General features: G+C 38.1%; 1 non-coding gene and 1 pseudogene across 1 annotated transcript; both read left to right on the plus strand.

Moving 5' to 3' along the window:
- The first annotated feature begins 7,605 nt into the window (after positions 1-7,605).
- LOC116094637 lies at positions 7,606-7,724 on the plus strand. The gene has a single exon (XR_004120252.1). It is a non-coding gene; the product is annotated as a 5S ribosomal RNA (ribosomal RNA).
- Positions 7,725-47,130: 39,406 nt separating this feature from the next.
- LOC116094546 lies at positions 47,131-47,253 on the plus strand (annotated as a pseudogene).
- The last annotated feature ends 19,000 nt before the right edge of the window (positions 47,254-66,253 follow it).

Below are 66,253 nucleotides of genomic sequence, written 5' to 3' on the forward strand. Positions count from 1 at the left end.
CACACAGGAAAAAGAAACAACAAAAGCCAGAAAAATCTTCTATGGGTGTATATATAAATTAAGACTACCCTAAAATTTTAAAATGCTTATTATGTCATTTATCACAGGTATCCAATTAGGGTACAGAATTAATTGGATGAGAATTAAGACCATATGTTTATCTTAGTTACTTTTCTGTTGCCATGACAAAAATATTAAGACCAAGGCAACTAATTAAAGAAAGCATTTAATCTGTGGTTCAGGCTTCTATAGGTTAGAGATTATCTCCATCATGGAAGATTGCATAGCAGTAGGCAGGCATTGCATTGGAGCAGTGCCTGAGAGCTTACAACAGATACAAAAGCAAAAGGCAGAGAAAGAACTAACTGAAGATGTTCAGGGTTTTTGGAATTTCAAAGTTCTCTCCCACAATACACATACAAAGCCACACTTGCTAATCCTTACCAAGAAGTTCCACCAACTAGGAACCAAGCACCCAAACATGTAGACCTATGGAGATCTACCACAACGACAAATAAGCATAGTCACTCCCTTTTTATGTTCCCACCTCAGTGAGAACTAAAGATCATTTATTCATTTGTTCATTTGCTTTAAAAATACAGAAACCCCTGGAGGTCTTGGTAGTCCCTCTGTCCTGATCACAAACCCCAACCTCTAAAATCTTCTTAGAAGGGACTGTACCCTGAAAAAAAGCAGAGAAGTGTAGAAGCCCAGGTTCCACCCTTGGCAGATCCTCTGAGGAGAGGAAAGCTGTGACTTCTAATCTGTCACTGTACATCTCTAGTACAGAGTGTGCCATAGTCCTATTCCCACACAACAAATGTATTTTGAGCACATATTTTATGTCTTCACTGCTAGGCAGATAGAAGGACAGTACTAGGCAAAATAGTTTACTTTTTCTGTCCCTGATCACAGTGAGGAGAGTACTAGCTAAATGTATGATGATTACACAAGTTGACATTGATTAAAGATCAATGAAAAGACAAGCCTTGGCACATATATGTGAGAGATGGTCTAGATTAGGTTAGTCTGAGAGGACTCATCTTAATGTGGATGATATCATTCTATGCTTAAGGTCCTGGACTGAATAAAGAAGTGACAGCAAGAGCTTAGTACAGCATGTGCTCCTCTGCTTCTTGATTAGCAAAGTCAGATGTCATTTGATCAGGGAGGGATCTTATGCTTCTGCTGCAATGCCTTCACCCCTATGGTGGAATGTATTCCTCAAACAGCACTCTAGAATGAACCCTTCTTCCCTTAAATTGCTTCTTGTCAAGTATTTTGTCACAACCATGAGAAAAATAATGAATACAAAGATTTTAAAAAAATCAAGTTTTGGGGAAAGAAAACACAGAAAAGCCTGGGGGTTTTATTCATGTCAAATTTAGTTTCTGCACGTTGAGGGCAGTGATGACATTAAGTGATGTGCCAACATCAGTGAAGTTGAAGCTAAGTTTGATGGTGTGGATGAGAGCAGAAGGTGTGCTGAGCGTAAGGGAAGGTTTCTGGGAAAAGGAAGCTACACTTGTACAGCCCTGAGTAGAGAGGACAGAGTGTACTTAGACTTAGGGTCTAAGAGTGATAAACAGGGATGAAACTGAGAAGCAAAAGGCCTTGCAAAGGAACTGACCATCCCTGTAGATGTTGTTTTGCTTTAAAAATACAGAAATCCCTGGAGGTCTTGGAAGTCCCTCTGTCCTGATCACAGCCATCCACCTCCAAAGTCTTCTAAGAAGGGAATGCACCCTGAAAGAAGCAGAGAAGAGGTGTGGGAGCCCAGGCTCCACCCTTGGCAGATCCTCTGAGGAGAGGAAAGCTGTAACTTCTAATCTGTCACTGTACATGCCTAGTACAGGGTGTGCCATAGTCCCATTCCCACACAGCCTCCTCTTCTAAGGACACATGAGAATATGAGGCTGTGCAGAACTGACAGAGTCCTAGTGATCCTGGCCTGCGTGTAATTTCTCTCTCAAGTTCAAGAAAACATTTGAAATATATACAAGAGTAACACAGTGTGCAGTGACCCATAACCTTGAGTCTATTCTGTTTTCAAGGAAATCTTGCATAAACATCAGTGCTTTCTGTGTATAATGACATTTTGAACAAATTCACAACTCAACTCCAACAAAATGGAATGAAGAGCTTCCTTTTTATTTGATACACTCACTTTTAATGAGAGGGATCCAGGGCATAGTGAATCTATGATGAATGATTAAAGACATTTTTTCAGAATAGTTGACACAAAAGTGACAATTTTTATCACAATATTATCAATCAAATAATTAAAATCAGAATTTCCAAACATAGTTATTCATGTTGTATACAACACAAGCCCAGTAGTATTAGTCACACAGACTGTTTACTTGTTGTGTGGTTTAATTTCATAATCACTTATAACTCATAAGTTTTATGGTAGCCTGGTGACATCTTAATAACATGTTCTAGAATGCCCTGGGAAGACATCAAGTCTTAGGTTTCTAGATCTATGGAAAGAACACATTTTCCACAACCAAGATACTTGGGTGATGAGAATCAGATATGATGTACTCTCTGGTACTTGCCAACATGACACAACTTTGGCACGCATCACTTTAATTATTGTGTGAGAAGTGTGGTTATTCAGAGAAGCAGCCCCAGCATGCTGAAGCTTCCTTAGGGCAGAATAATTTCTAGAGTAGAATCTGATAAGTTCTCCCCATCAGTTGCTAAAATGTGGCCAATTTGCTTTACCCATTTTGCCAACGGAAAAATTAAATAGATGAACAAATATTAAAATTATAGTGAATAGTCTATTATTAGTGATTACTATGTGGGTTGAGAGCCACGGAGAATTTCCACAGTCTACAAAGAAGCATATGAAATGCTGCTTCATGAGGAAAGCCCAATTGAAACTAGTGTTCTTGGATGGTTGTGTACAAGAGCTTCAATTTTGAGATCTCATATTATAGTATCATAAGCCATGAGATATTATCATACTTTCTACTGTACCTAAAAAAAATATTCTAGCTAAAAATCATGCCATCTGCTCAGCTCTGTACCATGCAACAAAGTCACAGGGACCCCAGCCAGGAGTGCTCACTGAACAATGTCACCAAACAGGCTTGTCTTAAACAACAAGCCTTTACTGTAAACGAAGATGACTGAAGCGAATCTACTGAAGGCTTCACTTGAAAGAGTACAGTTGTAAACTCTGACCCAACAGATAGATTGTGAAAGAGAAGCAGCTGCTTACTGACATCTAGTTTCCCATGGAAAATATTTTACTCCATTAAGACATATTCTTCAAGGCTGGGAATGATACCTCATATAGTCTTTGCCCACCCCAGAACCTCTTTCTCTGTAATCTTGTGACTCTACAGTGAAATTAGTGAAGATATATTTCAAAGAGTCTAAAAGGATATAAAAAAAGGAACATGCCTTTCACTCAGAGCCAAAGGATGTGTTCCAGAAGAGTAATAATTGCTTTCAAAGTTAGGATATTATAAATGTCCAATTTGTTATGGAATCACAAACCACAGTGAAGATATTAGCAGAAATATTAAATAAACAGGTTTTAGTCAGCAAGTGATGAAGCAGTTGCTTTGGGATTTAAACCAGCCTGCTCTCACCTCTTCACATTAATGGTGGATGAAAAAATAACCTCCGTGTTAACTGAACAAGGAACACTTGGCATTTAAGTGTTGACAAGTGTTATACTTCCTTGGAATGTCAGTAACGGGTGACTACCAGAACCATGGCCATGATGTACTACTCCATAAGAAGTGTCAGTACACATGGAGAAAGAAGCAGTTGCCTGAATGCTTTAGTATTTGGGTTATAAACTAATTTATAAAGACTGTTTTATATCCAAAGATACAGTCTCCACTCAAAGTGTATCTATAATACATAAAAGGGAGTAAAATGCATGTGACTTTTGGTATTTGTCACCTATACAAGGTTTAGGGCCCAGGAAGGAAAATAAGTTTGCCCTTCTAGAAACAGAGTGATCAACTGAAAGTAGTTTTTTGTTCGGAAAGATGGTGAGGACATGGTGAGGAAACGTTTATGAAAATGTTTGATAAGTTGTGGAGATTTGGGGTGAAAGTAGCCAACAATGGCTTACATCAGTCAACTTTGCAACACTATAGCACATGCTAGAGATGACCAACTTATAAAGAGGAAAGGTTTCCATAGGCTCACAGTTTTGGAGGGCACTTTACATTGATGTTTTAGGGCCTATTGCAGATGAAAACACTGAGTAGAAAAAGCCATTCACCTATACATAGCTATCATTCTGAGAGGAGAGAGAGACAGAGAAAGAGAGAGACACACACACAGAGAGAAAGATAGATAGAGGGAGAGGGAGAGGGAGAGAGACCATTTTCAAGGTCCCATTATTCTCTTCAAGGACTCTACTTCCTCTCTATAAACCCATCTTCTTCATCTTCCACCACCTACGAATGGTCACAGTGGCTGGGAACCAAGCCTTCAAGGGCCCTTGAGGACATTTACAAGACCATACCATGCTTATCTACATTATAGTATTCCCATGTCTAGTAGCAGAAATTAGCTGAAAGAGCAAAATGGACTCAATTGTTTATATAACCTTAAGTATCTATTAAAGGTCTTAATTCTTCAGGCTTTATCACTAGAACCTGAAGAAATTCAAATAAGCATGTAAGAAAACCTTTTTTCTTTCTTTCATTCATCATTAGTATGTAGTGTTCTCACACTTTTAACACACTTTCAGATTCATGGAAATAAAATGAATGACTGATATAGTTAACAAAAATTAAGAGTTCTATGAACATGCACATAAACACACACACACACACACACACACACACACAGAATTTCTTACAAACTCCTTGGAATATGGGTATGAACATGTTCCTGTCCTGAGGTTTCTGAGAGCTCAAATGTACAATGAAAATGATGTTGACTTTTAGCTGGATAGTTACTGATGTTTAGAAAGAAGGCATTATCTGTGGGTTGGGAGTCTACATTATAGGAAGCACATTCCTTGGCTTTGCCTACAAACACAGATACTCCTACTGGTGGCCCTAGACAAGCCTTCTGGGACTCATTTTTAATAAAAATATGAGAAGGTTGTCAACTGAAATAGCATCAGAAGAACTTGCTGAAACTTTGGTGCTGTAAGCAATCTCCTCATGTGTTATAACACCAAGCAAATATGCCTGAGTTGATGGAAAACCCAGTGCCTTGCTGAACACAAGGACAGAGGTCAGCAAAGACCAACTTAAACACAACTCTCAGATCATATCCAATGAGCAGGGTGAAAAACACTAGTCTTTCTCAGAATGGCTTTCACACAGTCCCAATTTCCATAGGCTTCTCCTTTTTAAAAAAGACTCAACCCTTGGCTGAGAGCTGGTCTTCAAAGGGAGAATGAGTCATGTCAGAAATGCCAAATTTATTTTGTGAGAATTGGAAAGAAAGTTTGTATTTTCTCCCTTTTTTATGAGATCTCAAAATAGTTTTAGGAATTCCTCCACTAGACAGAGTATTGTAATACTAACATAGTTTTAAAGCTCTTAACAGCTCCCAACAGCTCTTGTCTAGGATCTACAGCTTTGGTGTGAACTTCCTGAGTAGAGAATGAAGCCATTGCTTCTCTGCTTTGTACATGAATGAATAAACATGTTAACTGGGCATTTTCCAAGATCCATGGTCGCCATGGGTCAAACTGAGAACCAAGCCCAAGTATCTGAGTCACTTCTTCATAGCTTTCCTGAGCACTTTATATTGAGTACTGGGGAAAGTCTTGCGGATGTCAGCTTTTAGTCTTCTTCAGAAATAAATGTCTGCCTCCTGAGGATGATGTTTGTAGGTACATGTGGGCTTTTTAAATTTTTACAAGTAAATAAAAATATCACAGACCAAAGTTACCTAGATCAAAGTGTATACAAGTCAGTGAACATCCATACAGTTAGAATAGGCTTTTGGAATAGAAACTGTGGAGCTTGACATTACATCTGTTATTTGAGTATAAATTATGTTTTTGCACTTATCCACCACTCAAGCCAAATATCCATGACAGAAACTAGGAAAACAACTGACTTTATATCCTTTCTCATAACGTGTGCCCATTACCTGACTCAGTCCTTCCTCATCCCCTGATATGTATCTTTTCTTGTTATTTTATTCATACCAATCTGTACTTACACATATAAAACTATTCTTAATAATAGCTACAGATTATCTTTCCATGGAAAAAAGTTTGGGTGCCATGATGTATAACCTTTCTATCCTTCCTCCCTTTGTGTCACATCTGGGAAGACAGCAACATCTTGGTTCACTTGTATTGCTATAACAAAAAACTTTTATTCTTAGGAACCTTATAACAAGAGAGGTTTATTTAGTACACAGTTTTCTTTTGGAAAACATAAAAGTTGAACTGCTCGACCCATGGGAACGACTTCCTAGCTCTCATAAAACAGATGGTATCACATCAGCTTAGAATGCTCAGTTCCAGTCTTTAGCTGTTCTGAGGAGTGCTATTGGTCTGATCCTAGCCCTTTTATTTTCAGTTTATGGTGTCTCTAGTTTGCTATAAACCTTACTTCCAATGTCTCTTCCTACCCATTGTGTGATATACCCTGTGTTTTGGACTAGGTCAGGGCGTTTGAATTGTCTCATGATAATGTGCATAGAAGTTGCCTATGTTAATTCTAGTGATAGCTCAAAAAGTGGGTGCTTTTATATATATGATCACCATCTTCATTCTGTAATTGCGTATAAAAAAAGATGTGAAACTCTGTCCTGGATGGAAGATGTGACTTAGAGAGGCTAGTGACTGATGCACATTGGACACTTGTGCCACATCAAACCAACAGTTGGAGGGCTCTGAGACTTAGAGATCTTTTCTGTTATTTCAATATATTTCATCTTAATTTTTTCTCTCATATCCTGGAAAACTTTCTCTGTTTTGAACACCTAGTACTGTCCTTCTGGTTCCTACTCGTATCTCTTTCTGGATGATCTTAGATGGTTTATTCTTCTACTCTTCTTTTTCGTGAACATGAATATCACCATGTAATTGTGTCACAGTAATCAAGGAAAAATAGACATGAAAGGGAAGCAACCAAGAATGAATCAGTATTCTTGGCATTAAGTGCTGTGGAGCCTCCAGATCCTGTGAGCGGTAATTATGCTAGGACATTTCCTTTGTAATGGTGACAGATGGAACACTGAAGGAAATCCTACTACTGCTCCGCTGCATGCAAAGATCCCACTTTCTGTCATCACGCCACCAACGTGTATAGATTTCCATGAAGTTTTCATCGTAAACCGCAGCCAAGATCACTATTTTGCTCTATGTGTGTCCCAATTATATTCCATTTCCTGGCAGGTGTACTTAACTGCATTGGTTACAAAGGATCGTTTCCCTTAGGATCTCAGCTGAGTGCTAGTAAGCAGATCATGTACTCTCAGGCAGATTTAACAATTATCCTTACTTATTTATTTGCATTCTTGTATGTTTTATTTTGTTGTGTTTTTATGGTGGCAGGAATCAAACCTAAGATACTAGGAAGGGTGAATAAATGCTCTACCACTGAGCTACACTCCAGCTCTATAATGTGTACTTTAAAAAATGCTTAAAATGTCTACAGCCATACCACACTGAACGTGCCCGAACTCGTCTGATCTCAGAAGCTAAGCAGGGTCGGGCCTGGTTAGTACTAGGATGGGAGATCTCCTGGGAATACCAGGTGCTGTAGGCTTAAAAAAAAATGCTTAAAATAAAATTTTGGTCTACCGTTATGATAATCTTATTTCTAAATTAAAGTCCCACAATGCTTTTTGATTCATGGATTGTGCTGTACTACTAACTTGGTCTTCCCAATTTTTCACTTACAATCCATAGCTTCTTCTTGCTATTACATTTACAGAAAAAGATTTATTTGCATATTTTCAACCATGTTTTCTCCCCTCTCTTCAGTTTACTATACCCTACTTTAATGAATACACATGAGCTTACCTACATAATACACAGGAACATATACAAACACTCTAGGACACTATCATGCTCCTGCAGGAGAAAAATATTAAAGTAAATTTTCTAGAGTCTCTTTGGATAATCATATTGTATATATTTTTATTTTCTGTATATTGTTATGTTTTGATACCATACCTTTCTGACTGGATGACATAGGTCTGATCTGTTCTTCTCAATCCTTGGAAAGCATCAAGGGTTTGGTAAGAGAGGGTTAGTTGTCTCTAAGGGATGTCTACTTACCCAGAGCTCACGGAAGTCATTCAGATCAGTCTTAGGTGCTGTACTCTGCTTCACACTTTCCTTTTTGTAGAAACTCAAGGAAACGTCTTAGTCTAATGCTTTCCCTGGCTGTTGTCACTTCATCTTTCTTCTTCCCTCCTTCTGCCTTTCTTTCTCATTTCTTCTCTGTACTCCCCTTCATTAATTTCACCTTCCTGTTTTTCTTTCATTCTCCTCTGTGCCTCTTCCTTTCTTTCTTTCTGTATAAAGAACCTATTTCTTCAATTCATTCCAACCACCTTTGTTGGGGACAGCATACAATGACAGGGACTGACTGCTGTAAGCCTGGATGGAGACATCTCAATAGCCTGTGGCAGTTCTTTGTAAAAAAAAAAACAAAAAAAAAAAACAAAACAGTTTTCCCCATTTCTCCTAACTTTATCCCTGGACAACAGCTGTATAGATTTCATTTGTGTATGACTGCTTTTCGATTGGCCTTGTGTGTATAATTATTCTATTATATCTGACTTTCTTACTTCTTTCTCCTTCTGCTCTAGTGAATTCTGTGAAACTAGATGTTCCTTGTCATAATGATTCTTAAACAATTAAAAACTGAGGCATGGGGCACAGCACAGCACAGTTCTAATGGCCCAGGTGCATGCTGTGTATTCTCATCTTGGAAACAATATAATAACTACACAATGGTAATTCCAGATTAATGGTTGACTTGCAAAGAAAGCTTGAAGAAATTATTAGAAAATGAAATAGAGCCAACATTGGGACCCAAAAAAAGGAAAAAAACTTGAAATTATGAAATAAGTTTTGCACAACATTTGAGTGTGGTTCCTGGATAATCAAGTATAGAGTATGTAAAATTTTATACTTAGAAAAACTAAGTTAAAACACTGGGATTCTTAGGAGAGTCATTGTGTGCAGAAACAGAAAGCTAGCAGAACTACGGAGTTAAGGGTTAACTTGATTCTTTCTGACCACTGCCTGGCAGTTTTGCCCATGTCATTTATCATTAGAGTTTTACAAGAAAATGCAAGTAGCTAGCCTTGGAGCTGTGAGCTCTGAAGTATAATAAGTCAAAAATTAAAGTTTAAATAATGATAAGTTTGCAATTATTATTACCTTGGCTATAGGCATGGAAATAGGGAATCTTGAAACTTTGGGGAATAATTATATTTCTTGATTCTTTGTGGGACATGGTTATTCATTTGAATTTGATTTGGCAATGAGTATACAATGTCTTTTTTTTAACCTGCTTTTAGAGTATCAATAAAATACTGGGGCAGGAGGAAGGCAAGAGAGTGAGTAGTGAGCATGTGAAGAGCAAGTGAGAGAGTGAGTGGAGAACATGAGAAAAGTGAGTGAAGAGAGAATGTGAGTTGTATATGGAGAGTATGTGTGTGAGTGAAAGGAGAGGGCATGTGGTGTGTGTGAGATGTGTATGAGAGTGAAAGGAAAACACATAGAGGTGTGTTGGAGTGTGGGAGTTCAAGAAAGGAAAAGCACAGAGGAGAAAACCAGCGTATGCAGGAGAATGCAGAGTGTGTGCAGCCTCAGGCTGCAAGTGAGAGAGAAAGAGAGCAGAGAATGAGAGAGAAGGGAGAGAAACGTCAAGCCTTGAAGAATTACCTATCAGCTTGTACCCAAAAAGTAGTCTGTGTATATTTATTATGCTCCTTCCAGACATTCATGCTTTCAGTTGAGAACTCTGATCCTATGTCGAGGATCCCAACACTCCTTGGTCTGACTATTGTTGGCACTGAAATTGTAATCTATGACAAACCCAAGGCAGAGCCCCAGGCACGCTGCAGTTGGGTAACTAATCAAATATAGTAATCTAGTAGATCAAAAACTTGAGCAGGATGTAAAAAAAGCAGTTAACTGATTATTAAAATTGATTTCATGTTTTCAGCTTAGTGGAAAGACAACTGGGTGTGGGCTCTGGTTGATATCAGCTGTTTTTTTTTTTTTCCAAAATATCCGTAGTTTTATAGTTAAACATACTGAGTTTGATGATTACACCCCAAACTCCTACAATAGCAATCTGCCGGCAAAGTATACCTGTGCAATAGTGGCATAAATGTGATAGGAGAAACCAACGACTTTTTAAAATTGGTTTTAAGGCCCACACAGTCAGATGAATCACATACCATCACTGCTAAAGTGGCAAAGAATCTGAAACTAGGTCAGTCATAGGCCTAGGTGAAAACTTACTACTATTATTCTGCGAAAGAAACACAGCAATAAAATGGCCACTAATAATGAGTTACTGTACTCATAGAGCAGAGTATGACTCAAATCTCATCAGAGAAGCTTCTTTTTGTAGCATATGATAATTAACAAGGAGGTTCACAATGGAAAATGTGCAGAGAGTGAGAGTCATTGGAACATTCAGTCCTAAATGGGATGTCTTTAAAAAGCCCTACCTTCAAGGCTCAGAAATACAAGAGAAAGAAGAGATAAAAAGACTATAAGACCCAAAAGTAGTGATGCCATCAAAAGTCGGTTTCATCTCAACACAACAGAAATGATGCATATGAGAACTCAGAGACTATAACAGCATACACAATGTCTGCACAAGTTCAAACAAGACAAATCTCTAGCATCAAGAAAGAAAAGTGAATGAAATCCTCATCACTAACTGAGAAGCTATTTACAACTGATACATATTGGGGAAGGGAAACTAAGTTTTCTCCAATGGAGTGAAACAAAGTTTATCAAGCATACTCTAAGGCAGAGCCCATGCCCAGGAGGAGTCGGTCAACACAAAACAGACTCAGTGGGTTTTTCCTATGTGATTCTTGTTTGCTTTATTATGTTTTGTTTTGGCTTTACATGCTATTTTTTGTGTGTGTGTTTCAAGACAGAGTTTCTCTCTGTGTGTAGCCCTGGCTGTCCTGGAACTTACTCTGTAGACCAGGCTGGTCTTGAAATCAGAAATCTGCCTGCCTCTGCTTCCCAAGTGCCAGGATTAAAGGCGTGCACCACCACTGCCCAGCTTCACATGCTATTTATTATTATTATTTTTTATTTATTTTTTTTTGCTTTGGTTTTAGTGTTATGTCATTGGTTTTGTTTTATTTTGTTTTGTTTCTTGGAAACAAAGGAAAAAATAATAAAGGTTGGTAGATAGGGAGGTGGAAAGTATCTACAAAGGAGTTGGAGGAAAAGAAGAAATACAGTATATAAAACTTTCAATTAAATTTTTAATAACTAGCTGAGTTTGAGATAACAGAAACTCATTAACGTGGAAACAACCAAGACAGTGAAGATAAAGCAATAACAACAACAAAAAAAGGAATAAAAAGGACTAGGTAAGGATGTGTGAAGAGGTATTCTCTAATTACATGGTTTAACAATGAAGAAAATATGCAGATAGGCATGTGTTCCTGCATTTGTGATCACAGTTAGCAATGGAAGCAAAGAAGGGCAACCAGAGGTATTCTTCCAAGATGGCTATGGGATCATATTTTGTGGATTAAATATGAAGTATCCCTAATAGGCCCATGCCATTGAACTGTGGTCCCTTCAGGAGGTAAAGTTTGCTGAAGAAATGTGTCATTGAGTATGGGCCTTGAGCCTGTATAGCCCATTCCACTTTCTGTTCCCCCAACCCCTTCCTTTCAGGCTCTTAAAGGTCATGCATGTGACCAACCAGCTTCCTATCTCTGGCCATATTTCTCTCTGCCATGATGGATCATATCCCTCTGGAACTGTACGGCCAATTAAACCCTTTTTCTCTTAAGCTGACAAATTTAGACGACTTCCCCAAGTGCAGATCACAAGTCATGCTCACTCAGTTGGTATAGTGTTCCTGATAGTGGAGAGGGAAGCGCCTCTTGCATGGAGTGCTGTAAAAGATGAAAGTTAAAGTTCCACATAATCCATCTTTACCTCTGAAAGACTCAGCCTTTGAAATGTCCCTCTTCAACAGTAGTATTAACCACTGAATCCCTCCAGAGACTTTCAATTTCATTCATATATTTCTCCTTAGAATTTACCAAAATAGCCATGTGAAACTTTTAGGACATATAAGTCATAGATATGAGGGGATACATGTGCTTGAAGTAGAGAGACACATTCTTGGCTGAAATAAAGTTGAGAAATGCCTGATTAAACAAACTCTAGGGCTGGGGAGATGGCTCAGTGGCTAAGGGCACCGACTGCTCTTCCAGAGCTCCTGAGTTTAATTCCCAGCAACGACATGGTGTCTCACAACCATCTGTAATTGGTTCTGAGACCAATTCTGATGCCCTCTTCTGGTGTGTCTGAAGAGAGCAATGATGTACTCACATACATAAAATAAATAAACAAATCTTTAAAAGCAAACAAACAAACAACAACAACAAAAAAACTCTGAAGCCCTTAGTTAATCAGCAGCATTTCTAAATTCCATATAATTATATAAGGGTGTTGCCCCTGGCCCATCCCTTGCACTATGGAAATTTTATGTCACCTGAGTTTCCCATTGACCCCACACAGAAAATGCTGACAAAGACACAGAGAAGCTGCAGCCCAGTGAGTGATCTGATAGATCTGTCATCTATCCTTCCATGCCCCATTGTAGAAATTTTTTGTTTCTGGTAATAGGACTCAAACCCAGAGCCTTACTTACACTAGCCTATCGATGTAGCACTGGGCTCCAATTCTAGTCTCTGCAGATGTTGTTAAAAATGCCCTTGGTACTATTTCTCCAGCAATGACATAAGCAACCTAAAGCAAGACTAAAATCTGTCCCATATAGCAATCGTCTACTTTCTCCCCCTTTTCCAACCAGGCCTTTTCTTGATTTTCTAACCAAAACATCACAGATAAATTAATTTCTTTGTTTCATTCTTGATTTGGAAAAAGTAATTAGTTTTTAAAACTCCTATATTTCTTTCTGTAGCTTGAATAAAAAAAAAAAAAACCTGTGTTTGGCTCATCCTAACTTCCCACCCAAAACTTGTATAATTATAAGGCTTGTCTGTACTTCGTTGAGGAAACCTATATAAAGTTTCTTAGCATTCTTTTATGTATTGGTACGCACTGAAGAAAAAAGGAACAAAATGTGTTTTCTAACTCTTTTGATAATATCTCCCTTGTGGTTTCTTCATGTTTTTTTTCCCTAACTTCTCAAGACAGAAATATTTTTTTCAATCTTAGTGTAGCAGAGCGGGAGCTTCACCAATAAGAATAGAAGTCAGATCTTAGGTTGAAATTTATAATTACTTTCTCACCTAAAAAGGAAGTAGAACCCAATTATTGGCCTTTCATCAAGTTCACTGGCAAAAAGACTGAGTTAACCACAGTTGGGGTATTGTTAACATGACAATTTGTTTGGAATTAGGCTGTGGGAAAGAGGAGTTTCTACCAAAAGTTAAGCCAAGTTAAACAGACAAGGGAAAAAATACTGTTATTCCCTTTAATCCAAGTCTGGGTTAAAGGGTTGATTATGTGGGAAGATGGCAAAGGGTCAGAAATGCAAAACTCATGGAATCTGGCTGCTTGACAAAGGCCTAAATATAACTTATGGCTTCAAGTGCTTTTTCCTATTTTGTTCCATCAATTTGGGAATTCTGATACAGATTGCTATCAAAACCCAAAGGAAGTTATATATTCTTTTTTAGAAAGGACTTAGACAGTCACAAAGTAAAAAAATTACTAAAGCGCATAACATATCATAAATGTGTGATTTTACACATGCCACATTTCATCAGTGAAATGGGTATGTTTTGTGTGGTTTTGAGACACAGAACCTTGTTGTGTTGTTCAGGCTAACAATAAACTAGAGATCCTCCTGACTCAGTGTCCAGGACAAGGACAGGATTTGATCATGTAAGCTGATGAACCCAAGCTGGGAGGATTGACTGCACTATCTCAGATCAAGGCTCAGATTGACAGTATTGCTGTGCCATTGAATGCATTCAGCTATGCACTATGGTTTGATTTGGCATAATCATGGTATTATACCCACATTGTGTTATGAGACTCCACATTTGTCAGTATGAATATTAGAGCTTTGCTCTTTACATGGACTGAATTTCTTATTGATGGAGAGATGCCTCTTACCCAGGAATCATGATTCTGTCAAGTTAGTTTAATCTTTATGTTCTTTTGGTTGCAATTTTTAGATTTAAATGAAAGCTTCTAAACCCACCATTCCTCTTCTTTTCCTGTACTTCCCAGCTCAATGTGTAATACCTGCCCTGATCTATTCAAATTAACAGTACTTTGGATAAGTAATAAGTTTTTCCAGAATTCATTTTACCCTGATTGAGGACATTTAGAATAGTTCTAGATGGCTTTACCATCCTTTTGAATGTGCTTTTCTTGTTAAGCAGAGACTGCTAGTGCCTACCTTCCAAAAGCAGTGAAGAGAAACACCAGTGACAATGGAGGAGCTCAGAGTCCAGGTCTGAACTTAATAACAGTGTTCCTTTGCCTTCTTCCTTCACTAAAACTATTTTCTACAATGTGCCATGTAGGTTTTGTTCCAGAATAAGTGAAAAATGTTCATGATATATTTTCTTTCCATTTGTGACTGTATAGGAAATTGGAGAGTTGGCACACTTGTCGTTCAGTAAACAGAGAAGTAGGAAAAGCAGTTGCATTGTTTATTTTGTACAAATCATTTACATGCCCTCTGTGTATAGAATTTTGAAGGTAATCAGCAAAATGACACACTGTCTCTTATTTCAGCCCCTGATAGTCTTGTTTCTCTTTATTTTTTTTTGAAACCACCACTGAAAATGGGGGAGGGCAGATATGCTATCATTCTCTATAAAGCCATTGTTTGGAATCACTGGTCATCCAGACTGGATCCTTTCCCTTTTTGATGATGAATGCTTTGTCCATGTGGGAAATTGAAAGGGAAGGTAGGGGTATAAGCAGTAAAAGCAGAGAGGAAAGGAAGCCATATTCTGAAAAATAAATCTACAAAGCAGAACAAGGAAGCCATATTAGTAAGCAGGGCAAGAAAGAGAGAACTTACTCAAAAGAGGAAGAAAAGGGGCAGAAGGAAACCATGAGGAGATGGGATCATTTAGGTCTGGGTATCTCCCAGCAGTCCGTGTGTCTATGGATTGGTTACCCAGGTATATTATTGAAAAATGTTGACTATGGATCCTTTAGCAGGTAGGGTCTAATGAGAGGTCTAATCTTTGGGATTATGTTTTGGTAGGGTCCATCTTATGTTCTCCTGATACTTTACCTAAACTGATTTAAAATAATCCATAAAATTTTAATAGGAAAGAGAAATTCTGATGTTGGACAGGGCCATGCCAAAATAATACAAAAGAAACAAACAAACACATAGTGCTATGTTTGGCAAATACTGCTTGCCATAGACATGGAACAAATTCAAGGGATAAGTGACTGTGACCTAGATTGGTAGGAAAGCTGCCAGTGGATTTCTCCAGTAATTCTATTTACTCTGGAGTACTCTTTTGCTTTAAGGTACATGTGGGGAATGACTCTGGAGACTGCTAGGCAGATAGAATATAATGTATCAATAGAGGAATACACCATCTCCTTCACCTTGTCTTAGTCCTTAGACATAAGTCACAAGTCTGACTGACAAAGAGAAAGGGGAAACACAGAGTCTATCGAGTCTGTCTGCTTTAGTGTGTGTGATCATTAAAACTCCCTTGGCTCTCTTGTGACCTTGACCAGGAGACTTGCATGATTAGGTTTGCAAAGCTTTGCCACTAAAGGATCTTTTCCATTTTCCTTTCTACTGGCTATTGTATGTAACTTCGCTGAGATAGGTAGTAACACATTTAAGCTTTGTAATTAGGTATATAAAATAACATACTTTCTCAGTTCTGTTCCACAGAAATTTGCAGAGCCAGGTATTCTTCTGACCACAGATGATCATGCCCTGCATTATTATAAAGAACCACACTTTTCATTAAAACCTGGTAGATTCCAAAGCAACCGATTCTATGGTCTCTACTCTCTATAGGTTCATTTTTCAAAGCCACTGTTTCTTCTTATACACAAATGATAAATTTGAAAATTACTCTCAGTGTGATTGTGTGAGGTTTCCTCAGGGGTTTAGGGAACAGGGTCCAGTCTGGTGACTCAGAACTAGGGAGAGTATAGATGACATTTCAGCACAATAGATGGCAGAAGTTTTGCTTGGAGAATGGTTCAAATGTCACCAGTGGCACTCTTGTAAACTACCCAAGTATGTACATTAGGCTATATATCACACCTTACACACATGTAGGTTGATTTGTAAGCTCCTTCGTTCTCTCTCCATTTACTGGCAATCAGATTTCATGTGGAAGTCAAATTGATTTAATGTTGACATATTTGTTCTTTGAAACTGAACCACCTGGCCCTAAGTCCTTATAGTGAAAATCCTTTATCCTCTCAGTCTTTGTTTTCTACTTCAAAAGATTGCTGTTGTGAACAAATAAACTAACACACATAAAATGGTGTCACTCTGGTGACACCATTAACATCTGGTCACTCTTAAGGATACTATACTATTCAATATTTTTGTCTGAATACTATTCCATTTTATTAAAGTATCATAATCTGAATAACAAATTTCAAAATATTATATACATCTGAACACTTCTGTTTTAATTCCTACAAAATGTATCAGACTCTTTAAGATTACATATTTAAATATAGTGCATTCACTACTTGAAGTACCAACTAGTGCTATAGGATCAGAAAAGAAAACCTGTAAATGAAGTTCATTTGGTCTCAGTAGAAAATAGCTATTAATTTAAAGTATAAAGTCATGAAATTATTTTGATACATGGATATAGTATTTGTCACCTTGATGCTTTAGTGGTATCAAACTTTGAAGAGTAAACACCAAAGAAAATATTACCAAGAGCATATTTGCACAAGTATAAATGTATAGTCCACTCAGGCTTTATTCATAAAGGATTGAAGAACATGAGGTCAGGCACCATCAGGAAGTGAATGTAGACAAACTCATCTGCTTATCTTTTCTGAAAGCCTTCTCCTAATTCATAATCATATGTACTCCCCACAAATTACATTACTATAATTTTCCTAATTCATAATCATATGTACCCTCTTTAAATTACATTAAATAATTTAATGTATCTTTATCTGCCAATCTTGAAAATCAAAGGTATATTTAGGAAAAGGCTCAAGGTTCTGTGTGTTGTGTTCTAAAAACGAAACTTTGACATGAGATCCTAGAGTTGCTGGGATGTGACTGAATTACTATAAGCAATGGCTGTTATTCTGACCAGCTACTTTGTAAGATCTCAATAACACCAAAAGTCTAATTCTAATTATTGAGAGCATAATATAATTCTAAACTTTAATGAATCAAATCACTTGATTTTTTTTCCATTTACAGGGTGTTGCATAGAAACCAGCTAATTTTTGTTATGATATGAAAAAAGTTTTTTTAATATTCTATTTAATATATAGAAATAATGAGATAATTAGCATCAGCCAGCTTTTCATTACTGTCATAATGAAAAATAAAAGCCTACAACCATCACCACTAACAACAACAATAACAGGAACCGAAATCATTGGTCATTGGTATATTGTGATCTCAACTGTCTTAATTCCTCAATAAAAAGACACATACTAACAGGATGGATGTGAAAACAGTTTCCATTTTTCTGTTACATCTAAAAATCAAGGTTAGATATTACCTCTGAGTAAAGGGCTAGAAATAGACATTTCAAGCAAATGGATCTAAGAAGCAAGCCAATATAGCCATTTCAATATCTAACAAAATAAACTTCAATCCAAAATTAATCAAAAGAGCAAGCAAAGGACACTATCAAAGGAAAATCTAAGATAACAACTCAGTTCTAAATATATATGCCCCAACACAAGGACACCCAAGATTTTAAAATAAAACTACTACAGTTGAGAGTACATATTGACTCTTACATACCAGTAGTGGGAGACTTCAATATCCACCTCTCTCCAATGGACAGGACAAAAGCTAAACAGAAAAATACCAGAGCTAACAGATATAATAAGCCAAGTGGAACAGATATTTACAGAATATTTCACCGAAACACAAGAGAATGTACCTTCTACTCTGCACCTCACAGAACTTTCTCTAAGTGACCACATACTCAGATACAAAGCAAGTGTCAACAATTACATGAAAATTAAAATAACTCTCTGCATTTTATCTGACCACCAAAGATTAGAGTTAGATAACAACATGAAGCTTACAAACACAATGAAATTGATCTCTTGACTGAATGAAAAATGGGTCAAGACAGAAATAAAGAAAAAAATTTAAAGACTTTCTAGACTGAAAAGAAAATGAATATACAGAATACCCAAACTTATGGGACACAAAGAAAGTAATACCAATAGGAAAGTTCATAGCACTACATACCTACAAAAATATTGGTGAGATCTTATACTAGCAAGCTAACAGCACAGTTGAATGCTCTGGTACAAAAAGAAGTAATCACACCTAAAAGGAGTAGATGGGAAAAAATAATCAAACTAAGAGCTGAAATCAATAAAATAGAAAGAAAGAACAATAAAAATAATGATTAAAACAAAGAACTGGCTCTTTGAGAAAATCAACAAGATAGACAGACCTTTATCCAAATTTACTAAAAGAAAGAGAGAGAATACCCAAAGTAACAAAATAAGAAACCCAAAGGAGGGATATAACAACAGACACCAAGAAAATTGTAAGGACAAACTTGTATTCCACCAAATTGGAAAAAAAAAATCTCCAAAAAATAAATGGGATAGTTTCCTCAATAGGTATTACTTAACAATGTTAAATCAAGATCAAATAAACTATTAAATAGACTTTTAATCCCTAGTAAAATAGAGGCTGTAATTAAAAGTCTCCCAATGAAAATAAAGTCCATGTCCAGAAGATTTAATTGCAGAATTCTACCAGACTTTCAATGGAGAGTTAATGCCAATACTCCTCAAATTACTCCAGAAAATAGAAACAGAAGGAACACTGACAAATTTATTTTATAAAGTCACAGTTATGCTAACACCCAAAACATAAAAAGACTCAACAAAGAAAGAAAAGTACAAGTCAAATTTTCTTATGAACATAAATGCAAAAATACTCATTAAAGTACTTGCAAACAAAATCTGAGAATATATCAAAAGATCATCTACCATCATCAAGGTCACTTTATCCCAGAGATACAAGGATAGGGTTGAATACCTGAAAATCAGTGAATATAATCCACCATATAAACAAATTAAAAGAAAATAAATCACATCATTATCTCATTTTATGCAAATCCAACTCCTTTCATGATAAAAATCATGGAGATATTCAGGATAAACATAATAAAGCCAAATTGCAGCAACCTGTAGCCAATATCAACTTAAATCAAGAGAAACTCAAAGCATTTCCACTAAAATAAGTAACAAGACAAGGAGGCCCATTCTCTCCACATCTAGTCCATATAGTACTTGAGATTTTAGCTACAGTAAAAGAAAACTAAAGGAGATTAGGGGGATATGAGTTGAAAAGGAAGAAGTCAAAGAATCTTTATTTGTAGATGACATGATAATATAAATAAGTGACCCTAAAAATTTTACCAGGGAACTTCTAGAGCTAATAAAAATTTTCATCAGTGTGGCTAGATATAAGATTAATTAAAAAAGTAAGTAGTCCTCCTATATACAAATGACAAATAGCCTGAGAAAGAAATCAGGAAAATAACACCATTCCCAAAAGCATCAAATAATATAAAGTATCTTGAGGAAACTCTAACCGGTTAGGCATGTGAAAAATGTGTATACAAGCTTTAAGTCTTTACAGAAAAGAAGAAAAGAAGGAAGGAAGGAAGGAAGGAAGGAAGGAAGGAAGGAAGGAAGGAAGGAAGGAAGGGAGAAAGGGAGGAAGGGAGGGAGGAAGGGAGGAAGGAAGGAAGGAAGGAAGGGAGAAAGGGAGGGAGGGAGGAGAAAAGGAAGGAAGGAAGGAAGGAAGCAAAAAAAGAGAAGGAAACAGAAAATGAAAGAAAAATCCCAGGATAGCTAAAATAATCCTACACAATAAAATAACTGCTAGATATCCTATCATTCCCCATTTCAAGTTTTACTTCAGAGCTATAGTAATATTGACATAAAAACAGACACATTGAAGAAAAATATAATTGAAGACTCAGCATAAATCCATACACATGTGGACATCTGATTTTGTTTTTAAAGAAGCTGGAAATACATATAGGAAAAGAGAAACCATCTTCAACAATGCATGTTGGTCAAACTGGAAGTCTACATGCAGAAAAATCCAAATGATCCACATTTATCAGCCTGTGCAAAACTCAAGTCCATGTAGATAATATATATACATATATATACATGCATAATATGTATATATATTATCTACATATATACATATATATATAATATTCAACATTAAACCAGATACACTGAATCTAGAAGAAAAGTGGGGTAGCAATGTATGCACTGGCACAGGAGACAACTTTCTAAACAGAACACTGATAGTACATGCACTAAGTTAAAAAAAAATTAATGAGAGACCTCATGAAACTGAAAAGCTTCTGCATGGCAAATGACACCATCAATTGGATAACACAACATCCTAGAGAATGGAAAAAAGATTTATACAAGCTCCACATCTGATAGAGGAATAATATCCAAAATATATAAAGAACTCAGGAAAATAATATAAAAACAAATATTCCAATTTAAAAAATGGTGAGTAGATTATACAGAATTTTCAATAGAGGAAAGAAACTGCAAATCAAAACTACTTTGAGATTCCATCTTACATCGGTCTGAATGACTAAGATCTAAAAAATAAGTAAGACCTCATGCCTGTCAAGAATATGGAGCAAGAGGAACTCAGCAGTTAAAAACAAATCATAAAATTTGCAAGCATGTGGGAAGAACTAGTAAAAAACCAAAAAATCACCCTGAGGGAGGTAACCTAGCCCCAGAAAGACAAACACAGTATGTACTCACTTGTAAATGGTTATTAGTTAAGTGAAAGAGATTCAAACTGAAATCCAAAGACCCAGACAGGCTAAGTAACAAAAAGGGCTCTAGGAGGGACACATGGATCTCCCAGGGAAGAGAAAGTAGGATAGATTTTGCAGGTGGAATGTGGACTCATGAGGATAAGGATGAGAACAGTCAAGAACATGATGGGGAGGAAAGGACAGAAGAAGAGAGTACTGGGAGACAACTGGAATTGAGGATGATTTGGGAGGTGATCTGGAAACCTAGTGCCCTAAAAAATTCCTAGAACCGAGGAGGATGGCCCTAGTGAGGACTCCTGGCATGGAGGATATGGAGCCTGAACTGTTCATCTTCTGTACAGGCAAGACTTCCAGTGGTGCAACTGAGACACAAATCCAGTCACAAAACCTTCAACCTACAATCTGTCCTGTCTGCAAGATGTACTGGGGCAATGATTGCTTAGAGATTGTGGGAGTGGCAAGCCAATGACTAGTCTAACCTGAGACCTGTGTCATGAGAGGGAGCCCATGCCAGATACTGAGTGGATGCCCAGAAGGCCAAAATGTAGAAGCTGGATAGCATAGAGACCTAGGGTAAAACCAACATTACTGAGGAAAATAAAATCAATGAAATGATTCCTAATGATAATGATTCCTAATGATATTCTGCTATATTCATAGTTCAGTGCCTTATCAGGAGTCATTATCAGGAGATTCTTCTGGAAGCAGATAGGAACAGATGCAGAAACCCACAGCCAGACACCATGCAGTCTAAATTGGAGGCCTCCTCTAACTCCCCTTCCCTTCCCAGAGCTCAGAGAAGACCCAAAGTGAATAAAGAACTCCAAAAGAATTAGACGCTCTGAATCAACTAAGGAAGCTCACAGAGACTGAAGCAGCAAGCACGGGACCTACATGGCTCTGCACCATGTCTTCTTCGCATATGTTAATATATTAAAGCTATTAGCTTAGTATTTTTATGGGACTTCTGACTGTGAGAATGGCTGGATGTCTGCCTCTTGTACCAGTCCTTGGGATTCTTTTCCTCTTGTTCAATTTCCATGTGATAATTTTTGTCTCACTTTATATTTATTTTGTCATTTTTGTTTATTATCTCTTTGAAGCCTATTCTTTTCTAATGAGAGACAAAAACAAAAAGAATGAATCCACATCAGCAGAGAGGAATGGAAGAGCTTGGAGGACTAGAGAAAGGGAAAACTATAATCAGGAAATATTATTGCTTGAGAAAAGAATCAATGAAAAGATGAAAAACATCAAAGGTCACTCCATTTTATTTAAATGCATTTCTTAAAATACATTGATTTGCTAAAATAAATGTTGCATCTTTTACTAGGCCTAGATTAATGCTGAGAGAAAAGCAATTTCTTGAGAATTAAAAAACAAGAAAGAAGAAAGAAGAAGAAGAAGGAGGAGGAGGAGGATGAGGAGAAGGAGGAGGAGGAAGAGGAGGAGGAGGAGAAGAATGGTACTTTGACTCTGTAAAGAGGTTCTAGCCCACAGTAATTAACCTGCTGTTGGGGTACATAACAAGGCAGTATATCATGATAGAGATTTAATAGTTGGGATAAATGCTCATCTCATGTTGTCCATTAAGGAATAAAAGAAAAAAGGAGGAACTGAAGATTCAAAAGCCCCTTGCAGGGCACAACACCAGTGGTCTAATTCTTTCTCTTTCCTCCACCACGGTAAGGTTTCACTGTGTTCATTGATTACTGCAAATTGAGCAAGCCTTTTAACATGTGGCCCTTCAGTGGGCACATATTTATATTGTATTAGTATATTCTCTATCGTTGTGAGAAGAAAACGTGACTAAGACAACTTATACAAAAAGAGATTATTTGAGGCTTATGGTTTCCAAAGGTTAGAGTCCATTATGGCAGAGTAAAGGCTTGGAAGTAGAAGCAGCTGAGAGAGCTTCTACCTCAAAAGTGTAAGTGGAACGAGAAAGCCAACTGGAAATAATGTAGGCTATTGAATTCCTGTGACGTGCCTCTTCTAAGAAAGCCACACCTACTAATTCTTCCTAAATAATTCCACCAACTGGGGACCAAGTATTCAAGCATATGAGTCTCAGGGGGTGCATTCTCATTTAAACCACCACAGAAACCATATTACATAGAAAATCACTAGCTTATATCTTGTAATGAAATAAATGTTTTAAAATTCTACCAAGCTGAGGGCCAAAAGGAAAAGGTTTCCATCAGAGAAAAACACTGACATCCAGATTGGACCAACATGACGTTCCCATTGGCTTTTGATATTTTAGCTTTTCAATTACTTCTGTGTCTTTTTCATTAAACAATCCATTCACCTCCTCTCCCTTTATTCATACTACACTATATCCTAATCTTCCAATTGCATGTTGATGCTGGAAGATTACAGTGCACAAGTTGCAACTAATGTGGCTTCATAACTAGTTCCCTTTCATAACCCACACTATCCCTGGCCTCCTCCTTCCACTCATACCATCTGTTGTAAAAATACACTTGTGTTACATTCAACAGGCACTCATATGGTTCAGTACTGCATTGCTTACTTCTCTATTGCTGTGAGAAAACACCACCATCAAGTTTACCTGTAAAATAAAGAATTTACTTGGGCTTATAGATGCAGGGGATTAGAGTCTCTGAGAGCAGAGCTCACAAGTGGTAGACATGGCAGCTATACTAGCAAGCTGAGTATTCCCAACTTGAACCCCAAACAGGAAGAAGGGAATGCAAACCTGTAATAGAACATGGCTTTGGAAACTCAGAACAATCCCCGGTAACATGCTTTCTCCAGCAAGGCCACTCGTCCTAAATCTACCCAAACAGTGTCACAAATGGCAGGCCCAATATAAATTCCTGAGATGATGGGACATCTCATTCAGACAACCAGACATTGTGGAAGCTAATCTTGACTGTCAACTTGACCTGATCTGGCATCAACTAGGAAAAATTGCTAGGCACAGCTGTGTGGGATTTTCTTGACCTGGTTAATTTATATTAGAAGACCCACACTAAATACGGGCCTCATTTAGCAGCCCAGATAGAAGGGGGTCCCAGACCAATGCCTGCTGGTTACGCCTCTTTGTCTTCACATCTCACTGGTGAGCTTACTCATTCGTGATTGTAGCCTGCTCCATTTGTGATTTCATCAACATTCTTCTGATGATCTAGTCTGGTGATATCAAAACCCAACTTCTTCAGATCTCCAATGTGGACTGAAGACTAGTGGCTATCCAGAAATCCTCTAGACTTACTGTAGCTGATTGGGACTTCTGAGACAACTATCTAAGAGACTGAGCTGCTACCAGGTTAGCAAATTCTCCAATGTGATGACAGGTCATATTGGACTACCCACACCAAGCCCTGAAAAACAGCATGACAAAATTCCCAATACAGTTGCTTAGCCCGTGTTTTTCTGGTAAAGAGATAGCAATTACAATTATTATATATTAGGAATTAAGTCATAATTCATGAAGTAAAATTTTCCTGAGGCTATTAGTATAATAGGAAGCCTCAAACTAATGAGAGGGCATTATGGTTTCAGTATTTGTGCCATGTACCAATGAAGCATGCATGTAAAATGGGCACAGGATGGTTGATGCTATTATGTTTACAAAATTACCAAGACAAGAGAAACAAATAATGGGAATGAATTACTTATGAAGTAAGAATTAGAGATTATGGAAATGAAGCTCACCAGGTACCCCCAAACCAAATGCTTTATTATTTTCAAAAACAGAATCCCATTTACATGTAAAACTGAAATAAATGACACAGAGTCTATTTTATTTTTATTGTTTTCATGGTCTAGTGTTTCACCCTACCCTATAGAGTGAAACCTTGCACCCCTGCAAAATAAAAAAAATAGGTAAATAAATGAAGTTTTAATGCTTGTACCTTGTTGAAAGGGAAATGTTTGCAGCTTGCTTTTAGTCCACTTACAGATTAAGTGGAAAGTCAGAGGTACAGATGGCAAAAACAAATGCTCCCAAGCTGATAACTCGGTCAGCATTCTAGAGAGTGCATGCTGCTCCATGCCAGAGGGATTCTCTTTCCACTGAGCAGCTTCCCAAGTGGAAGGATATTCAGGTCCAGAGGCCGTGCATGCTTCTCTTCTCAGATTATGAGTTTCAATGTGCCTTTCAACAGCAGCAAGTCTCAATGAATGCTGACTTTACCTTGCCAGTCCCACTGTGGCTTATCACATAGTGGTGATGTAGACACCAATCATATGGAAGCACTGATTGTGGAGGCATAGGTATGCCTACTCTAGGGAAAAAAAATAACTCTAACACAAAAACAGGAAAAGGAGTCACGGACAGTGATTCCTGGAGCAGCGTGAGTTGTTAGTAACTGTGCAAATAGCAACAAGCTGGTCAAGATTTATGGTTGCCAGTGCACTCTAAGCCCAGGCCAACACTTGGAAAACCAGAGGACAACCAGTTTCTCAGAAAAGATCACTGTATCTTGTATTCCTGTCTTGGATGTGCCTATTCACTGTAATAAGGGTGTCTGCTCTTGCCTAACACACTGCAGCCCAGCATCTCTCCACAGATGTTCAAACTGGCAGATGGAATCCTCTGTATCTTTAGATCTCTTAGATTTCTTCCCTCATTAGTCAAGTCGGGGCCCTCCCATGAGAGCTCACTTACTTGGTACAGAAGCTGAATTTTATACTAAGGAGTTTTGGCCCAAGTGAACAGGAAAGTCATGAGTCATTTTACAAGAAGCATCATTAATTACTGAGCTGGTGAAACACAATACAAAACTTACATCATTACTGTCAATACAATGTATTTTAAAACGTAGAATTTGGTAGCCACTGTGCCTTTCTAAATGTGGAATTCAAGTCTTAATGTTGTAGGTCATTCTAAAAATTACAAGAACATAACAGAACAGGAAATTTCTATTAACAAATTGTCAGTTAAATAGACTATCCCCTTTCTTACTACCTATATAGTTCCACCAAAAGCATATTACTTTTATTGTATATACCTCCACATAACACACAAATACATCATTTTGCTAACTATGTTAATAAGCCTGATCTTGGGAGATGAAAAACATTTCTGCAGTCTTGGGGATAGAACCCAGAGTTTCATGTATATTAGATCAGTCCTGATGACTCTGTTACATCCATGGCCTCCAGCATCCCATCTCTCTTGCCATTTTTGAATCAGCAAATACATTCAATATGTTTTAGGAAGGCATTCATTATTTGGTGGTAGTAAACACTTTGATAGAAAAATAACCACACTCTTATAGTGTGTTCCCCTTACACTTGTTGTATGATAACAATCGCTTAAGGAAGGCCTTCATTTTTCAGTGGGAAAATAATTGTAAGTAAGTATTTAACATCTCTCCTGGATGTTTTGATCCTATGAATCTGGGGATGTCATAGATCAATTTCTAAAAATGCCCCAGGTGATTGTTTTGGCTCTCCATTTACAACATTCTGCTGTTATGCTTGGGAATCGACTCTTACTGCCGCCTTCTTCCACTGATTTCTAAACATAATTGTTTTCATTCATTAAACTTGAAATGCTTGTGCACTCTAATACTACCTCCCTGCTGTGGTTACAAACTGAAGAGTTACAAGTCCTTGGGCTTCGTAGGGCTGGGTTTTTGTTTGTTTGTTTGTTTTGTTTTTGTTTTTGTGTTGTTTTTTTTTTAATCACTGTTGTCTCTGGGAAGCTTGGGATGTCCTCTACTCCTCCTTTAATAAAAATCTCAGAGGGAATTGTATTAGTTGCATTTTGTTGCTATGATAACACATTCTGCACCACAACAACTTAAGGAAGAAAATTTAATTCCACTTCCAGTTCCAGAGGGCTAGACGTTCATAAAGGCAAAGGAGGCATGGCAGCAGGAGAAGAAAGCTGACAGATGGGAGAGCACACTTCATGCATGCACAGGAAATAGAGCTACAGTACTGGAAACGAGGCGAGGCTGAACATTCCCAAAGCCGGGTCTCTAGTGACCTACTTCCTCCTGCAGCTCTGTCTATGAAAGGCTTTATCAATCCCTTAAACCGCGCCACCAACTGGGGACGAGGTGTTTGCATACCAGAGACTTTGAGGTACATTCTCTCTTAAACCAAAACAGGAACAGTCCTGAAAGTTGCCTTTGGACAACATGTCCACTGGAAAAGACACATCAAGTCAATGCAGATTTGACTAACAATTGTTAAATATTTACCTTAGATGTTTTATTTAGCCCTAAGATTGAAGTATTGTAAATTGAATCTAAGTATCAATTTCTTTCTTTATAGATGATACTTTTCTGCTAAAATCTTTATTTGTTTCTTTTTATTTTAATTTTTATTAATTAATCACTTTATTTACTTACAGCCCAAATGCTGCTCCTGTCTCGGTCCACCCTCAAAGAGTTCTTCCCTCCATCCCCTTCCCCTTCACTTCTGAGAAGTTTTCTTTTAATGCCAGATTTGTTAACATACAGAAATGAGATACCTCTGCACTGCATTCTAAGAATTTATGAGTATAATTCAGATTTTGGAACACAAAAGAGAAAACCTCGAGCTTATGTGTTGAAATGAACTTTTGATGTTTTTTTTTAAGCAAGCTTACAGAATAATAGCATTATTCCACTAATCTACACCAAAATGAAGGTCAAATAAGCACTTATATCATACAGGAAAAAGGGGGATAAAAATATATTTTTTAAAGTAGAAATGCATTAGTATGGCAAGGGTAGTTTTGCCTTGTTCCAAAATTAATGGTATTCTTTTCCTCTGTCTTTCATTGTATTTTAAACATTTTTAACAATTACAATGTATTATATTTATTACATTGTAAAAAAGGTATTCGAAAGGTCTCACGTTGCTTTTCCTAGGGTGTAATTCACAATCTCTCTTTCTAAATTGCCTTTCTACTCTTCTTTCAAATGGACCTTCCAAAGCTCATTTGATATTTTCTTTTCAAACCTAAGCAATAAAATTATGCACTCAAAATCTGCCATGGAAAGTTCAGACTGAAGAGTGTATTTGATAAGATGACACTAATAATATACTGTCAATTCTATATTTATGTGTCTTCAAATCAGGAAGAAATTTTTAGCTCTAGATCGAAACAATTGTCTTTTGTTCCAAAAAGAAAAAGGGAACAATGTTCTGAAGAGGTAATTTAACAAAAGCTTTAGGGAACAGGCTATACATTTAAGAACGAACGACACAAGTATTTTATTTCAAATTTAAGATGCCTTTTAAAAACTTTATTTTTGTTCATATTTATTTTGAGAAAAATTATGGTTGCAGTTAGTATAAAGAAGACTAATTCCTTAAGAATAGTGAGGCCTGAGAATCTACCTGTCTCTGCTCTTTCAATGCTGGGATTACAAAAGGTCACTACTGCATCCTGCTGCTTTGACTTTTATTATTTTGTTACTATTATTATTGTGGCTGGTTGATTATTTTACTTTTTTATTTTATTTTATTTTTATTTTGTTAAAGTATCTCATGTAGCCAGGACTGGCCTTGAACTTGTTATGTAGCAAAGGAGAACCTTAAACTTATGATACTCCAGCCTCCACCCCACCACTGCTGGTATTCATTACAAATGTGCATCAATACATCGGGTTTATCCTGTGCTAAGGATCAATCCTTAGGTCTGTCAAGCTAGACAAACACTTTTCCAACTGAGCTACTAAGCACCTTTCAGAAGAAAATACTCACATCTTCATAAATTGACTGCTGCCTCAATAATGCATACATGGAACTATGAGCTGAGGCTAGCCCCACCCCACCAATAGACTCATTCTTGCACACAGATCCGTCATGTTACATCTGTGATAACTATTTTGGTGGTCTCCTAGAAACAACTTGTGGAATCATCTCAGTGAGGATTCGTCTAGATTAGGAGGTTACGTAATCATCACATCTATCAGGGCTAATTGATGTTTTCTTTCCAAAGAGATTAATTTAAATTTTAATGACATCAGGACTGTATTTCCTGAATAATATAAAATGTGAACAGTGCCAATAGCCACCCTCCCAAGATTCCTCATTCGTACTGATTTGCTTCAAGCTCAGGTTATAAATCTCTTTCAACACCTAAATAGTTCTATTAACTTAAGGCAAGACATCCAAAAGTTACATACATTTTAAAAACCTATTCATAACAGAAGGCTAATATTATAGATTGATAAGGCCTGACAGAAACTAGCTGCACATGCTGGGATCTTAATGAAGAAGCCTCATGAGGCCTTTGTAAGAAAATGATGTTAGTGCAAGGTTGTTTAAAAAAAAAGGGCCCATCAAGAGTTCCAACCTGTTGGCCATTTTCATTTAACTCAGCTGAATATGTATATCAGTATCCAAGAGGAAGCTGTGTGGCAAGCTCCATTTCTCTGCTTCGCACTGTGCCTCAGGAGCCTGATTCTGGGCAGGGCATCCATTTCTCGGGGCTTTCTAGCTTCTGCTTGGGCTTAAGAAAGGATAGAAACTAGAAAGAGACCAAAGAGACAGAAGCATAAAATCATGGGCTCTGATGACAGAATTGTTTGAAGCAGATTGCATCATTTAACCAACACAGACACGTCCCAAGCCAAGGTTTTCCCATCATATTCCATTGTATGGCATATAATGAGTATGCCACTAGATTCCATTCTTAGGAGCCCAGGGATGATATATTATACTTTTTTCCTTTTCTTTACTTTAAAATTTTTAATGTAATACTTTTATTTTAATTATTTAAGAATTTCGTACATGCACATTTCACATATTCCTTTACCCCTCCAAGATCAACTCAGCTTCTGCACATGCTTCACAACCCCCTCTCCCCTTTTCTTTTATAAAGTCACTTTCCATCTCACATTTGCACTGCCCATGTCCTCATGGGTGTGGGGCTTACACTACAGCATGGTTGACTCACCAGGGCCACTCTCTTAAAATTGACTATTCCTTGTCCAGAAGCTGTCAACAATCAATAGTTCCTCAACTAGGAGTGGTGCTCCATGACCCAAGCCCCTTTATGCTAGAACACTGATTGGCCTGATCTCCTATAAGTCTTTCATGTGCTAGCTTACCTCTCTGTCTCCAGTGTTTGTGACAGTTGCCTTGCATATACAGATACGTAAAAATGTGCTGAATGAATAAAAATAATGATCCTCCAAAAAAAGAAATACAAGTGAAACAACAACAACAACAACAACAACAACAACACACACACACACACACACACACACACAAAACCACAACAAAAAAAATAAGTCTTTCACATGAAACCCGAGCGGAAGTGAATGCAGATTGCTATCATGTTTAGAAGACACTGTTTCACAATGGCTCTCTCCAATCTCTGGCTCTTATAATCATTCTGTTCGTTTTGTGTAGAGGCTGCTGACCCTTGAGAGAAGAGAATGTGATACAGATATAGAGTTTGCAGAGGAGCACTCCACCGTCACTATTTTGAGCACCTTGATCATAATCGTCTCTGGAGATTATGAGCCCCACAACTGTGAATTCTTGCCCAGATTTACCGTACCTGCCCTTCTTTGGACTGGACCTGAAATCTATTGAGAAAGTGGCTGATTACCTTTGACACTTGTGCCACTAATGCATTCATGGGCATAGCTCACATCTCTGGTCATCTTTGTAGCACACAGTATTCACAACCAGGTAAAACTATCAATTCTTGGTGATTAACAATTTGATTTCTTTAAGCTCTGTGATCAAAGTATATGCTACCTTTAGAAACAAGGCTTTACCATCAAGTTCTGGTGGGAAGTTAAGAGCAATGCTATAGCCTGCATTGTTTGACTAACAACTCCAGGAGTGGTATCCCACATATGACACTGGATTTTTATTTAATATCTTATGGTTTTTGGAAAGAGCCTTATCCCCTGTATAGTATAGCTCCAATTATATATTTATTATAATTATGTATTTATATAAATTATACATTTATATAATCATATAAAAGGACATAATTGGACCTTATAGGTGTGTGTCTGTGTGTGTGTCTGTGTGTGTATTAAAGAAAATAGAATCTTTTCTCATACAAATATCCTGACCACAGTTTCCATTTCCTCCACTTCTCCTAGCTCTCACTATCTGTTCCTCTGATCAACTCCCTCTTTGTCTTACTTTAGAAAGAGCATGCCTCCAACAGGCAACTACCAAACACACAAAACAGAATATAATAAAGCAGGGCAAGAGCCCTCATAGTGAGGCTGGACAACGCAACTCAACAGGAATAAGAGTCCCAAGAATAGACAAAAGAGTCAAAGAAACACCCACTTCCACAATTACAAGTACCACAATAATACCAAGCCAGGAGCTACAGCAATAAGCCTAGTGCTCATGCTTTAACAGTGTTGTGAACCCATTATTTCCTATTTGGAGTCTACCTCATACATACCAAGTCATAGAATATAGATGGTTCCGATTCATGTGAGTTCATGAACAAGGAGAAAGGAAGCTCTCTGCAGTAAGTATCCCCTGAACTTATCTAAACGAACTGATCTGCAACATACAAGAAGGCAAGTGTTTGATGATACCAAGCATACATCACCAAAAAAAGAAAAAAGAAGTGGATTTTCAGGGAGTCTTTATAGTTCTCCGAGGGGCAAAGCAAATGGGTCAATGGGTCAAAACACTTGCTGTAAGCATGGAGACCTATGTCTAAATCCCCAATGACTGTGTAAAAACTTGGATATAGACATGCACCAGTGTTAACCCAGAGCTACAATAGTGGTAACGTGGGAAGATCATATGAGCTTCTTTACAACTAACATAGATCCAGGTCCAGTGACACTCTGGGCCAAGGTGATGAAGAAAGTGATAAAGTAACAAGACACAGGACATTTGATCTAGCCTCCACATGTGGTTGCGTACATCTGCATACACATGTGAGCAGACATGACCCACTTTTTTTTTTCACTCAATAGTGGTAATAATCCTATGAACCTCTGAGAAAAATCTAGAGACAACTTTGTAAAACCTTGCCATGATATACCACTTAGTAGTATTCTTGAAATGTTCCTTATCAAACTGGCAGTAAGCATTAAAAATGCCTCCTCTAGTTTATTATTTAACACAGCAGTTTTCAGAGGTAAGCAGAGGAGGAGACTGAGAACAGAGGTAAATACTCAGAAGGAGTCTCTGAGAGAACAAGCTGATATTTTATTAGTTTCAAAGTGTTAAAGTGCTCAGCATTACCTTACCTAACATGATTATGCGAAAGACCGAGACCTTTCAAAGTGTGATTCTGAACATTCTGTATGTTGAATATATTTCTTTCTTTCTCAGTACACATTTATTGATTGGTGTAAGAAAAAAGTTGTTAATGGTAAATGGTAAACTGTGAGGTTCTTATGTCAGCTGTTTCCAGCATCTACAAGCAGGTGCACCATGCAAACGAATGGCAGAAAGGTCTGCACAGCCACGGGGACTGGATACACTTGAGGTTGGCTCGCTTTCTATCTCAAACTGCTTGTTGACAATATTGTAGGACTGTTTTATTCCTTGAGTTTTTCAGCTGAGTTTTGAATTTCTTCATTCATCTGAGCAAGCTTCATGTTATCAGAGAAGCAAAAGCAATCTCTGCCCAACACTACATTTGATCAGTCCTCCCTCTATGGGGCCGTAGGTCCTTGGTCACAGCCTAACAGTAGAGGATAGAGTCTATCACATAGGCTCACCCACCTTCGTGGTTTATTAACCTCTAATTCAATAAACATTCTTCTCTCAAATGGGAGGCTTAGAAAGTTCAAATACTCTTGAGAAGATAAAAATGTCTTGCAAGTGCAAACAGCTGGACTCTCTCATGACTCAAAATGTGTTTTTTTATTACAAATGAGTTTGGGGGCAACGATTCCTAAGGATATGAACTCTGATTACCTAATATTCCAGTAAGGACAAGTTAAATAATGCAAGCAGCAGAACTGGGCGCTGTGAAAGCTGGAACCCCTCTGCAGAATATATTTCTCATAGATTTCTCAGGATGTGTCTAAATACTGTGTATGTCTGGGATTCTTCAGACTGTGATGCAGCTGATCAGCAGACAGCCCTTTCTCATGGCTAGGACTTTATGAAAAAGATAAGGGGAAACATCTTGTTTTCTTGCAACAACCTTTATTCACATAGAAGGACAGAAGCTTTTTCCCTCGGAGACTTCTGGGAAGTGCATGGCTATTTCTCAAAATAAGGTAGCATGGACCTCTTCAAGTCTCAAAGGAGAGTTAAGGCTCCTGGATCCGTGAGAGTATTTGCTCCCTTCAGCCAGTGTGACACTGTCACTGCCCGTCGCAGCCGTTAAGCAATCTCAGTGAGCAATACACAGTTCGCATTGTCTCTCGGCTTCATACCCCGCAAGTGTCCCTCTTTTTGTTTGCTTGCTTGCTTCCTTATGTAAGATCTACTTATTTTATTGGTGTGCAGATGAGGTTTCACCTGCGTGTATGTATGAGTGCCACCTATGTGCTTAGTGCTCACAGAGACCAGAGGAGGACATCCTGTCTCCTAGACTTGGACTTACTGCTGCTTGAGAGTCCTGTGCTTGTAATGAAGACCAATCTAGGTCCTCTGCAGAACAGCAAGTGGTCTTAACCAGGCCATCTTTTTCTTGTCACACTTTTATTTGTCTTTCAAAATATAATCGTTTAATCAGCATCTCCTTCCAGTCCAGCAGTGCTATAGCATCAGTTCCCAGATAATATATGCATAGGGCCTTGCTAGCCTTTCCTGCACTGGGATGCTCTTCAAGGTATTTGCTTCCCTCATTTCTTCTAAAGTACTTAAATCCATCCCCCACATTCTGAGTCATCTACCATGACTGCCCTCTGTCCTCTCTGATACAGGAAGTAACTATCCATCCCCATTCCACACTTGTACCCTCTGCCCTTTCTTACCTTTCTCCTATTCCTAACTTGTGCACCATTACCTAACACAGAGTTTAGTTTACTCATACATCATACCGATTTTGTGTGCATCTGTGTTCCACTTGTATGAAAGCATGAGACACAAACTATGGATGTTTATTCAGTAAGGTGTCCTTTGCACATGGAACACAGAATAGTTCAAGTAATTGTCAAATAAATAGTTGTCCAATATTGGAGACCTAATAGAAAGACATTTAAATTAATTTACAGATCATTTAGTCTGGTGTTTTCAAAATTTATTTTTAGAAATTAAAACCTCAAGTATCTCAAAGGCATGAACTCCCTGAGAGAGAAAGGACTAATTACTCACAAGGCTTTGCGTGTACACTGCTATTCAGAGCAGTAGTCAGGAAATGATTTCTTTTGTGAACTTTTCTTTATAATCAAAGCCTGCTTGGAATGCAGCTGTAGCTATTTGCATGGCATACCAACTGTTTGTGCACAGATTTATCTTGGAAATCTGGTCACAAACAAAGCAAAATGGCAACCTCACCTTTCAGGTGCTTGGCCCCACACCCTCTGATGTCCTCCATTGACAGACAAACTGGTGTCCAGATGCCAGCTAGTATTAAATACATGTTTGAGATTCTTTGTTCAAAGAGCTCAGGGGCTCCAAGGGGCTCCCATTTTAGCTTGCTCTTCCCTCTCCCTCTGTCTCCTGTTTCTTTCTCTTTGTCTTTATCCCTCACTCTCTCTCTTTAGATTTCTACAGTAAATTATGAACTTCATTTAGAATTGAAATCCTAAGTGAAGGGGCAACTTGAAGTCTCCTTTTGTATTTGTACTGAGAATTCTCCCTGTTCCATGTTATTTTGCACTCAACTTTGATATTGTGATGCAAGCTACACCTCTCCACGTGCAGATGTCCTCAGTGTCCTTCTCCTATTTAACACCACCATTCTCTTGGTGTTCTTTGAAAGGTATTGCCAGACATTACTATCCTATATTTATTCTTCCATAATTTTTGTGAAGGAAGATATAATTTCCCTTAACATTTAATTCTCGATGTAAAAATCAGTGCACCTTATTTAGCAACTTCATTGTTAATCTAATAGCTTCATTATAATTAATGATAGAGAAAGGCAGATGAAGATGACAGATTTATCCTGATGCTGAGTAAAGCGTTTAATGCCAGTGCTTTTAAGGGGATGCAATTGGGTGCTATTTTAAACAACATTTAATTGGATGTATTCAAAAGCCCTTTCTTAACAGAAGTTAAAATTAACCAGAGGCATGTACCTGTATAACTCAAACCAAAAGTTATTTTCCTTAATTTTGTAGGTAGGTTTATCTTATGTTATTTCTATGGATAATATGTGTGTTCAAAAAAGGGAGATAACTTGTTAAAGGAGAGAGGAGAGAGAGAGAGAGAGAGAGAGAGGAGAGAGAGAGAGAGAGAGAGAGAGAGAGAGAGAGAGAGAGAGAGAGAGAGACTAGACAGTTGGCCCTATATGAAGTGTTCAACAACTTATTGATAGTGAAAGTGTAAATGTGATTGGGTCTGATTAGTTTTGCCACATGATTTATTTTTCTGTGTGAGTTCTTTATAATGAAGTTGTTTCTAAGAAGAGACCAGAATCACTAAGATGAAATATTCTGCTCAGTATTTCTTAGGGTTAGCACACAAAAGCTGTGGTCTGCAGATGGGGAGTGAACAAGAATGTATCTCAAGCTGGAAGCCAAATTAGGCACTGTCTCTTCCACATGGTACCAGTTTTGAAGGCATGAGGGGGCCTGGGAAAGCAGCTAAAGCTCTTCTTTCTTCTTCTCCTGTTAGGCCATCACTGCATGTTAGAAATCATTAATAAGAAAAAAATTCCCTTATACAACTTATAGAGCTTATGCCCTTACAGTACTCAAGCCTTATCACTATAAGTATAATTTTTCAAATTTATATTCCCTCTTCTTAGATGGCCCTAGTTTTTAGGCTGGGCTTGGCTCTACTCCACTGTTACCACTGGTGTTGGTAGTCATTCACCATCCTGGCATATGCGGGGGTCTTTATTGCAACAGAAGCGTCACCCTCAATGGTCTCCTGGTCTTTCTTTAGGGACTCCAACTTAGTAAGTGATGCCAAGCCTCAGCTTCTTTTTATGACAGCTTCTATCCCTGGGAATCTACTGCAACTGAAGCTGCACTTCAATTTCTTTTTCTTTTTTTTTTTTTTTTTCTTTTTTTTGGGTTTTTCGAGACAGGGTTTCTCTGTGTAGCCCTGGCTGTCCTGGAACTTACTCTATAGACTAGGCTGGCCTCAAACTCAGAAATCCACCTGCCTCTGCTTCCCAAGCGCTGGGATTAAAGGCGTGTGCCACCACCACCCAGCTATCAATTTCTTTTAGAAGCTTCTAAGTGAGCCTAGTGTTTAATATGTGATAAAATCCTGTCTATAATAACAGGTATCTATTATATAGGAGAAAATATAAGATATTAATATTTAGTATTATTTCCTTCAAGCCAAGAGATTAATAAAATATGCAAAAATAAACCGTGCTAGGGTGTAGCGAGTTGTGTCCGTGTTTGAAGCAGGAAAGTAGCCCAAACCATACTCATGCCTGAGACTCAGATTACGAATGTGAGAAGCAGGGAGAAACAGATTTGTTCTAATGTGGGTTTTATAGCAGTATGAACAGATTAAGATAGCTGTTCTAAGTCCTTGGTGAGGGAAGAGGGAGAGGGAGAGGGAGAGGGAGAGGGAGAGGGAGAGGGAGAAACACTGTGGAAAGCTGTCTCAAGCAGAACATGGGCTGTCAGCTTATAACCCACAGTTTGACTTCAAGTCATTTCTTTGGCTGCCGCCAGATACCCCTTCTCCCTGAACTGCTCTCCAAGCTGAGGCTAGTCTTTAGTGCCAAAGCCCATATCCACAATGATACACTTCCTCCAACAAGGCCACACCTCCTAATAGTGCTACTACCTATGGCCAAGCATTCAAACACTTGAGTTTATAGGACCCATTCCTATTCAAACCACCACATTATCTATCTGGTTCCCAAGAACTAAAGAATGTACCAGTCTGCTTAGACACAAATCTGAAGCACCGTTTTCAATCAGTTTTATTAGGATGAAGTTGCCTGTTGACTTCCATGATGAAAGAAGCTAGATTTCTGAAGCTAAGTCCCTTGACACAGAACACATGGCAAGATGCGGGACTTCTCCACAAAGCTCTCCTCCTTGGAAATGTTGTTAGCAGTGAAGGCAGAACACAAGCTAAGATCTCTCAACATGAATTTTTATGCCCGAACTGCTGCTTTCATGGGCACAAAGACTTGTTCTTACTATTGTCAATTAGTTTAGTATCAGTTTTCAATAAATATGAACTATGCATGCTGAGCTGATCACATGCATCCTACAATTGATAACTGAAAGATTTTCCTGTATTAGACCCAATATTTTTATGTATATAAGCCTCACAAAGCTTCCCACATGTCTTCATACTTCCTCAATTGAATAATTCTCTTCAATCCAGTGTTCTTGTGAAAATTAGTTGTGACATGCTCCTTTTCATTTCCTGATTATTTGGATTACATTATGTCTCCTTCTGTGCCAAGCCTCCCCATTATCCAACATCCAATTCAAATTTCATTTTTTCTCATAAATTCCCATTTAAGCAAACCAAATATTTGCCTCCCACATACTCAACTAGAACTAGCAAAAGCTTTTAAAACTCAAAAGATACTTTTCAAATGCTGTGCGTGTGTGTGTGTGTGTGTGTGTGTGTGTGTGTCTGTGTCTGTGTCTGTGTCTGTGCCTGTGTGTCTGTGTTTGTTTCTTAAGGGAATAAGACTGCTAAAGATAATAAACAAATCTTCATATTTCCTACTTTCTGCGGTATGTAGAGCATTGAACAGATGACAGAAGCTCAGACCATCTCACTACTGTGTGCTAAATAAACAAAAGGCCAGTGAGCTTCGGCACTTCCTGGATATGTTCTGCCATGTCAGAGCTAGCTAAGTTCCTTGGTTGCAATGTATTCATGAGGCAAGCTGCCTTGCAATCACTCATCCACTAAACTAAGTGGAGACTTTAACACTTGACAGTATTTTCCACTTTTCCAAGCACAGATGACTTTTCTACAACAATTCTAGAAATCTAAGCTTTAATAAAATTAGCAAATAATTTCACATTTTATTTTTCATCTTTCATTACACCTTTAGTCTCATGATTGTTTCTTACAGTAGAAGTGGGAGCACATAATTTAATATTTTTAATGACAATCTAACAGTGAAATAATACATGCAAGAAAGGTGTAGAATCTTGGTTAGTAAGTTTTATTTATATATTTTAAAGAAGATATTTGTGAAATTTGTGAAAAATATAGTTGAGAGTTTCTTATCAAGAAATAGGAACTATTAATATAAAATTCTGATATATGTATTATGTAAGCACATATCAAACACAAGTACTTACTAAAATAATATGAGATGATTTTATATACATGAAATTTTTTGGTTAAAAATTTGGGGTAGAGATTATGGATAGTACATGACATAGGATATACAAAATATATAAACATAGGGAAATAAATGAGATATAGACTCAGAACAGTTATAAAATAAGTCAAATTGGTGTTTCTCGTTAATGAGTAGATTCATATTGATAATTTTTGTTACTATTACTCTATATCTATTTTTATGAGCATGGGTTACTTTATCTTATGTATATATGTGTCTGTGTCTGTGTGGGCACAGGCCCCTACAGAGGCCAGCAGAAGGCAACAAAACCACTAGAAGTGGAGTCTCAGGTAGTTTTGAACCCAAGTACATGTTGGGACTGAATTATGTATTCTGGAAGCACAGTACTCATTCATAAGCACTAAGACATCTTTCCAGCCTCAACTGGAATTACATGGCAAACAAGCAAAAGTAGTAGCCATTTCAAATCGAAAACATAAACAGGTTATAGTCATGAGAACTTGAGAAAGAACTATGTATTTAATGTATTTCATTATAGTAGCAAATATTCAGTTAATTCTGCTGGTAGAGATTTGAAATGAGGCTGACATACCTGGTTCCAGTAGAGGAAAATACATTTTCTAAAAGCTAATACCCTCTGTGCACAGAAGGCTTCTACAGCACTCTGCACAATTTTATTTGCCTTCTCCAAATGAGAAGCAAGCTAATTTACCATAAGATTCTCCTTCTGTGGATTCAAGGTCACAGAGTTAATGGTTCAGGCAAGGTTTAAGAACAGTTATTTTTTTTTAAACAAACAGTGATAAATGCTCATATTTGCTTATTATAAATAACTTTGAAAATAACAATGAATATACAAATATTTTTACAAAGAAAATGAAGGCATTAAGAGAAAGAGACTGGGTAATGTGTTCACGGAAGACGCTGACAGGTTGGATAACCAACCATCATTGTGATTGTCATAGTTTCTTTTGTTCTGGCTCCACAGTAATATTATAAACAATAATTAAGTAAAATTTGTATGTGGATTTAATGCCCAGCTTACAGTCATTTTTATAGTTGGCCTAGGGAATGTTTGCCATAGACTCATATGTGAATTCTTGGCCTATGTCTAACATTACTGTATCGGAAAATGATGAAGGAATTATATCACTGGGATGTGTCTTTGAAGGACTTACTTAGACCCTGGTCCCTTCTCTTTCTCTTTTTCCTGCCTGTATACAATGAGGCGTATCCACATGTTCTAGACTTCATGATGTTCTCTCTCATCAGGAGTAGTAATTATAGCCAAGAACTATGAACTTAAATATTTGAAAGATAAAACAAGCCCTTCTTCGATTAGGCTCTTTCTGTTCCTTCTTTTCCCTCAGTAGTGATAAAGTTGACCAGTATAATAGTATTAGACTTGTTCACTCATTCATTAAATTCTTATTCACATTGATTGTTGTGTCATTAGCACTGTGCTGAGCTTTACTCAAAAGGAGTCATCATACTTAAAGAGCTCATAATTTGAAGACTAGATGAATCCCAATTTGCATTTTATGGTTTGTGGTTTCCTCTGTTAACTCCAGTCTTGGCTTCTAAGCATGCTTCTCTGGCGTTTTATAAAGGTACTTAAAAAAAACACAAAGCTTTCAATACATTTAACAGAATTTATTTGGGCAAATATCAATTCATTAACTGGAGCACTTTGAGATAGAAGAGGCTTAGGGTACCTTTGGGAACTGTGGAAGACCCACAGCATCAAGAAGAAAGAAAACTTAAGACACAGTTTGAGCAGTTGCATCCAGGCATTTACTATCTGGGAGTGCTCTACACATGGCTGAAATTTAGCTGCTATGAAAAAAAATCCTAAATTAGTCTGTGGTTTGTTTATGTACTAAATTAGGTTGCATTATCTGGCAACTCAAAGCCTCAGGCCAATGGCTTTTTGCTTATTTAATTTACCACTTTGGAAGGGAATAGACTATAACTGGCTGTATTAGCCAGGGTTCTCTAGGAGAACAGACAGAAGGAATATATGTTATTAAGGGGGCTTATCAGACTGTTTACACAATATAGAATGCTTGGTCCAATAATGGCTCTCCGACCACCAGAGCAGTTAAGAGCCTGTGGCTGCCCAGTCTAAAGTTCTTCCTGAAAATACTCTTAAAAGACTCACTCAGGGACATGTTTCCTAATCAATTCTAGATCTAATCAAACTAACAAGTAAAATGTGCTATCACACAGATTTTTCATTGGTTTGTACTTTACTACCACTAAGAAGTGTCTAGATGAGGCTTTTATAACTGGTGATATGTCTAATGATATTTTAATCCCACATCAGAGAAGGGAAAGAACATGAGTTTGAGATACATCAATGCTACATAGGGAAGCCATGTCTAAACCAACAAATGAATCTGAGATGTCTAACTGATCTGAGAGGATTCTAGAAACTTTAGTCTTCTGGGAATCCTTACACTAAGATAAATGAACTCACTATATCACAGTTTCCCAATGTTTTGCCTAATATTCAAGTTCAAAAAAACCCAATTTTCAATCCTGCCTCATGCTTTAGGTCAAATGTGACCAAACTTTTGGTTCTCTGGACCACATAAGATGAAGAATTGTTTTTGGTCTCACATTAAACACACAAATACTAACAAAAGTTCATGGGGATGTTGTTTTATGGACATCAGTCAGTACAATGATGTAGCTGCACTTCTCAGAGCATCCTCAGGTGCCCATCACAGGTCACACAGTACTGGTTTTGTTCTCTATGAGCTTCTTGAACATAGTCACTCATGGGTGTAGTTTCTGCTGAAAATTAGCAAGAAGATATAAATAAGATGATTGTGGAACAGGGGATATTTGTCTCTGGGCAGATTAGACCTATGAAAGTCTAAGAAAGAGACACAATCTAATGTTCCTTTGCATTGATTGCCAGGTGAAGCTATGTACAGGCCCATTTGAAAACTGACAGGCAACACTTCTGCCTGAAAGTGGTATCACACATTTACCAAAATATTATTTTCTCAGAAATCTTGCAGTCAGTTTTCAGATTCTTGCCTCAAAAGTAAGACTACATGTTTCCCCCCCAAGGTTATGCTAATTATGTGTTATCATTTACATTTCAGAAGTAAGAGAGCTAATCCATGGCTAGATGATGAAAGATCTTATGATTTGCACCATATCATCAAGTTGTTTAGTTGAATGTGGTTACTTATTGTGCTGAAATAAAATTGTCTCCATTTTCGAGTTTTCTCCAACTTCAGTTTCTTCCATTACTCCATTATAGTTTGGATCCAGTATTGATTTGGTTTTCACCATGCAGGCAGATGTTTGGTTCCTTTACATGAACAGCTAACTCCACTAAAGTTATTAAAACTCTTTTTTAAAGTTACATCCTGAACTTCTGGCACACATTTTGTTTTTAATAAACTAAACAAATTGATGATAAGCTCCAAATTATAAGGTCTTTCTAGCCATAGGCTTAGCTATCTTATTTCAGAATAATAAATGGTATTTTAGAATTAGCATCACCACTTTAACAAATTCCTAAGACTGTAGATGATTTAATCCCTTAGTCCAGTAGCAAGCAACTTGTGGTTCATGACCCTTTTGGGGAATGAGTGACCATTTCACAGGGGCACCTAAGACCACTGAAAAACACAGATATTTACAATTCATAATAGTAGTAAATTGCAGTTATGAAGTAGTAATAAAATAATTTTATGATTAATAGCCACCATAATATAAGGAATTATATTAAGAGGTTGCAGCACTAAGGAGGTTGAGAACCACTGCCTTAGTTCTTACAAATTTCATAAGCTTGATAAGGATTTACATCATATCCATTTTTAGTATCTGTGTAAATTTTATGTACTAGACAATAGTATTTCATAAGTACCATATATTTTCTATTAATTTGCAAAAACCTTTTACCTACCATAACTGCTCTATCAGTAACTATACCAGGTATGCTGAAAATGGACATAAAACTGTTTTAACCTTTCAACTCTTTTACATTAATCCTTTGACTTTGCTGTCTTTAATGACAGTAATGAAGCCATTTCTCCAATGGTGTGTCTGTAATCACTAATCTAATAAAAAAATGATAAGTTGAACTGTACCTGTAGAATAAAGGATGCCATTTATCCCTGCACATTAAATTTAAAATTATTCTATCTACTTTCTCTTTATAGATTTTCCAAGTTCTTCAGTTTACCTTCTTATTGTCTGATAAATCAAACTGATTTCAGATCTGCCCCTTTACCCCCTCTCTAAAGTTTTCAGGACATATTGTAGCTCCCACACTCTCCTTATATAACTTATGAAATTCAGCATTTTCTTCCTTGACAATATGGTTTGGGGTTTTGCTATAAAATGTGCTATAGCACCTATCTACCTCAAATAATAGAATCTGAGCTGTGATGATTTTGTCATGAGCAGACAGACATTTTTCATTTTCCCTACTGTGACCTTAATGGTTCCCTCCTTGACCAGCTCTAAGCTTAGCAGCATGCTTCTCCACACAATGCCTTTTCAAATTATAGTTCAAAGTGCACAAATTCCCTTCATGCAAATGCAGTACCCATTTGTCTTGATAAAAGTATAATTGTCTATTCACTTTTCTTTCAACAATCTTCCTTCATCTGTCATTTTCATTTTATCTTTTTTCTTTCTTTTGGGGGTTGTCTTTTCTTTTGAGACACCGTAGAAGCCATGATGGCATTAAAAAATAAAAGAATGTATTTGCTCTTATTGCTCAAATTAATTGAGAGGAGAATGAAAAGCTGCAATTGGGACTTTCCACACCTTGGCTAGCAGTGCACTGGGGAGTGGAGTGTAACCGGGCAGGCGACTGCATTCTCCCACCACAACCCACTTCTCTCTTGGAAACATGACTGTGCTTCCCTTGCCTCTTCTCTCATACACTTACTGCAGCTCTTGCTGTGACATTCATTTCTACCTGTATAAGAATGCTTTGTCTTTCAGCCTAGAGCTCTCCTCACTCTCTGCTTTGGACACTATCCCCAGAACATAACACCTAGCACACTCTCCCTGTACTAAGTGAAACTCAACAGTTTTTTTCCCATTTACAAATACTATATAAATACATACATATGTAATAAATACATATAGTAGCTCTCTTTCCCATTTACAAATCTTCTCTTCAGTATCCAGCACTATACTCCCTTTATACCCAGAAACCTTGGCATTGTATTTAACCTCTGCTTAGCCACACTGCCTATGTGTATCCATCCTAAGTCCTGTCAGTATTTTGAAGTCTTCAGAACTTGTCCATTTCTTTATGGGTTCCTAGTGCTATTGATAGTTCCTTCTATCCTGAGGTCTTCTGTACTCCCTCCCTTTTCACCTTCAGAAGGTGGAAATCTGATCATTATTGTCCCATATAATTCTTCAGAGATTTCCTTAGGTTGTGTCAAGGGTCAAATAATTTTGCCTGATCTGTAAGATGTAATGGATGGACTCTATGGTGAATCCCCTTGAATCAGTTCCCTTCCTGGTCCCCATAGCTTTATATAAACTCCCCTTTATGTCTGCTGGTCTACATCTGGCTTCTAAACTATAGCACAGAGTCAAGGTGAGTCAAATATCTCTCTGGCATATGCTTCAAAGATTTTCCTTGGTCATTTGGTGAATCAAGAGGCAATGTGGGAACTCATGTGGCAAAGGATCAAACTCAGATTTTTAGAAACTGGAGGTCTTGAAGTTGCTATTCTAGAAGGGCAAACAAAATACTCACAGGAGAAAATATGGAGACAAAGGGTAGAGCAGAGACTGAAGGAAAGGTCATCCAGAGACTGCCCCACCTGTGGATCCATTCCATATACAATCACCAAATGCAGACACTATTATGGATGCCAAGAAGTGTTTCCTGACAGGAGCCTGATACAGCCCTCTCCTGAGAGACTCTGCCAGTGCCTGACAAACATGGAAGTGGATGCTCACAGATAACCATTGTACTGAGCACAAGGTCCCCAATGGAGGAATTAGAGAAAGGACTCGAAGGAGCTGAAGGAGTTTGCAACCCCATAGAAAGAATCAACCATATCAACCAACCAGACCCCCCCCCCCCCCCCCCAGAGCTCCCAGGGACTAAACGACCAACTAAAGAGTACACATGGAGGGACTCATGGCTCCATCTGCATATGTAGAGAGGATGGCCTTGTAGGACATCAATAAGAGAAGCAGCCCTTGGTCCTGTGAAGGCTAGATGTCCCAATGTAGGGGAATGCCAGGGCAGGGAGGAGGGAATGGGTGGGTGGATAGGGGAGCACCTTCATAGAAGCAGGGGGATAGAGGATAGGATAGTGAGTTTCCAGAGGGGAAACCAGGAAAGGTGATGACATTTGAAATGTAAATAAATAAAATATGCAATTAAAAAAATAAGCTTTGTGTCTTAGAGCTTTAACTGCAAGAAATTTTGTCAACAACACAAGTGATTTTCTGAAGTAAATTTCTTTCTTGTTCAGCCGACAAATGAGATGCAAAGAATAAAATGCTAAATCTGTTTCAAAGAGAAGAGTGAGCTGAGGAGGACAGAAAAGAATGAAGATCCAGCCAAGCATGTCCAGTTGTTTTGTTGCCTACAAAAATATACTGTATTAAATTTGTTTCTTTAAGGTACCTTGTTTATAGTTATTAGTTATAGAAGCAACACAGAACTGATATGTAAGTCCCTGATTTTTAAAACTGTGGCTTATTTTCTTCTCTTATTTCTGACCTTGAATTCTACTGTCTTGCAGCAATCAGGAATCACATAAGCATTTCCTCACCCCCTGCCAGCCCTTCACTCCTGATGTGTCATCCCTACATCCCTCTCTACCCTCTCCATTATGGGATATTTTAGGTTGCAGTTTAAGGGGTAATTCTTCAGTGATGACTTCCTAGATACTAAATCATGTTGAGTCTTCTGTTATATTTTTGATAGTTCTCTGAATTTCGTGTAATTACAAATAGTCATTGTATGATAATTTTGGAACAATTTGATTTTAAGCTGTAAGTCTTATGAAAGCTGGAAATGGTTTTGTTTATTTTGAGATATACAGAATAGTAGTAAAATATTTTTCTCATAGATAATGTTTTAATGAAATAAAAGTGAATAATGAAACTGAAGAAAGAAAGACTAACAAAAACCATTATAGCCAGGCGGTGGTGGCACATGCCTTTAATCCCAGCACTTGGGAGGCAGAGGCAGGCGGATTTCTGAGTTCGAGGCCAGCCTGGTCTACAGAGTGAGTTCCAGGACAGCCAGGGCTATACAGAGAAACCCTGTCTCAAAAAACAAACAAACAAAAAAAACATTATAAGCAGAAAGACAATGCTAATTTTCTTGTGCTTGAATTGTATATTTTGTGAGTTCATAGCAGAAATTTATTATATAGATAGTTTATAGTGATAAGAACAAGTGGTAGTCTTTGTTTGCTTGTTTATTTATAGGCATGGTCTCATGTTTCATAGACTGGCCACTGTATAGCCAAGGATTACCTTGAATTCTTAACTCTTCTTTTAGGACCTTTGAGAGTATAAAACTGTAGGCGTATTCTGCTCCCCCCAGTTTATGCATGCAAAACAAGACTCTGCTAATTGACCTCCACCCCCAACCCTCCACTTAAGATTTTTTTTTCAGTATACCTAGAACCAGACTTTTAAACTAGCAAAGGCAGAAAAGATGAGCTTCTGCCAAATTAACAGTAGTCTGGGTACAAGTTGGCTTCTTACATGTGAATGATAGACGAAACTAAACAAACAAAATTAAGACTAGATATTCATCAATAGATGAAGACATAAAGAAAATATGATACACATGCAAAATGGAGTTTTATTCAGCCTGAAATGAGAATGAAATCCTGAAGTGGAAATTTCTGGTTTCTTTGGAAATTCAGTGGTATCATGTGATATTTTTCTGGAAACTGTCTTATGAGAGGATGTTTGGCTGAGAACAGACACGTGGTACTTTTCTGGAAGTGATTGGGAAAAGACCATGTAATATTTTGCTAGAGGAGACACGAGAGAAGATGTAATGTTTGTATAAATATAGCCCAACAGTAGATGATGCTCTATGGTATTGTTGTGCCTTACCATTCATTGCTGGTCATTATTGAGCTTTGCTGATGCTGGTCTTCACTGACAACACTGTATGGTATTGGTTACCCTTGTCATTTTTGATGGTCATCGCTTGTCATGACTTCATAGAGAGAAATTCACCAAAGAACTTCTGGTGGCTTCTTGCTACTTCCACAGACTCAGATTGATTGGCAGAGCCTAGTGGTTTCTTTTGGATCTGACTGTCATCGCTGATTCATGAATGGTGCTAGCTAGTGGATTGAGCTACCTCTTCCGATTCATGTGAACTAAACTGCTGATATCCTGAAAATGCAGACTAGATTTGCTCCAAAGAACTATTTCTAAGCAGTTCCACATCCTCTTTTGCCCTATTAACCTTTTATTTCCACTACCTCTGGTGGGTGGTGGGCTAGAATGGAAGTTAAAACATTTAAGTACCCTTATTAAAAGTAGGTTTTGAAAAACCTAATATTACAAAATACCCTCATTTGCTGTAAGAAGAATGGAGCTGGAAGGTATTATGTTAAATGAAATGAGTCAGATACAGATATCCTCTTATAGCTAAAACCTTAAAGATGGTTTACGTGGTCTACAGCCATACCACCCTGAACGCGCCTGATGTCCTCTGATCTCAGAAGCTAAGCAGGGTCGGGTCTAGTTAGTACTTGCTTGGATGGGAGACAGCCTGGGAATACCGGGTGCTGTAGGCAAAAAAAAAAAAAAAAAAAAAAAAAAAAAAGATGGTTTACATGGCTTTGGACAGTGACCACTAGAGATGAGGGAATCTACAAGGAAACCAGATAGAGTTTGATCAGTGAATTGATACTACTCTGAACTCCATTCATGAGTACAATTAGTACTCATTAATAAAAGCGTAATACAAATTGTTACAATTTTGAAACAAAAGCGATAAGATTACAACTACAATAATACAACACAATTGTATATGGCCCTAGGTTGACTCCTTGGGTTGAAGAAAACACAGAGCATCCTTCATTACTTTTCTCCAAGGGCCTGTTCAGGGGGTAAGGAAAGAAGTCATGTGAGCACAATAAATAATTGGATCATGGCTTTATGCTCAGTGGGAATACAGTAGGGCTATTAGAGATATGATACATAGCAACTTTACTAATTTGCAATCACTGTTATTAGTGTGGAAAGGAAAAAGCCCAGAAGCCCAAGGCCACATTGAAAAGCTTCTATAGAAGGAGACATATTTCTGAGAGTGAGAATATTTGACACATGTTGTCAGCAGTGTTCTAGAACCAATGAGGCAGATAGACTAAAATTTTAAACATTTCTATGAGAATACATTATAAAAGAAAATAAACCAAGTAAAATAAAAATTAAATCTTTGCTTTACTGGACAATAAGTGTTGGTCAGTTTGAAGAATTAGCTGTGATTAAATTGACCAGCATCTTTGAGGTGAAATCTTCTGGGGATTGTTTGCTAAAGACTAACATATAGAGGCTGTGATCCAGAGGAAACCAAGTTCACATTTCAAGCTGGCAGACATTCTTAGAAATGTGGAACAGTCTCCCACATGGTAATGATTTTGAGGTTTGGCACCATGTTGCATAGTCCAAGTTACTAAAAAGAACCCAGGAAAAGCTTCTGGTGAAGGGGCAGCCCAAGTTCAGTGGATTTAATATCATATTGGAGGTGGCAGGTCAGAGGCATGGACACCAAAAACAGCTTCCGGTGTGGAACACAGCCAGCCTGAGCCTACTAGATGAGCTTTGTGTGTTGCACATGGCAAAGCGAGAGAAATACAATTGCCCAATCACTTTGGAGCCTAGACGAGATGGGGTTCCAGATGTCAGAAGTGAGCTACATACAGCATCTGATTTATAATGCTGGATGTTGGGTTTTGCTTTTGCTTTGGGGATGTTGTTACTATGCTCTGGTTCTTCTTTCTTAAAATAAAGTGTATGACTTATTTTGGGTTTTACAGGCACACAATTAAGAGAGTAGATATCCTAAAGACATTAATCTTTTAAATTACAGGATTTTTGAAGATGTTAGAACTTTTAAAGTTCTATTTTACATTGTGATATTAACATGCGATCTTCCAGAAAATTAAAGAAGGAAAGATTCAATAGTAAGGTGTTTTTATATCAAGTTGATGAAAGGACAATTGGTGAGTTAGTTTGGTCAACTTGACATAAACTAGAGTCATCTTCAGAGAGGGAACCTCAACTGGAGAATTGCTTCTACCAGATTAGCATGTGAATGTTCCTATGGTTCATTTCCTTGATGAATAATTCATAATGGGAGGGTCAATCTCACAGTGGGCAGTGCCACTCATAAGCAGGCATGCTTAGGTTGTATAAAACAGCAAGGTGATCAAATCTTGAGTAGCAAGCCAATAAGCATCCTCCCTCCATGGTCCCTGCTTGTGTTTCTGCATCTGGATTCCTGCCTTGAGGTCCAGTTGGGCTTCCTTTGATGATGGACTAAATGTAAGCTAAAACAAACCCTTTTGTCTCCAATTTGCCTTTGGCCATGGTCCTCATCACAGGAACACAAAAGCACAGGAGTACACTGAACTTCCAGCATCCTAAGGCTTTTTTAGACATACATTCTAAGTTTTTTTCCATATACCTCTTCCAAACCAGTTCCAAAATTCACTAAGAAGCACACTGCCAGATTGAATCACACATTGGCCTTGATGGGTAGCCATTTCCCTTAGTACTTTTCTTTCTTGATTCTTTAATCAAATAACTGAGAAGAAGCAACACAAGGGAGAGAATTTCTTTTGATTTATAGTTTTCAAGGGTGTGTCCATCATCATGAGACGGTGTGGCAGCAGTGTCCTAAGGCAATTGGCCTTTGCTTCCACAGTCAGTAAGTGGGAAGTAAATGGGGTTGGGGTCTGAGTATAGAATTCCAAGGCTTGCTCACTGGGACTCATTTCTGGGAAGGCTCCACACCCTCAGTGTTCTATAAACTCCCAATCATTACCACCATCTGGGGAACCATGAATTCAACACATGCACCTATGGCGGCCATTTTATAGTTAAACCCAACACCACCTTGTTCATATCAGATTACTCACATACTGTTCATGACATGCATTAGACTGGACCATAAGCCTCATTATAATAGTAGTCAGGCTTGGCTATCTTTGCTATCAATTTCCTATTTCCTGTCAGAATACACAGGACATTCAAGGAACACGCTAACAACTATTAATCCTCATTTTCTTTTAATATTCTAAGTGTGTTTTGTTTGCATGTATGTATATGTATCATATGCATGCCAGATGCCTGAGGAGCTCAGGAGCATGTTCTATCCCCTAGAACTGGCATGATATGCATGACTGTGGATGATTGTGGGAGGGACCATTGTGGGTGCTGGAAAATGAACCAGGTCCTCTGTAAGAACAATTTGTGCTATTAATGGCTAAACCCTCTCTCCAGCACTCTAAAAATTATTTAAATAAAGAAATTAATCAGGGATGATAAAATTGATGGGCTGGAGGGTTAGAACACTTGTTTGTATAGTCTGACCATCTTAATTGCATCTCCAGAACCCATGTAAAAAGCCAGATGCAGTGGCATGCATATGTAATCCGGTCACTCTTAGAGCAAGATGGGTGATAAAGACAAGGGAAATGGTTGACCATCAAGCATAGAATATGCAAAATAGCAGCTGAAACAATGAAAGACGCTGTCTTAAGACTGTAGAAGCTGAGAACATATATACCTACATACATGCATATACTATCTATCTATCTATCTATCTATCTATCTATCTATCTATCTATCTATCTGTGTATCCAGTCCTCTCCCCCCCCCCCCCCCCCCACACACACACTTTCTAGAAGAATAAGTCTGGCTAACAACAATTATCTTTATTTATTGAAGATTTTCTGGAACACTCTACTGAGTTATCAGCAGAGCCTGGAGCACAGGACTTACAGTGGATTTCTGCCCACCACCAGGTGCTTCAAAGGACATCTAAAAGGTAGCCTCAGGGCAGCAGACTCAGAGAGGGCAGCTCTATTTAGTAGACAGACACACTATTCAAATGTAATACTCACTTTTAAGGCAAATGCAGATAGGTTAATGATCTTTTCCAAGGTCAGTACTTGGATTTGAATCATCTGACATTGAAGTTCAGACTGTGACTATGGCAAACAAGCACTGCATGATGTAATGAAATTGACTTTCTTATCTGTCAACTTCTTTTCCAATTGACATTGTATTCTGCACCTCCATAAGAAAAAAAAAAAAAAGTATGAGATGAGAGCGGTTGCTAAGCAACCAAGGCACCAGGATGTCCTGGTTGCAGCATAATCAGTTAGAATCTGGCAAAGCTCCCAGGATTGAGGACCATGGATAATTATTTATCTGGCCTCTAATATCCTATCGTGCCGCTTTGAAATCTCTTCTCTCATACTAAAATCATAAACATTATTTCAAATATAGCATCATCTAAAATTAAATTACACTTTTAAAGATAACCTAAAAGTCTATTAGCTATTGGTTTAATCTGTTGGCCAAATCAGAGTATCATCCCTGGGAGAGTTTCTAGATGAACCATCATTTTGTAAAATGATTTTTTTTCTGATTTCAAAATAGGTATGCCTCATGTGGATAAGGTCATGTATCTAAAGAATTAAATGCTCTAAAGTATAAATAATTCAAATTTGCTTAGAAGCTGGAGATTATAGCTAATAATCAGTCTTGTATTTACAAGAAAGACAACAGATTAGCACCCTTATAGAATATACAGAATGGACTTTAAAAAGCCAAAACAAAACAAAATAATACAAAGCAACAACATCAGCGTTCTGTAATAGGTGTACACACATTAAAGGCACTATGGGTAGGTATGGCATTGAAGCAGCTCTGTTATGTGAGCATCGGGGAGGGTTTCTCTGGAGAGAACAGTGCTGTAGAAAGCCCGCCCCTTTCTAAAATGAAGTAGAGCTGTTTACCTCAAGACTGTGAGGGATTTTAGCTTGCTACCAAACCGTTTGGCTAGGTACCCTTTGCCTTGAAGACCATATGAACAGATGGCTCACACCTAAAACTCAACTGCGAGAAGCTTTCAAACTTGAGTCTCTATCACACAGAGGGGCCACCTCTGTATAGAAGCTGCCAGTGACAGCTAATTTAAGATACCAGGGGATAAAATATTCGAGAGAATAATAGGAGGGGTGGGACTGACAGCTTAAACCCTTGTTTGAAGGTTCATCTGAAAACTCTGGGAGAGATGCCAGAAGTGACCAGCACAGGATACACAAGAGCTTCGAAGAGTCATAAAGGTTAGGCTGAAAACTAAGGATCTATTGACATGCACAGAAGTCAGAATAGCATGTCTCCATCAGAGTTCTATACAGAAAAATGACAGACTTGGGGTAGTCAGAAGGTAAGTGGGTGACAGAAGCCACAGCCTTTGCCATGAAGCCATCTTTCCGGAGCAGGCCAACTTCATAAGAGACCTTGAGTGCTAACCACATTCAGAGACCAGTCAAGGCATGCCACCCAACATTTTAATAAGTACACAGTCTTCTTTGGAAAACAGCATAGCCAGGGGCCTTATTAAAATACGGAGCTGTGCGGGAGATTGCACAGAACCCATCACAGGAGAAGAACTCTAGAGGAGACTGCGTGGCAGTCTGGGGAGCACGGCAAGACAGGCTTCGTAGACTCACGAGGCACCTCTTTCCTAAAGGGTTTGGATACTTTGGGGATGTGAACCACTTCGTCCTTGTGTCTACAGCAAGTTAATAAGGATTGATGTAGCTGTCCACACCTTGTGGCTGAAAAACCTCAGGGGCAGGGAGTCAAATGAAGAGTTAAAAGTAACAGCATCCGAAGGCTCTAAAATAGCAATGAGCTTTCATCAACACAGTGAAGTCTCATTAATTTGAGCTAACTGAGTGGAACGGACATAGTGTTTTCTCGGCATCAAGCCCTGAGGAAAGCACAATTGCAGTAACTGACTGCAGGGCTGGAGCTTTTGCTCATGCTCAGGAGAAAGGATCTAAGGTGGAGCCAGCTAGAAACAGGCAGGGGCAAAGGTGGAGCCAGCTAGAAACAGCAGGGGCAAAGGTGGAGGCAACCTCCCCGCCTCCCGCCCTTCCTTTTGAGCTGTTAAGGTGGTTTCCCACTTGTTCTGCCTTCAGAGAGGCTGAGCAGGTTTCTGGCCAGTTCTCTGAACTTAAATAATGAGTCACATTTAAAATAGGAAATGGAAGCATGCTAAGTTCTACACTTTGCAACATTATCTTCTAAAACACCAGCAAACTAGGGTGTTAGCAGGGTTTTTTGTTGTTGTTTTGGTTTGGTTTGGTTTTTAGTTTTTAGTTTTTCTCCTGTGACATGAAGAAGCTTAGCTTTCTAACTAAAATAATTTTCCAAGTACAACTTGACTCCTTGAATAAGGCCTTGGAACAATATTTTTGCAAATTTTGCAATTCTAAGCAATTCTATAGAGAGTTAAATTGTGTTTGTTTGTTTGATTTGTTTTGTTTTTGTTTTGTTTTTAGAGACAGAGTTTCTCTGTGTAGCCCTGGCCGACCTGGAACTCACTCTGTAGACCAGGCTGGCCTCGAACTCAGAAACCCACCTGCCTCTGCCTTTGCCTCCCAAGTGCTGGGATTACAGACCTGCACCACCATTGCCCGGTGAGTTAAATATTTTAATCACAAATTAAAATCAATACCTTGAATGTACAATTCTGAGTATCTCATAAACACACATAGATTTAATCATCAGACCAAAATTAGCCAGAAACCCATTTCACAGTGAAGGAAACAGATATGATAAAAATACAAATAACTTGTAATAGGGTAGTCCAACAAGCGAAAAAGACAGAGGATCAGCCAGTCTGATTCTGGAGCCCTGAACTTAGCAATAATTTGGCATTGCCTTCTATTTAATTTTTGGTTAATGGTAGATGACAGAAACTCTGAAGAAAGGTATATCCACAGTGGTTATGTCATGTGATTTATTTTCAGGCTATTTGGTCACAAAGTGAAATATATTTGGACTTATTTAAAACAAAGCAGACAAAAAAACTTGGAGTGAATTAGCCTGAGTGAGAAAGTAGCTAGCAGTAAATGAAGAAAGAAACTCACAAGAGGTAAAATGTATGCTCACTTCAAACTTCCATCTAATGGTACAAGATCTTGAAATCAGTCTTTGTAGTTTCATTTATATCAAAGCAGAGATTGTAATATTCTTTTGAGTGTTAAATGAGGTTTTGTACCTAAAGTGTTTATCACAGCCACATAATGATTAGTTCCTAATGGTAGCTATTATCATGTTCAAAGTTTAAAATTGCTAAAAATAATAATAGCCATACTTTGCATTTTAGCATAGCATGAAACTAAATTAGCTTAGGAGCAGAGATCATGATTGACATATTAAAGCAAAAGCTACACATCATTACTTTTCCTTTTTCATACAATGACAGAAGAAGAAAGGGAAACATCAAAGACAATTAGCTAAGCTTTCTAAGCTGTAGCTAACTTAAATATTATGTGAAATGGAGTATTACTTGTAGCCACTAGGGTATGTCATAGAAATGAAATGGGAATGATACTGGAAAGGTTACAGTATTCTAAAACTGTAAACTAATATACAGGTATGACACACTGTTACAGGAAAGCATGGTGAGAATGAAAATTCCAAAGACTATTCTAGATTGTGTTCTGAGACTGTCGGGTTTCAACATGCATACCAAGGAATTTGAATTTGAATTTGGTTTGCATTTGTCTCAAAAGGATATCTGTTTATTTGAAATGACATGGCTCTAAGAGAAAAACATATCCCTGCGTTTTCAAAAACACCGTTTAGTATATCAGAGCTCTTAGTGTTGAGCTGAACATCTCATGTTAAAAATGATGACTTCGGGGCTAGAGAAACAGCTCAGAATTTAAGATCACTGGCTACTGTTGCTGAGGACCTGAGTTCATTTTGCAGAAGACATATACATACATATACATGGTGGCTAATACTCACCTGGTTTTCCAGCTCTGGCAGATTCTGTACTCTGATGACTGTGTGTATACGGGACTTGCCTGTGGTACACATACACACATCCCTATAATAGGACTTATACACATAAAAACAAATTAATACACCTTAGAGATGACACTTTACAAAACATTAAGAAGTGCTTACTGGCTTTTAGTTGAAACTATGGCAGACTTACTGAGCTTTTACCAACTGATTTATTCTTTCCATTCTTCCCCTGAGACTTTTCTATAATGAGGATCATAAAATTTACCGCTACTTAAGTGTGTATTTCTCCCATAGTAAATTTTTTGCATAAAGAGAAGCCACACTTTGAAATGTTGATGGTATTTAATGGTATTGGTTTGTTTCCCACATTACTAAGAAACATGCACTAACCTATCAGATGAAGAAAATTCAACTCAGCCCTCCAACTAACCCTCAGCCATGCTGGTTCTACTGTCTATAATTTCAGCTTAATATCAGTTTTCTAAACCAACTAATTTCCCTGTAGCTATAAAGTATGGAAACTACTGGAGTAAGGGAGTAGGGACCATGACTGATGACCTAGAACAAAAATGCATTCACATTCACCTTGTACGCAGCTTCGGTGGGGCACCGTGGTACATGTGGGAAGATAGAGTGAACACTAGAAGATTAATGCTAGTATTTGTGGGATTAGGGCAGTGCTGGAGTGGGACGCACAATAAGTTCCAGGATTGAGAGAGATGGTATAAACATTATTGCAGTTAACATCAATCTTATTCAACTATAGCTTAGGAAAACTGTTATGAGTCATGGGCCACCTCAGCAAATAGTTTCTGATAGATTTCTTATTTGACCACCTGTTTGCTTTGTGTGTATGCTCCCACTTAGGTTGATTTCAAGGTACTAGTGTCATGGTACCAAAGAAAGTTGGGGTTATGACTATAGTTGGCACAGCTAGCATCTATGACTCAGTGCAACCTGGTTCTGGTTCAACTCTGGTTGAAGGGTGTGATATTTAGGAAAATGACTGCTTTTCTCAGAATATTATGGGCAAACAAATTGGACTTGTGCATTTTTCTTCTTTTTGGGTTAGGGGGTGAGTGGTAGGGTTATGAGGGTTGGGATGAATGAACCTGGGAGGACTGGAAAATAAGTGTGATCAGGATGCATGATGTGACATTCCCAACTAATTAATAAAAATATTATGTTGGAAAGAAACCATTCACTAATAATACTCACCATGAATGCAGAGATAGTTGATATATATATATATATATATATATTATATTTATAATTTTTTCCTTCCACCCCTAAGTCTCAGTGTGTCTAAAACCATAGCTTCAAGATTTACTGTCTACAGTTTGACCCCTAATTTAGGAAAATTGCAGTTATTGAATATATCTCTTCCTTGTAGAAATTTCTATCCTTCATTTTCTGGCAATCATAAGCTTTGTTTTTGTAATCTTTTTCTTACCCAGCAATTTCTTTTTTGCACTTGATTTCTGAGGAAATAGCTGCTATTTTATTCTATTTTTTCCTTACTTTGTAGGAGATAACATACTGTGTTCCCAACTATTTGAGGATGGTATATATAGAGGAGATTTAATACACAGATGGAGGCATTTTTCTAAACATAAGATTTTTTAGATCTAGGCAGTGATTTTTGCCCATGTATAACCAGTGAGTCTGGTCTCTGTGACATTGTGATGTGCATGTTTGTGAGACATCCTCACCACATCTGTGATCTTGACATTGAAAGGAAGATTTCAATCTCTGACATGTTTCTCATGCTGGCCAGGGAGATACAAATCAAGATCATTTCTAAGGGAGGTGAAGGTCCCAGCAGAGATGGGGTCTCCCAGTTGAAAGTTCTTTCTGTGGTTTTAGCCTACCACACAGCCCCTGGCAGTGGACATAAACCTTCATTTTCTTTCACAAGCTTTAGCCAACTAAGATTTAATAAGTCCTACTTAAGAACTTAAATTATGGCTCTTAAAAATATATTGAATTTTTAAAGTCTGTTCCTTTCTGTAAGCAGGGAGTGATATCGAGCCATCTGATGTCACAAGAAGGCTCTGTGGTATTCCATCAGACTTCTACTTTCATGAGTGTGGATGCTACACTCACCCTACTGGATTGGGACAGAGCTTCAGAGAGTGGCCTGGGTTACTTTCAAAAATAACATTTCCCATAAGCAAGAACATGGCCCCTCTCAGATGCAGAGAACAGAGATGGCTTTTCCTTGGAGCAGAGGAGAAAGACTTTAATTCTCATCCTGGTACCTGTGAAATTATAATGGGTGTAAAGTACATTAAATATCTAGAACATGTTAAAGCAAACTATCCTTTAAGACGTAAGCATTTTTTTCTGCTCTCTAATGGGGCATAGTGTCTTGCATTTATTAACAACAAAACACTGACATAGAGAAACTGCAATAGTGTAACATATGCCTATATATACCGAGGTTTGAAGGGGACATTAGATTGTCATTTCTTAATCAACTTCTAAAAATTAGCCTTTGCAGAGGCACCCAGAAAAAAGAGGCCTAACTTGTCATAAATCCATCATTGAATATTAACTTTAAAATAGATATGTTTTAAAAAACCACCATTATTTAAGAACATATTCAACAAAAGATTTGAGTGTTGAAAAGCTTTGTTAGAGAACTGTCTCTCTGACTAGCAGATGAGAGGCTAAAGGGGCTCTCATTAATCATATGAGCAATTAAATGACAATACCCACTGGGACACAGGTTCACAGGGAGACAGAAGGGAGGAATGTGCTTAATTCTCCAGAGGAAAGTGTCAATACAAATTCAAAGACTCACCTCACCACTGAGTCACCATGGGCTGCACTGGCAGAAAATGACAGGATTGACAAATGAAATAACTACAAGTAATTTTCTCCTAATATGAAATTCTCCAAGACAGCTTTGAAAAAAAAAAAAAAACTGCAAGGAAAAACAAGTCACAAATCGAAATCCCAAGGTCAAATACCAGCAGTAGCCTACTTAATAAAATAAGGAAATGCCACTTCTGCGGTGGTTGGTGGGAATGAAATGGTGAAGAGCATCTGTAAGTGCAAAGGCTTCAGTGGCTGCAGCAGACAGGCTATGAGCAGCTTTGCCATCCCAGGCCTGGCCCTTCAGCCTGTTCTCCCTGAAATTAACCATCACAATGTTTTCTTTAAAATGTGCCAATAAGGGTCTTATTTTCTTCCATTCAGCTTGAGGATGTAGGATTTAAAAGAAAGACCAACTGAGGGTGTAGCTCAGTGTAGAAACTTTATTAAAATCACGCATGCTATCTGGAGTTCCACCCCAGCAGAGCTCATTACCCTGTCAAAGAAAGGAAGTTTTGAGTAAACAAAATTGCATGAGGCTTGAAACTGTCAAATAAAGTGGTCTGAATAATACATACCCAAACACTCCTGTGTTTGAAAACTTGAGCTATGGTTAGTGGCCCTGTTGGGGAGCAGTGGTCCCTAGACTCCTTAGGGATCAGAGTTAAATGAAAGCAGTGGGTCTATAGGGGCTGACCTCGCCCTGCTTCCTGTTCTCTGTACTTTCTCACTGTGGAAACAGTATTATCACTTACATCATTTCTTTGCATATATTCAGGATAAGCCCAACACAATTTATGTCTACATCCATGTCTATTGCAGGATTATTCGTGGTAACTAGACTAGATGTTCAACAATAGGCAGACAAACAATATGGCAGTGGGCCACAAGGAGCTGGGACTCATAGACAAACTTCACTTCCTTCCTGTCCTCCATTACAGTCTCTTTAGACTCATCACCAGCTTGAGAGAAGAGCATGTACAGGGGTCTGTCTCCCTATTCTACCTCAATTTTATGGGGACCCAAATAAACCTTGTGGGAGACCCAGTTTTCCTCTTTTCTGCAGACTCTCAGCTCCTACTTCTAACCCATTCCTGTTTCTTTATGTTGGTCCCCAAACCTAAAAAAACCTACCTGGTACCCTTAGTGACTCGACCAGGCAAGGACTCAGGTAGGCAATCCCACTATCCTCCCTGTCGTCCATCATGACCTCTCCATTCTCACCCATAGCCTTTTAACAACCTGCTTCTAGATGCCTCTTTACTTACCTCAACTCCATTCACTGGAGACTCCAACTCTTGGTTCAGATCCAAAGTCCATCATGAAATCTCATCTCTGACACTCCAGATAATTAGTTGCTTACTGTACCTACTTGTACGATTCTTCTTTCCACCATACCTCAAACTCCCTTTGGGCCCCACCTCTAGATGTGAACAGGATCCCCTTAGGTCCTTCCTGAAGGCCCTCCCAGAAAAGGCCCTTCTACTATATGATCTCTATTCCATTGACCTGCAAAACCATTCCCTACTAGGACAACTACAGCTACTATACTTTCCTGAGATACAGAGAGGGCAATAGAAATTAAGGAATAGAACACTTCCTCAACAAAGACAAAACTACTTTTCAGTACCTAGAACCTAGACTCACCTCAATCCTGCTAACTTTAGATGTCTATACACTAATTAACAAACACAACCATTAACAGCCTATTATTAGTGAAGCCTAGTTGTAGCAGAAGACCCAAGTGTATTAGAGATGCCCATTCTATGGGAAGATCACCAAGAACAACACCAGCAGTGAAGAACTGTTAACCAGAGCCTAGAGTGCTACACGGGACAGAGCTGGAGAAGTGATACAAGCCCTTTGAAGGAGCCCAGAAGATCATGTGTAGATCTCAGATGATAGAACAAGAAGCAGTGAAGCTAAAGTTGACTTGGAGACCCCATTGTGTTAAAGATGACAGAACTGTGAGACACCTGCCAGGAAAAGCTGCTAACAGGGAGTGGAACCAGTCCAGGGGAAATAAGTTTATTGCAGTCAACAAGGATGAAAAGGAGTTGGATATCTAAAAACTGCTTTGATATCAGACATGAAGATGCAGAGTTTGGAGTTTGCCTACCTGATTTCCTGTCTTGCTTTGGGGATTACAGTTACATGATTGTCTTAGTCAGGATTTCTATTCCTGCACAAACATCATGACCAAGAAGCAAGTAAGGGAGGAAAGGGTTTATTCAGCTTACTTCCACATTGTTGTTGATCACCAAAGGAAGTCAGGACTTGAACACAAGCAGGTCAGGAGGCAGGAGCTGATGCAGAGGCCATGGAGGGATGTTCCTTACTGGCTTGCTTCCCCTGGCTTGCTCAACTTGCTCTCTTATAGAACCCAAGATTTCCAGCCCAGGGATGGCACCACCCACAAGGGGCCCAGCCTCCTTGATCACTATTTGAGAAAATGCCCCACAGCTGGATCTCATGGAGGCACTTCCCCAACTGAAGCTCCCTTCTCTGTGATAACTCCAGCCTGTGTCAAGTTGACACACAGAACCAGCCAGTACAGTAATGAATCTCAGAAGAGACCTTGAACTTTGGACTTTTGTATTTTTGAGACTTCTATAGACTATGAAGACTTTAGAAGTTGGACTAAGTGTATTTTTTATTATGCTATATTTAGGCATAGCCCCCATAGACTCATATGTTTGAACAAGTCTATGGAGCCCAGGGAATGGAATATGATGGTTTATATATGTTTGGCCTAGGAAGTGGCACTAATAGGAGATGTAGCCTTGTTGGAGTGTGTGTAGCCTTGTGGGAGGAAGTGTATCACTGTGGATATAGGCTTTAAAACCCTCATCATAGCTCCCTGGAAGCTAGCCTTCTCCTAGAGACCCTCAGATGAAGATGTACAACTCTGAGCTCCTCCTGCACCATGCCTGCCTGGACATTGCTATGTTCCCACCTTGATGAAAACAGACTGAACCTCTACACCTGTAAGCCAGCCTCAATTAAATGGTGTCCCTTTTAAGAGTTGCCTGGGTCCTGGTGTCTGTTCACAGCAGTAAAACCCTAACTAAGACACCCACTAATTGTTCCTTCCATGGTATCTAATATTTTTAGAGACACAAGACTTGCACCATTTCTAGTTAGCTTTTTGTGTCCTCTACTTATTGATTAAGATGTGGGTTTCAGCTGAACCTGTTGCTATGCCATTTCACCACAGTCATGGTCTCTAACCATAGTTGCAAACCCAATTAAAAACTTACTTTTATAAATTTCCTTCAGTTTTCAGCAAACATCAACCATTATAGAAAGCCAAAACTAGTTAAAATGCAGAGAGCATGATGGTCTACATGATGATCCATGGGTTAAAGGCTTTGCATAGAGTGGCAATACTGGGGGTAGTGAACCTTTAAGAGGTAGGTAGAGTTTGGTGGTAAGGCTTTAGGCCAGAGCCATTGTGAGACCTCAGAGACTCTTATCTCACTTATCACTGGTCCATGGTATACATGGTTTGCTCCAGCATACACTCTTCTACATTGCTACCTAGTATCCTCACCAGAAACAAAACAATCATCTGCTTCTCTTGGGCAGCACCCCTCAGAATCATGAGTCAAAATTAAGTCCCCTTTGCTTAATAGGCTGTGTCAGCTATTTCACTACAATGGAAAGAGTTGATGAACACAGATCAATTTTGTGATACTTTGTTCCTTTTGGATATGAGTAGTCATATGTCTGCTTTTGGGGCAGACTACATAGCACATGGTGGATGTGAGCACTGGTTTCTGCTTTGACTTTACTTTGTGAATTCATCTTGTACTGGTCTGAGACTATGCTCTTTAGTCCCATCATTCATGGCACCAGGATTTAGAGACCATATCTCAATACCACCTTCTCTGAGTCAAGGTCTAGAAACCATTGTAATCTGCTCTAAACTCTAGTCCTATGAATGCCATTTTCTGTCATCACTTTATGCAATCTTGAACATTAATTTTAATAGGGAATTTGTTATTAGCTTATATTTTTCTAGGCCATCCCTACTACACCCTTATATACTCACATTCATTCAGCAAATAAGTATCTTCTAGGCATTGGACAAACATCTGAGACAAAAACAATGAGAAAACTTGTATTACATACAAGTTGTATGATTTCAGATTTCCAAGTAGTACCATTATTAATTACATACTAATAAGAACTTGGACATATAATACTGTCTGTTTTTATAAGCCTAGAATACTTCTTTTAGATTTATAATCTGATTAATGTCCAGTTAACAGTCAACCTCTTATATTTGGGATTTCACACTCAATACTCTGGAACTCTGTAATTAATAAGAAATATATTGCACATCAGCTTTTGCCTCTGTGTGAACCTTATTTATCAAAATGAGTCACTGTTCTATACTCAGAGAAAATTGTTTCAGTTTATTCCAAGAGATTAGTATGTCCAAGGAGATCAGTTTTCTAGAAGAGTTGTTCTAAACATTCACTTTGTATGTGAGAGACTGAATTTAATATTGGTAACATAGAAAATACATTTATAGAAGAGCTAGTATACATCATATTCTTAAAAAGGATTGATTTGAATTTGCTTAGGAACTATAAAATAGCCTGTAAATTACAAGAACAACAAATAAATCTGTATACTAGAAGAAGTATGACTGCCAAGCATCTGGGATTTTCACTTATTCATTCAAAGATTATTCTATGTATCAGAAATTCATCAATAATACTCAAGTGAAAATAACGTAAAAATCAGCACTGGAAATGATGGAAATGCTGTGTCTGAACTGTAAAGCAGTCTCTGAATAAATTAAATCATGCCTTCAGGTGTGAGTCAAGATGGAGTTTGTGTTGACACCACTCTGCATATACACAGGGTTATTTGGAGGGCCTACGCCATAAGGGTGCTCTAATATCATGCCTATAGCTCCCAACAAACTGATGGAAGTCTTGTTCTTCACATGCCCTGCTGGCCAATTTGAACATGACAAACAATTCAACAACTGCTCAAGCTAATAGCTGAGAGCCAGTCATTGTTGAGGGGGACTGAGATACACAGAAATTTACATTGGGCCAGGATAGCTCTCATAAGTAGGAATGATTGGAAACATGGTAATAAGGAAATATACTGGGGCGGTACAGGTTGAAGAGCACAGAGGGTCTGTAGAGAAATGTTGGGTGGATAGGCAAAGAGAGGAAGTGTTTTCACTATGTGCAATCTGTATATCTTGTTCTAGGAGTTCTAGGAGTCCCAAGCTGCCTCAGCCCCACCTCTACTGGCTCTTTATATTAAAGCTTCACTTCTGAGAGCAAATGATGTTCCTATAGCTCTGTTCATGCCTGTACAAACAATTGCTCAGTTAGTTATAGTGTCAGATATTATATCAGCACTAGTTTTCTGTAAGCAGTACCATTTGAAGAGGGTCATATGAAATAAATTAAGCCAGTGCTCATGTGTTCAGCATGTAAATAACAAACAGATGCTTTCCTCCTATGTATGCAGCTCTTGACAAATCAGGAGCCACATGTGGCTCAGAGCTCTGTGAGCAGCTGGAGGAACAACTGGGACAGGAGGAGATTAGTGCATATTCATGAGCTTTAGCAATGACCAAGGTGAATCCTCACAAATCCTGATTATGTTTGTTTAAGTAAAACATCTGCCAATAAAAGGAAGACATGATTATAGAAATGCTGGTGCTTCTGCTTCTGTCTTCGGAGTGATGAAAATATCGACACCGCTGATGTTATCTTGTTCTTGGTAGTTGTCTTTTGCTACTGAGATTGACTATAGTTACAGGGAAAAAGCTGTTTGCTGTTTTTTTCCTGATGGAAAAATAGCTGAAAGAAGGACTCAGGAAGTAACTGAGCTTGCTGACATAAACCAAAGGAGGATTCCTTTCCAGAGTTTACACACTGGCCAGCTTTGCACTATCTGAGAAGTGTGGGAATTCTCACAGGGGCATGTACACCTCCCTGGCGAGGGATGCAGAAGCAAGCTGAGTTGGATGCTGCTCTGCTTCTGTGTACATCATAAGCTTTTCACCTAGCGCTCCACTGCTGAGAACATCCACATTTTTGCCATGCATTGCCTGGGCTTTTGAAGAGATGCCTTTTCCTTTCCCACACAGACAGCTATTAATAGTCCTATTTTAATTGGATAGAACTTTCATTTTCATTTTTTTTTCTTTTGAGAAAAGCAATCTGTGCTAGTTGTGGAAACAATTATCCAACATGCAGCTTAAAAGCCTATTAGAGCAATCTCCCAGGAAAGTCAAAAGCCAGGCAGGATTAGCTTTCCAAGAGAGAACATTTATTTACAGTCCAATGTCGCCCAATCCGGCAAATCTGGAGGATTTATTTTTAGCATAATTTCAGCTATTAGATTTTCTTCTCCTGCTGAGAATGTTACAGTGATTAACATGATTTTTAATCACTCCACATTCTCATGTTAGAAAGTCAGCACCTAACAGCATGTATGGAAGAGGAACACAGAGGAACTAGGAAGATTCTTTCTACCTCCATTTTTTGGTTAGTTATTATCCACATATTCTTTTTTTTGATATGTTTAGTGATTCTACAGTAAACATAGAAAATGCAATTTCAAAGAACAATAAAATTGACATATATTTGAAGAAACCAACTTGGAATCTTTGCTGAATTATAGATTCTTATTTATATTGTGATAATAAATGTAAAACTACAAACAATACTTATGTATTAAAGTCCTAAGATTGCCCTAATCTGAAAGGAACATAAAATAAACTTTGAAAAGATTTAAAATGTACTTCCTTTAGGTGAGTCCTAAAAGAAAGAGCATTTGAAAAATATGTTCATTTTCTCATATGACAATATAATTATCTATAGCAACAAGGTGATGAATATCATGACCTCCAAGAGGTAAGAAGTCATAGACCATTTACCCTGGAGAGAGAAAGAGAAAGGGATTTGGATGCTAGGAAGTCCCTGTCTCTACTTAATCTCTAACGTACTGAACATTCAGTACATTATGTCACATTTTCCATCCCAGATCCCCCAAAAGAGAGTCTAAAGAGCCTTTTTCTATAAAATACCATTAATAAGGTTTATGGTCTATTTATCCATTATGATCTATATATTCCCCTGTGAATCATTAAAATGTTTTCTATGACAAAGAATAGGATATTGCCAAGAGGCAGTGGCACACACCTTTAATCCCAGCACTCAGAAGGCAGAGGCAAGTGATCTCTGTGAGTTCCAGGCCATCCTGGTCTACAGACCAAGTTCTAGGACAGCCAAGACTACAAAAAGAAACCCTGTCTCAAAAATTTTTTTTAAAATAAAAATGAAAAAAAGAGTAGGGGTGGATATTTAGAAAGTTACTCTCTATATATTTCAAGTTCTTGGTCACTAAGAGAAAAGAGGTGGAATCACTAAGAGGAAAAGAGTGTGCATTACTTCATGATTTTGGCTTCAGGTGAACAAATGGATTCTTTCTTTAAATATTGAATATTATTATAATATTAAATAATTAAATAATATTAAATACTTAAATATTAAAACTTTAGGTTGCAAGTGTATTTCTTGCCCCATAGATGCAAAGGTACTAAGCTGACTTAAAGCATAACATCATGGCAGCCGAGATGATAAGTGCAACTTGAAGATCTACTTGAATTCTAAGTAAGGAGAAAGGTGTCTTTTCTACTGAAATCACTATTCCAGCAATTCTTTTAACACTGAATTACCCACTGTCCATTAGAAATGTTTTGTTACAATTAGACAAATGAAATAACAATTGGCTTTAATACTCAGAATATTCTACAAGTCATTCATGATATTTTTGGTCAAAAGGTTTTTGTAAGCAAGGTTTTTTAATAAAAAATGAAGACTAAGAGAGACAGCTTGACTTTTAGTAGGTCCCACACCATCAGGCGCACAGGTGAGATCCCTTCCACTCCAATATCTGGCCTAACTGGGACCCCCCACAGGGCCCAGTGGATGCAGGACTTATCTCCCCTGCTGAAGACACATCTTCCTTCTGGCCTGCAACTCTGCTAGGGGCAGATCCAGCTCTCCAGAACCCCTCCCACACCCAGAATCAGCTTCACTTCCAGGAAGTCTATCACAACCAGGCTCACAGGCTCATAGATTGGGTGTTCCAGACTGGCTTGGGCACCTAGAGACAGCCTGACCCAAGGAGGCCTATCATAACCAGGCTCACACAAGGGACAGGCTCCAGTCCAAGATAACAAAGACAGTTAACACCAGAAATAAGCAGATGGCAAGAGGCAAGCACAAGAAGCAACATTAACTAATGCTGTTTAGCACCATCAGAACCCAGTTCTCCTACCACAGCATGCCCTGGATACCCTAGCACACCTGAAAAGCAAGATTCTGACCTAAAACCCCATCTCATGAGGATGATAGTGGTCCTTAAGTAAGATATAAATAACTCCCTTACAGAAATACAGGAGAACACAGGTAAAGAGATAGAAGCCCTTAAAGAGGATACACACAAATCCCTTAAAGAACTACAGGAAAACAACCAAACAGGTGAAGGAATTGAACAAAACTATCCGGGATCTAAAAACGGAAAAAACAAAAATAAAGAAATCACAAAGGGAGTCAACCTTGGAGATGGAGAATGTAGGAAAGAGATAGGGAGTTATAGATGCAAACATCACCAACATAGAAGATACCATAGATGATGTTGACACAACAGTGAAAGAAAATACAATGTGCAAAAACTTCCTAACCCAAAACATCCGGGAAATTCAGGACACAATGAAAACACCAAACCCAAGGATAATAGGAATAGAAAAGAATGAAGATTCCCAATTCAAAGGGCCAATAAAAACATCTTCAATAGGAACATTACTGCATTGCTGGTGGGATTGCAAACTGGTACAACCACTCTGGAAATCAGTTTGGC

The sequence above is a fragment of the Mastomys coucha genome, unplaced genomic scaffold, assembly GCF_008632895.1.
Source record: "Mastomys coucha isolate ucsf_1 unplaced genomic scaffold, UCSF_Mcou_1 pScaffold16, whole genome shotgun sequence".
Taxonomy (NCBI): domain Eukaryota; kingdom Metazoa; phylum Chordata; class Mammalia; order Rodentia; family Muridae; genus Mastomys; species Mastomys coucha.